The following is a 71620-nucleotide window of genomic DNA, read 5'->3' on the forward strand; positions in this document are numbered from 1 at the left end:
CAGTCATTGGCTGAGTTGTGACAGTTTCTCATTGGCTGGGCGGTGACTGGTATTGCATCAGCTGAGCTGTGACTCTTCCTCATTGGTTGAGCTAGTACCTGTGTCTCATAGGCAGGGCTGTTGCTGGGATGGAGGAAGAAGATCTTTCTTCTTCCCGCTAAGATAGTAAAGCAGTGTCTGAAGTAGTTTGGGTTTGCAAGATTCCTCTCTTCTTGTTGGATTCGCAATTGGTGTCAGATGATTGGGTATTAGAGCACCCTTCGCAGCCTCTGTACACCAACTTACTGAAATTTCTTTATATGAATTTCATTAAGTGCATGACAAGACCGCCTGTCATCTCCAGTGCAGCACAAGGCCTTCCCGACTTAAGTGACCAGTACAGAAGGCTGAGTGCTCCTAGACAGACAATTTCTCTTTTTAAAATTGTGTTATGTTAGTCACTGTTCAATACATCATTAGTTTTTGATGTAGTGTTCCAAGATTCGTTGTTCACATATAACAGCCACTCCTCCATGCATCCCATGCCCTCCTTAATACACACCACCAGACTCAAGCATCCCTCCATCCCTCTCCCCTCTAAAACCCTCAGTTTGTTCCTCAGAGTCCATGGTCTCTCATTATTAGTCTCCCCCTCCAATTTCCCCCAACTCCCTTCTCCTCTCCATCTCCCTATGTTCTCTGTGTTTTTCCTTATGCTCCACAAATAAGGGACTCTATATGATAATTGGCTCTCTCTGCTTGACTAATTTCACTCGGCATAATCCCTTCCAATCCCCTTTTAACCATGACCTTGAACCATTCAGCCATGAAGGACTGGCAAGTGCAATCATGGAAGGGCCAGTTGAAAAGATTCATGTACAAACATGAACCACACTCAGGACCCTCAGGATCCTCAGCTCCCCACCCCTGTCCCTGCACTACAGCTACCCTGGCCTGCAGCTTCTCTGCATGTGGCAGCCTGCACCCATTGGGGGCCTTTGCAGTGGATGTCCCCCTGCCTCAATCTCCCTTCCAGAGTCTTTTTTTAAAAAGATTTTATTCATTTATTTGACAGAGAGAGATCACAAGGAGGTAGAGCAGCAGACAAAGAGAGAGGGGAAGCAGGCTCCCTTCTGAGCAGAGAGCCCCATGTGGGCCTCCATCCCAGGACCTGGAGATCACGACCCGACCTGAAGCCAGAGGCCCAACCCACAGAGCCACCCAGGTGCCCCTCCCTTCCAAAGTATGTCATCCTTCCTCTCTCTCCTTAAATGTCACCTCCTCAGAGAGGCACTGTGTCGTCCCATCTAAAGTAAGACCCTCAGTTGTATATACCACATCTTCTTTATCCATTTGTCAAAAAAAGTCAGATAACATGATTTCCCTCATATGTTCAATTTAAGACACAAAACAAATGAACAAAGAAAAAAAGAGACAAACCAAGAGCAGACACTTAAGAATAGAGAACAATCTGGGGCGCCTGGGTGGCTCAGTTGGTTAAGTGGCTGCCTTCGGCTCAGGTCATGATCACAGGGTCCTGGGATTGAGCCCCGCATCGGGCTCTTTGCTCATCAGGGAGCTGGCTTCCTCCTCTTTCTCTGCCTGCCTCTCTTCCTATTTGTGGTCTCTGTCTGTTAAATAAATAAATAAAATCTTTAAAAAAAAAAAGAATAGAGAACAACCTGGTGGTTACCAAAGGAGAGAGGTAGGTGAAATAGGTGAAGGGGATTAAGAGTACACTTATCATGATGAGCAGTGAGTAGTGTATGGAATCGATGAATCACTATATGCATCTAGAACTAATTTATCACTATTCTAATTATATTAGAATTAAGGAAGTAAAAATATATTTTTGAAAGTCATTGAAAAGATATTGTAAACTTGAAATATATGTGTACCTTAACTCACAATATTATTTTCAGTTTGAATATTTTTGTACCCCAATAGAATTTACTATAATTTGACTTTCTGGGTTTCATGGTAGCAAACTCATCAATCATATTTTCAACTTATACTTCTTCGCAATGTCCTTTTTGATGAGCAAATTGCCATGTGTGCCAACCTCTCCTGCCAACTGATGATCTCTAATGATCTTTATTTAACTTCAGCTTACTGTAAATTCTTTTGCAGGATGCTGCTGTGATTGGTGTTTTGCAATAAAAATCGCAAGAAGGGGAGGTGAACCATGAGAGACTATTGACTCTGAAAAGCAATCTGAGGGGTTTGAAGTGGCGGGGGTGGTGGTGGGAGGTTCGGGGAACCAGGTGGTGGGTACTAGAGAGGGCATGGATTGCATGGAGCACTGGGTGTGGTGCAAAAATAATGAATACTGTTATGCTGAAAATAAATTAAAAATAAATAAATAAATTTTAAAAAATCGCAAGACTGGGATGCCTGGATGACTCAGTGCGCTAAGCCTCTGCCTTTGGCTCAGGTCATGATTTCAGGGTCCTAGGATCAAGGCCCACATCTGGCTCTCTGCTCAGCAGGGAGCCTGCTTCCCCTTCTCTCTCTGCCTGCCTCTCTCTGGCTTCACCTCCTCTCTGCTTGCCACTCTGCTTACTTGTGATCTCTCTCTCTGTGTCAAGTAAATAAAATCTTTAAAAAAATCGCTAGACTACTTCTACATTTTGACAAGAGTGGACAAAGGAAATTCATGAATCAGATTTCTAAGATCCAAACACAATTCTGATATGTTACAAAGTCCAGATACTGTCTCTGCGTTAAACTAATTGCTATTAATGAAATTTCTACAGAACTTACATTCTCATCACATTTATGAATCACAGCAGTCCCTTCTTTTTGTAAATCAGATGTAGGCATACAGAGTAATGTTTTTCTGTTAAAAATTCCAAGCCTTGAGGACCCTTCATTTAATTTGAAATATTTCCATTTGAATGTGAAATTAGTACATTTGTAACTCCCTAATTTCTATTTGATATGTACTCCCCCCTAAATTAAAAATTGAATCTATCATGTGGTGATTTGTGCATTTCTAAGTTCTATACTTATCTTCCCTTCACTGGGTACTCAAGAAATATATTCCCATTTTTGCTATGGCTACATAGGCATCAAACACACTTTCGAAGTTACTGTCTTTCATTCATGTAATCAAGAGAATAGACCTTTTTAAAAGCAAATGGCTTTATATACAGTCATGGTTTATGGTTGTAGAGCTTTATTAACTTTCTCAATTTTGCCTATAAAGTTATGTAAGAAATCATAGTCCATTTGACATTATGCTTTTGATTTGGTATAATGTCTTTATGTCATCTGATATCATACCTTTTAAAACTTTGTACAAGTCTCAGGGTGCCTGAGTGGCTCAGTTGGTTGAGTGTCCGACTCCTGGTTTTGGCTCAGGTTATGATCTCAGGGTCATGAGATGGAGCCCTGCATTGGGCTCTGGACTCAGTAGAGAGTCTGCTTCATATTTTCTCTCTCTCTCTGAGTCTCCCCATGTCCTTCTAGCATGCATGCCCTCTATATCTCAAATAAATAAATAAAAATTATGGATATTTTGTGGCAGTCCCTATTGTGTGTGCAATAGTATCTTGATTGCCTTTGGTCTGATGCCTTATCATGTCTCCATTTGTACTCAAATACACTTTATCTCACAGACAGAAAGAATATTACTCAGCCAGTTGTTTTCATAAAAATTTGAGCCATCAAGATACAAATTTGACACAATCATTTCTGTGGGCATAATGACCTCTATGCACACTTGTATGTACTGTCATACTTGGTCCCTTATCATGTCTCTGTCCTGTGCTTTTAATGCCACTGTCATCATCTTACAGTGTATGAAAATTTTTATCTCCTAGGCTGTGGTCAGTTTTTTTAAAAAAAGATTTTATTTATTTATTTGAGAGAGAGAGAGCACACATGCACAAGCAGGAGGAGCAACAGAGGGATAGGGAGAAGCAGACTCCCCTCCGAGCAGGAAATCTGCCTTTGGGGCTCCATCCCAGGAACTGGGAGTCATGACCTGAGCTGAAGGGAGATGCCCCAAAGACTGAGCCACTCAGGCATCCCAGCAATCAGTTTCTCTTCATTTCAACCAAGTCAATAAAACCATTTGCTGTTGTGAAATTATTCTTAGTGTGATCATACATAATAATCATAAATTTTGATTGGGATGAGTCAAATCTGGTGTACAATCAAGAGGCAAGAATACACATTTTGCTTCTTCTATTCTCAACAACATGCCACATTTAATATATTTTCCTAGAAGCTTGAAACATTTGTTTTTAATTTTATAAGAGAAAGAGGACACCGAAGTTTTTTTTTTTTAAATGAGCTAATTTAGCAGCTATATCAATAGTATAGAATAGATATGGTCTCAACGTTATAATGACTTATGAACTCAATTCAATTTTAAAATATGAAAGCGTTTGGACTTTCAGTCATCTCTGGGGATGTTTTAAGAGCTCAAATATTTTATGCAAAAACACATCAGCCACTAACGTCATTCCAAAATATTCAACTGCTTTGTTCTCTACTTCGATTGCTTTCTGCCCACCTTCCTGTATGAAACTATACCTTTACAAGTAAGGAGAGTTTTGCATGAGGACAATGTGGCCTGTGCTCATGACGCCTCTAAGATGACAGGACCCCAAGAGGGAGACCTAATGAAAGGCTCTGAGAGGTGAGAGGGGCCTGCAGCTCATGGCCATTGAGAAGTCAAGGAAGATACTCTGATGTGGCAGTAAACCGGGATGTGCCTATAATCCCAAAAGGAAGTGGAGGCCAGTGTCACCATAAGCCTTCCACAGTATGACTTGGCTTGGCCACAATCATGATGTCAGCTTTTTAAGCCCTGAAGCAGAGACCCCAGTCAAGATGATCCTGAATTCTGAGCTACAGATAATGAGAGAAGAAGGAAGAAATGGGTTTCACCCACCATATTTGGGAAAATTTGTGAAGCCATTGAATTTGGGTAATTTGTTACACAAAATTAAAAACCAGTACACTCTCTGAATCTGCACTCCTGTCCTCATGTGCATTTCATAGAACCAGTTGTGTAGAGAAGAAATTCAGGAGGCTTGGTTTACAGGTAGTTTTCATAATATGCAGGCACTTCCTATACTAGTTTTCCTTCCAAAACAAAAAAGAAAACAATATAAATTATTTACAGTCAGATGCATGATTTAAACCTCATTTAAGATGTACCCTATATGAGGAAATACTTCTGGGTTGGTGGAGGAAGAGCTTGTGAAAATCCACTCCAGCACACTAGCAATGAGAACACAGGCAAATTTTCCCTAATTTACTGGTTTCGAACTGTGCATAAATTAATCCAAACAAGGCAACAACTGAAAGTGCGTTCACTCCCAAAAGATGGGTCCATCCCAGTAGGCATGGTGAGCTTTCTGCTGTTATCAAAACCCCTCCTCAGCTCCAGGGTAGCCTTGAAACCAATGACCTCATGTCCATAGTAGCCCAGAACACCAACGGCCTGTCAGCCACTGGAAGGGACTAAACTGATTGGAGTTCGCCACAAATCTCCATTCCCAGACAATTGTCACTATTTGACATGCCTGGTGACTTCCTCAAAAGCACCATTCCTAGGACTCAACCACCGTTCTCACAGTTTGAGAGCTCTCTCTGTGCGCAGCCCTGTTCACAGTCTTAAGGTGCCAAGCAGGACCCCTGCAGGGAGTGTTGAATAATAGGGATGACAGTGCATAATCTTCTCTTGCTATCATTTTATGTGCAAGAAATACTTCCAATGATTCTCCCCAGAGATAGGGTGCAAAGCACATTTGTGTAGACAAAATTTTATGAAATGTATTTAATTTTTTCTCATAATTGTGAAGATTAAATCATCCTCCTCTCTTTCTGTTAAAACAGTGGGCCAGTTTTCCATTGATCCACACTTTTTTTTTTTTCTAAATGAAGTATTTTATTTTTATTTTATTTTTTTAATTTTTATTTTTTTAATTTATTTTTTATTTTCAGCATAACAGTATTCATTATTTTTGCACCACACCCAGTGCTCCATGCAATCCGTGCCCTCTGTAATACCCACCACCTGGTTCCCCAACCTCCCACCCCCCACCCCTTCAAAACCCTCAGATTGTTTTTCAGAGTCCATAGTCTCTCATGGTTCACCTCCCCTTCCAATTTCCCTCAACTCCCTTCTCCTCTCTAACTCCCCTTGTCCTCCATGCTATTTGTTATGCTCCACAAATAAGTGAAACCATATGATAATTGACTCTCTCTGCTTGACTTATTTCACTCAGCATCATCTCTTCCAGTCCGGTCCATGTTGCTACAAAAGTTGGGTAATTATCCTTTTGAAGGAGGCATAATATTCCATAGTGTATATGGACCACATCTTCCTTATCCATTGATCCACTCTTATCTTGAAACTCAACGGTGTGGCCTCCTATGTAAAAAAGAGTTGGGTTCCTAGAAACGCCTTTTCTTGTGGTCTGTGTGGCCGAGTTCTGCCTGTAGGGGGCGCCTGAGCCGGGGCCCGAAAGACTTGCTTCCTGGTTCTGGGCAGCGGGCACAGCTGGCCCCTGGGGGGCAACAGGCTTCTCCAGCACCTGGTTCCGCACCGCACACAGCTTCTCGGGGGGTCGGGCTGCTGCAGGGCAGTGTGGCCAACAGCCCGCCAAGTCGTGTAAACGCCCTTACACCTCCCCGGGGCCGTAAAAAGAAGTAGATCAGCCTTCTGGCCGGACAGCTGTGTGTGCGCACCGCTCCCAGATCCCCTAGGGGGCGGATGTCCAGAGGTTTCCCAGGGGGCACCTTTCTGTACAGTCCCACCTGAGAGGCACCACGACGTCCCTGCCATTCATGTCTCCAGGCGCCTGGAACGAGGTCAGGATTTTAACCCTGGGACAGTGGGTTCTGTCCCCTGGCGCTGTCCCTGGGCCCTGAAAGTGCCTCTCCCTTGGCTGTGGTGTCTTCCTGAGGGGGATCTACCTCAGCTCTGTGGAGAGACGTGGGTGGGTTCTGACCTCAGCACGAGGGGGCATTTTCCCGGGGTGCTCTGTCTCAGCCATGGTGGGCCTGGGCTTCCGTGGTGCTCTGCTGGTCCCTGGTGGGACTCGTAGTCCTGGGGAGACTTTCGTGGGGGCTCTGTCCCCTCCTATGGGGGTGCCGTTCCTCCGATGCTTTAAGGCGATGGGGAAGCTGTCCCCGGGGGGCTCCGTCTGAGCCGGGCGTGGCCGGGAGAGAACTTCACCTTGGGTGCTCGCTCCGCACTGGGGGTTTGGGCTCTTTCTTGGCGCTCCCGCTGCCGTCTGGGGAGCCCAGGCTCTTCCTCGGAAGGTCCATCTCTGCCCAGAAGCGGGCTTCTCCTTGAGTGCCCCCTCCCAGCCCTGGGTGGAGGGTTCCTTGGGCACTTGGTCCCCCTTACGGAGGTGGGCGGCTCTTCCTCGGCTGCCCTGTCTCAGCCGTTGCCGGGGTGGGGGGCATTCTGGGGGCTCTGCTCAGGGGGTGCACTCTCCCTCGTGTGGTCTGTCTCGCTCAGCCTTTGGGGTGAATTCTTACTCGGGGGCTCTCGGGCACTTTGGGTGGTTTGCTCTTGCTTGGGTGCTCTGTCTCCGCCGGGGGTGGGGTAGTTTCCCTGGGTTTCTGGATCTCAGCCTCGCAGGGGTTCTGTCTAACCTTCTATGGGTGACCGTGGTCATCAAAGTGGGAACCTGGGGCGGACAGTATATAAGAGTTGGCTGCTTTCCATACGCAGAAACACTTGCTATAGGGCGTCTTCAATCTCAGTGCCCTGGTGGGTGTGCAGGGGCCTCTCATTATCTCTTCTACATGTGCATTTTGTACTGGTTAATGTGCCTTACTGGCCATTTCTGTATGTCTTTTGAAGTGTCATTCCAGGACGTGCATCCACATCTTACTGAGATATCTGTAGTTTGTTTTTTTTTTTTTTAAATTTCTTTTCAGCTTAACACTATTCATTGTTTTTGCAGCACACCCAGTGCTCCATGCAATCGGTGCCCTCCCTAATACCCACCACCTGGTTCCCCCAACCTCCCACCCCGCCCCTTCAAACCCTTCAGGTTGTTTTTCAGAGACCATAGTCTCTCATGGTTCACCTCCCCTTCCAATTTCCCTCAACTCCCTTCTCCTCTCCATCTCCCCATGTCCTCCATGTTATTTGTTATGCTCCACAAATAAGTGAAACCATATGATAATTGACTCCCTCTGCTTGAATTATGAGATATCTGTAGTTTTAAAATTGATTTGCTGTTCAACATATGTTTATATTTATACATATACTTAAAAATATAATTTTCTGTGTCTTCTGCTGATCTGTTTTGTTTTGTCACTCTCTTTTGTGAGAGGGAGAGAGAAGGCATGCACACAAAAAGCAGGGAGTGACAGAGGGAGAGAGATTCATAAGCAGGTTGCCCACCCAGCACAGAGCCCAGGTTGGAGCCCAGGTTGGGGCTCAATCTCACCACCTTGAGATCATAACCTTATCCAAAGTCAAGTGTCAGATGCTTAACCAGCTGAGCCACACAGGTGCCCTAAGTCGTTGCCTTCTTAGTATATTTTTGATGCACCGAAATTCTCAGTTTAATTAAGTCTAATTAGTCAACCTATTCATCATGGTCAGTGATTTCATTCTTTTTAAAAGCTTTACCTTTTAAAACCATGAACGTAATATCCTACGTGTCCTTCTATCTCTCCTATTCATGGGAGATCAATGTTATATGGACAGGAAGGGGATCAGAGCAGAATTGCTGTTCTCCGCAGGGAGCAGGTGGACTTACTGAATGGACCACAAAGGCTTGAAGGCCCCAGTGTCAGCAATCTAGCACCCGCTAGATTTCCCGAGTTATGTCTAGACTCCCTGTCCTGTCGCACTGGTGTATCCGCCCACCCTTGCTCCAACCCCACAGCGTTGTCATGGCTCCTACGTCTGCTGTCTGGCCGTGTGCATCTTCCAACCTGGTGCTTTTGCCTAAATAGGGTCTCAGCTATTCTAGGCCCTTCGATATCCATATACTCTGTAGTATCAGCTCATGAGTTATCCCCAATATTAACAGGGAGATTTTAAAGTTTTAATAAAAAATTACTTACATTTAAGCATGATGCAATAATTATTCTGGGCAGAATTGGCAACAATGACTTAATAATGCGTCTTCCCATCCACACGGTATGTATGTATCCACACGGCCCATTTACTGAGGCCTTTGATTTCTGTCCATCAGGTATATGTTTCATGGGTAGTGCTTAGGCACACCTGTGGTTAGCTTTATTCTGTAGGTTTTGATTTTTAAAAAAAATTTTTTTATTTGTGAGTAATCTCTTCACCCCACATGGGGCTTGAACAGACAACCCCAAGATCAACCGTCCCACCATCCACTGACTGAGCCAACCAGGTGCCCCTAGATGTGCTTGACACTGTTCTAATGGTATTTTGAATATCTTTTTCTAATCGGATTGTTATTTCACAGAAATACACAGGTTTTTGATTCTTGCTCTTGCATCCAGTAACTTGGCTACTGTACACTTATTAATTCTCGGTATTTTACATCCTTTTGGATATTCTACATATAGAACATGTCCACTGTGAACAATGACAGCCTCAGTCCTTCTTCTCCAAAATGTATACTTATTATTGTTTACTGACAGTTTTCAGTTCCTCCAGTATGTTCTTGAAAACACAGCGGACACCATGTCTTATTTCAAACTCAAGAAGAAAGAGTTGGGCATGTCACCATTAAATACAGCTCTTGTGTGCATTTTGCAGGGGGTGGGGGAGAGGGGGAAGATAAGCTTTCTTAGGTTAAAGAAGTTGCCTTTCATCCAAAGTTGCTGAGGATTTTTACTGTGAATAAGTATCCAGCATCAACCCACTTATTACAATGGCGCTGTGCGTTTTGCCCGGTTTTTGCTGTTTATGTAGCACATTTCACGGATAAATTTTCCAGGGTGAAACCAGTCTTCCTTCCAGCAATAGACCCAACTACCCCATGACCTTTAGGGTTTGTTTGTTTGTTTGTTTGTCTTTTAATGTCCTCTTTAATTTTACTTGCTAACGAGTTGTTTAGGAGTTGTGGGTCTATATTCAGGAGAGCAATCTGGGTCTTTTGCTTTCCTTTTCTTCCAGTGTTTTTGGTAGATGTTAGCAGCACATTTATCTTGGCGTCACAAAATGAGTAGGGAACTCGCACCCTTTCTTCTCTTCTCCGAAAGCGTTTGCGTAAGACTGGTATTATATCCCCCCTGAATGTTTGAGGGACTCCCCAGGAAAGCCTTTAGAATGGAAAGGCTCCTCATTTGGTACTAAACGTTGGACCACATACAGGGGTGTTCAGTTTTTCCGTTTCCTCTTGGTGACTTTTGGAATGTTTCCTTGCTCTAGGACAGTGTCTATGTCATCTCAGTTCCCAAATTTACTATAAAGTCACTCTGGGTGTTCCCACTGTCTTTCACAGAGCTCCCTTCTGGATACAGCGCTCGGACTCCTGCTTGGTGGACAGTATTGTTATTCTGTGGCTAAGTTGTCCTTGGTAATCATTCCAAGGAGCCATCTTGGTCTGTTCAGGCTGCCATAGCACCATGGCAGTAACTGGGAAGGTGACTGGGACAGAAATGTGTAGTCCAGAGCTGGGGAGGCTGGGGCACCAGGACCAGGCTGCCGACACCAGGGAGATGTAGGGAGGTCCTTGGCCTAGTTCAGAGAGAGGCGCCGTCATTCCGCCCCGTGGGAGGGCTCGGGGTCTCTGCAGCCTCCTTTCTGAAGCACTAATCCAGCTCAGGAGTGGGCCACTGTCTGCACCTCAGCACCCGCCAAAGGACCCGGAATCCTCCTGATATCAGCTTCCCTGGGGGTTTGGATTTCAACACAGGCTGTTGGGGAGACACAAGTGTCAAAACACAGCATAGCTCTCACTATAGTCTTTTTGCCTCTTCCTCCAGGGACAGACCTCATTTATTTGTAGCAATGTTTCTTTTCTAACAGAATGTGAAGTTGTAAGCTCCCCCCCATTTCATGTGTCCCACAGAATCAGTCATGTGATGTTTTCTTAGACTTCAATAGTGAGTATTGATTTAGAAGTATGTTACAAACTTTTGGAGTACCTTTTGTTGTGTTGGCAAGAAGTACTTCTTTAATTTCATTTTGTTTAGGTATCATAGTCTACATGAAATTAAGGATTGGGATTTTGGTGTCACCATTGCCAATGTTTGCCTGCTTGAGAAGAAATTATATTCTTTTTTTAAAAAATTTATTTATTTTCAGAAAAACAGTATTCATTATTTTTTCACCACACCCAGTGCTCCATGCTATCCGTGCCCTCTATAATACCCACCACCTGGTACCCCAACCTCCCACACCCCCGCCACTTCAAACCCCTCAGATTGTTTTTCAGAGTCCATAGTCTCTCATGATTCACCTCCCCTTCCAATTTACCACAACTACCTTCTCCTCTCTACCACCCCTGGCCCTCCATGATATTTGATATGCTCCACAAATAAGTGAAACCATATGAAAATTGACTCTCTCTGCTTGACTTATTTCACTCAGCATAATCTCTTCCATTCCCGTCCATGTTGCTACAAAAGTTGGGTATTCGTCCTTTCTGATGGAGGCGTAATACTCCATAGTGTATATGGACCACATCTTCCTTATCCATTCGTCCGTTGAAGGGCATCTTGGTTCTTTCCGTAGTTTGGCGACCGTGGCCATTGCTGCTATAAACATTGGGGTACAGATGGCCCTTCTTTTCACGACATCTGTAACTTTGGGGTAAATAGCCAGGAGTGCAATGGCAGGGTCATAGGGAAGTTCTATTTTTAATTTCTTGAGGAATTTCCACATCTTCTCCAAAGAGGCTGCACCAACTTGCATTCCCATCAACAGTGTAAGAGGGTGCCCCTTTCTTCACATCCTCTCCAATACATGTTGTTTCCTGTTTTGTTCATTTTGGCCATTCTAACTGGTATAAGGTGATATCTCAATGTGGTTCTAATTTGAATCTCCCTGAGGGCTAATGATGATGAATATTTTTTCATGTGTCCGATAGCCATTTGTATGTCTTGATGGGAGAAGTGTCTGTTCATAGCTTCTGCCCATTTTTTGATATGTTTGCCTGTTTCATGTGTGTTGAGTTTGAGGTTTCATTATAGATCCTGGATATCAACCTTTTGTCTGTACTGTCATTTGCAAATATCTTCTCCCATCCGTGGGTTTCCTCTTTGTTTTGTGGACTGTTTCCTTTGCTGTGCAGAAGCTTTTGATTTCAATCAGATGGGATTCATCCCTGGGCTACAAGGATGGTTCAACATTCGCAAATCAATCAATGTGATACAGCAAATTAATATGAGAAGAGTGAAGAACCACATGGTCCTCTCAATTGATGCAGAAAAAGCATTTGACAAAATCTAGCATTCGTTCCTGATTAAAATGCTTCAAAGTATAGGGATAGAGGGAACATTCCTGAACCTCATCAAATCTATCTATGAAAGACCCACAGCAAATATCATCCTCAATGGGAAAAAGCTTGCAGCCTTCCCGTTGAGATCAGGAACAAGACTAGGATACCCACTCTCACCACTCTTGTTCAACATAGGATTAGAAGTCCTAGCAACGGCAATCAGACAACAAAGAGAAATAAAAGGTATCCAGATTGGTAATGAAGAAGTCAAACTCTCTCTCTTCACAGATGACATGATTCTTTATATGGAAAACCCAAAAGACTCCGCCCCCAAACTACTAGAACTCATACAGCAATTCAGCAACGTGGCACGATACAAAGTCAATGTGCAGAAATCAGTGGCTTTCTTATACCCTAACAAGGAAAATACAGAAAGGGAAATTAGAGAATCGATTCCATTTACTATAGCACCAAGAACCATAAGATACCTGGGAATAAACCTAACCAAAGAGGTAAAGGATCTGTACTCGAGGAACTACAGAACACTCATGAAGGAAATTGAAGAAGACACAAAAAGATGGAAGACCATTCCATGCTCTTGGATCAGAAGAATAAACATTGTTAAAATGTCTATAATGCCTAGAGCAATGTATACTTTTAATGCCATTCCAATCAAAATTCTACCGGTATTCCTCAAAGAGCTGGAGCAAATAATCCTAAAAAGTTGTATGGAATCAGAAGAGACCCCGAATCGCTAAGGAAATGTTGAAAAACAAAAATAAAGCTGGGGGCATCACGTTACCTGATTTCAAGCTTTATTACAAAGCTGTGATCACCAAGACAGCATGGTACTGGCATAAAAACAGACGCATAGACCAGTGGAAGAGAGTAGAGAGCCCAGATATGGGTCCTCAACTCTATGGTCAATTAATCTTTGACAAAACAGGAAAAAATATACAGTGGAAAAAAGATAGTCTCTTCAATAAATGGTGCTGGGAAAACTGGACAGCTATATGTAGAAGAATGAAACTCGACCATTCTCTTACACCGTACACAAAGATAAACTCAAAATGGATAAAAGACCTCAACGTGAGACAGGAATCCATCAGAATCCTAGAGGAGAACATAGGCAGTAATCTCTTCGATATCAGCCACGGCAACTTCTTTCAAGATATGTCTCCAAAGGCAAAGGAAACAAAAGCGAAAATAAACTTTGGGGACTTCATCAAAGAAATTATATTCTGATTAATGAATACAGGATCCTATGTGAGGCCATGGTCAACCCTATCAGGGGTGGTGTCTTTCAATCTAGGCATTTGCTGTCTGGGGCCTGAGCCGAGGAAATTGTCACATTCTGATTGATGCCCCCCCCCCGCCCCCCCCCCCCCGTAGAGCAAAATGATCGTTGGAGGCAGACATGTGCACAGAAGGATTCCATCACAGCAAACCTTAGGACTTCCTGTGGGAATGCGACAGAAGGATGTAACCTCATTCTTCTGCTACACAGGACTTGAGTAGCAGGTAGCTGAGGAGCCCTGGCTTCCACTTTGCAATCATGAGGAGGAGCCAGAACTCGGATGACGTGGCTTCAAAATGCAGAAGAGAAACCTGGGGAAGGGACCAGGCCCTTGGTCATATTATTGATACAGGATTCAGCTCATTTGATGGTAACCTCCACTTAGCTGTTGGCTTCTTGTATCATTTTAGCCAAAACAGGAGAGGTTTATGGCCCTGTGATTGAAAGCACCTTATGCAAAACAGTGTTCATGGTGGCAAGCAAAGGAGCAAAACACAAGACACATTTGGGAATGGAAGAAATTGTACCAGCTGGCAACAACCACTTTTCACATTCAGTATGCCCAAAGCCTGGCTTCTCCTCATAAAACGGCAATGTTCTTGTTAGATTTGGATCTCAGTGTGAAAAACGTCCCATTTGCCAATGCTCCCCCAGGGTGCACAGGCTCCACTTTTCACAATTCAGAGCCTGCAGAGCAGCTGTGAGAAGGAGAAGGGCTCATTCTGCCCTTCTGTAGATGGGTACCATGGAGGATGCCAGGAGGGAAGCCTGAGAAACTAAAGGAGGGGCGGCTCCTGGGCTGGACCGGACTCAGCTTTGAGGACGAGTCAGCTTCCTGTGCTGCTCAACCCTCACGTGCTCACATTAGTCCAGGCCCCGCCCATCAACATTTCTGGTTCCAGTGCAAAGAAAATGTTGCATGTAAAGGGAAATGCAATGAAACTTTTGTAGTTAAAATGTTACTGAGGAAGTTGGCAGGGGGCGATAGTTCTCAGAAAAAAATGGATTCACACCCAGCAAGGTCAGAAGACACAGACAGATAAAGAAGCACTGTGGGATGTGGGAAGTAGCCTCAAGCCGAACGCACTGCTTTTCCACTGGTGGCTCCTGCTTCGTGGTTCCTTGGGAATGTGGGGAACACAGCTGTTGGGGGCTCAGGCCACGGATTTCAGTGTCCCTCGGTCCTCCTTCTGACCCCTCTTAACGTGACCTGCCCCTCCCTCATCTCGTCGCTTTCGTGAGATGATCCTCTGCCGAGTAAAGGCATTTTGATGAAGGATGGTACTGCAGGCTGGGGGCTAGTGAGGCGGGAGAAGGCACCTGCGCCTGGCCAGCCACCCTTCATGGGAATCTTTGAGCTGGCTGATTGCTCCTGAGCCCCACACCTACCCTTCCTTACCTTGTATCCAGTTTTTGCCAGAATTCTGCCTTGGTTGGGGGAGTTTCTGAGAGCACGTGGCCTCCTGTTGACCCCAAGTTGGCCGCGGGCTATCGGAAGGCCCTCATCCCTTCCCCTGTCCTTGAACGTACGTTCCTCTCCGTCGTGGGAGCTGTCACACAGTTCCAGCTTCAGAGGGAGTGTTGTTGGGCCCATCTGGACAGTGCCTGGGATGAAGCCCACGCAGGCGACTATATAAACTTGAAGGGCCCTGCCTGGCAGTGCGCAGATCTCCTCGTGGGGCCGCCCAGGACCAGCCTGGTATGTATGTTCCTTGCTTCTTAGACCCGCCAGGACCCAGGAGGAGTGGCCTGCCTCCTTCGTGGTCTGTCCTTGTCTTCCCTGTCAGGGGCCAGTGGCTGATTTCGCCCAGATGCTCAGCAGCGAGCTCTCAGGGGCCAGAGGCCAGGTGAGCAGAGACATGGGTCTGGACCTTTCTACAGGGAGGCCACTCCTAGACAGCAGAGGAAGCAATCCAACTGTGGGTGTAGGCAGAGAGCCCCCAAAGGAGCCACGTGCGTGCTGAAGAAATGCCTGGCTGATGGCTCAGGACACATTGTGGAGGAGGGAAGGTGCAAGATTGTGAGAGCCGGTCTGGACGGGTGGAATGCTGGCATGGTTTCTCACGTTTTTCTTTAAACTCCAGTTAGGTAACACAGAGATGCTATTAGTGTCAGGTGTAGAACTGAGTGATTCCACACGTGTCTGTACAACAGCCGGTGCTCATCACACAAGGGCCCTCCCTCATCCCGGTCACACACATGTCCCCAAGCCCACCTCCCCTCCAGGACCCTGAGTTTGTTCTCTGCGCTTAGGAGTCTGTTTTCTGGTTTGCCCTTCTTTCCCTCGCCCCGTGGTCATCTGTTTGTTTCTTAAATTCTGCATGTGAGCAAACTCGTTTGCTGTTTGCCTTTCTCTCACGGACTTACTGTGCTTAGCATTCTGCTCTCTAGCTGCACCCACGTCGTTGTGCATGGCAAGATTTCATTGTTTTTGACAGCAGAGTAATATTCTGCTGTAGACGTACACCATGTCTTCTTTTTCCATTCATCAGTCAGTCACCAGTCTGGCTCTTCCCAGAGTTCAGCTGCTGTCGGCGATGCTCCTGTAAACATCGGGGTGCAGGTACCCCTTCAAATCAGTATTTTTGTTGTCTTTGGGTAAATACCTGGTACTGCAAATGTTGGGTCATCACATAGTTCTATGGATACGTCCTGAGAGACCTCCGTCCTCTTTCAGAGTGGTTGTTTTTTTGTCATTAATGGAACATGTTTCTTAATGCTCCTCAGGAAGTGATGAGTGATAAAGCAGAGGAGTCCGCTGTTGGGCCCAAAAGCCAAGTGAAACGTTCTGGAAAATCCATCACTCCGCCTCCATTTAAGAAAAGGCTGAGCATGCCGCTGCTGTCAGTGAGAGAGGAAGGAGAGGGATCATCCCAGCCTGGGGCCTCAGCCGTGTCCTCGGAAGATGGTGAGGATGCCCTGCCCGTCCTCCCCTCCTCTCCCTGACCTGGCCCAGGGCAGCCCCTCCTCTGGCTCCTCCATGCCTCGGGGTCAGTTCTGATCAAGGTCACTGGCTTTGGGTGAGGCTGCCATTAATTTCCCAGCCACACTGGACCAGGTGATCACTCTGTCCTTCATGGAGACATTCCTGGCTCCCCAGACTCTGCATTCTACAGATGTTCTTCTCCTTTCTGATCTCCTTTCTCTCCTCTTAACACTGTCGCAGTTCCTGAGTCCCACCGTTATACTGTCCCTCATTCCACACTGCCTCATCACTCAGCAAGGTGTTCCAGTGCTTCTGAGCTCGCGTCCTGCTTCCCCGCCTGAACGTGTGTAGCCCATTTGTTGCCGTGTACCCAGGGTGACCGTGTCCACCCAGAAATCAGATCATCACATGCATATCCTGAAACCCATCATTAATTCCCCAAGCGCTCGGAACAGAGTCTGAGCTCCTGACGCTGGTCTCCAGACCTTGCACCTCCTGACCCTGCCATCCTCTCCTTCCATCTCATGTCCTCTCTGTGTCTTCCTTGCTCTCTCTGCCTCTGACCTTTGTTCCATGGCCCAGGCTTGTCCCTTTATAGGGTTCATGCGCAGCCTTCATGGCAGTCAGACCGCCTCCTCTGCATGCGCACAAGCCAGCTCTGTCTCTTGCTCCTAGCTCTGCCCCGGGGTCACCTCTTCAGAGCACCCTGCCGGGCCAAGCATCATGGAGGCTTCCTTTCCCACTCTGGCTCACATCCCTGCTGACTTCTTCCTAACACAAAATCAAACCATGTTATTCCCTTTGCCCATTGTACATGTACTCTCTGATGTCCACAGTGGTTGTAACTTCTAAAAGGAAAGGGTTCTTCTTCTTGTTCACTGCTGATCCCCATTATTGTCTTGATGTTTGGCACAGAGGAGCATGAGTGAATGAAGTAGATATGTCAAACTTGGAGTAAAATAATTTGTGTTCTGAAACAAAAAAGCCAGATGATGAAGATCATTAACTGACTGAGATTTCTAGTTATTTAGTGCTAATATCAGCCATCGTGACATCAAGTGACACGTTCAGCTCTTCCCCTTGTAGAGTGCATCAAGGGAACATTGAATCCCGAGTCCCGGGGCTCTGTGAATGTTTGTTTATTAGTTATATTGTCCAATTCTTTTTCTGGGTGTATGTGTAGTGACAAGAATAGAAGAGTCTTCTTTGTTGTATTGTTTTTCCTGAGGTCAAATTTCATACCTGATACATCTATCTTGTACATTCTCCTGCTATGAAAAGAAATATTAGAGACTGTGAAGCACATGGATGTGCATATGGGGTTGTTGAAATGCACATCATTGCAGCTCCTCATTCAGTGAGGTTTTCAGATGCACCTGTCGTTCACAGAATGCAGGGGGAGGGGAGGGAAAGTGGTTGATCCCCACCTGATGGCTTCTGGTCAAAATCTGATCTCCAGAGCTTTTGAATATGGCAGGAGATAGTAGTTGACACAATTAGATTCTTTGTATTGTGATGTAGCCAGAGTCAACAAGGGTGGGCTGATTCACAGACCTGGTAGTGATGCACTGGTGGGAGGAATCATTCCCAGCTGTGTCTCTGCAGATGAGCCCAAGGTCACAGCAATGTCTGTGTTGGGAGATGTGCCAGATCAACTACCGATACCAGTGAAAATCAATATGGAAATAAAGGAGCGAATAAGGAACGAAATTCAACAGTTTGGAGGAAGTAAGTAAAATAAGAATTTCTGTCCATGAAACCACAGGAAATCATTCCCATTCTATGAATCAGAATAGATTCAACTGACATCTTGAGTTTCATCCTTTGCCAGAATTTGGTTTTCCCAGTTAGAATAGTTCCTCTTCGTTTTGACTGAAATGTCCCAGTAAACCTTTTTTTCTTGTTCTTTGGTATTTCTTAATTGGTTATTGTGTACTAGATTCCATTGCTGGGTATGCTCAGATGTCTGAAAGTAAGGATGGAACGCACAGGTACTCTGTAACATTTTAGCCCTAGAATGAGCTCTGAGTCTCCAAGATTGAGTTCTATCTCCTCTTTGTACTTTAGAAATACTGAATTTTTTTCCTAAATATCTTCAGAATATGAAAATATCCTCAAATTGCTTGAAGGAATGCAAGGATCTCCAGAAGTGCAGAAAAAATTTGTTGTATATGCCATGAAGGAAGCGGCAAGGTGAGTGTAGGAGGAACTGTCCAGTAATGTTTCACTGCAGGGACAGTGCACTGCTCAGTGAGGGGTGGAGTTGGGCCCTGCCTGACTTTTCTCAAACCCTGATCCTCACTCAGAGTTCGTGTTGCCTCCAGTTTTTAGATTGCTATTATATGAGTCTCACTCATTCTTCCAAGCTCAAGGAAACTTCTGGTCACACCTGAGTTTGAGGTGGGCCTTGACCTTGAACTGGCACTCTCTGTATTTACTGGATTGTCTCTTACCATGCATATGTGTTTTTGGTTCTCCTAGAAACTGAGATTCTCTTTGCATTTTCTATAGAGCGCCCTGCAACATCGGTTCTTTGAGTATCATTTGGTTAACAACTTGTCTCTTTATTTTCAGATATGAAAGACAAGACTTAATAAGTCAACTTGGGAATGCTCTAGATAAACTAGAATGTGACCAGTTTCTCAAGAAAGATATTGGTTCCCTAAACTTATAGTCCTGTTATCACAATTATCCATGAGAAAGCAGAACCAGTTGGCTGTCTTGGAATGTAACCAGATATTGTTGACTCCTCCTAGCAAGAGTTAGCTAAGAAATTGTCTTCTTGATGCTAAGAAAAAGCACTGCAACTTCCATGTTACAAGTTTCTGTTAGTAAATGTTGGGTTTTTGCCCTAAGCATTTTGTCTGAATGGCTAAACTGGTGTTTTTCTGTTTGTTTTCCACTGCGTTTGGGGATATTATTAAGTCATCAAGTAAATATTTTTCTTTTCATTGGCATGCTCTGGAACTCACTGGTAGTTATGACTGGGTACTGTCTAACTATTTCTTATTCCCTTTGTCTGGGACAACCTCTCAGCTGGTTCTGGTGCTTGTCTTGAGGGGATGACTCAAAACTTAATTCCTGGAGGGTCTGGACCAGTAGGTGTTCTGCCTGGATTGTATTGTTGAAATATCCCATTAACTAATCACAGATACCTGGGAGTACCAAGAAGAGCTCTAGACATTTCACACATACTCCTTATTAGGCCATCTGTATTGGCAATCCAGCTTCCTTTGATAGTCACGTTCCATGTCTCCACACCACAGAGGAATGCAACGTGGTTCTTTGGGAAGTCTCAATCTGCATTGCAGGGGAGTCAGTGAGGTTACATGTTGAAAACGATTCTCCACTCGCTGATCCTAACCTTGTGGGGAAGAGAAAGAAAATTTTGCTCCTAGATACATAAGCAGCAATAATGAGCAGAAGTCTTTATGCTGTTATCCTTTGCTTGCTGAAGACAAGAGTTGTGTCTGTTACGGGAACAGCTCCATCTGTCTGACCCTAAGATAGGGCATTCCACTTCCCAGGTTATATTGTCCCCATCGCACACAGCACTGCCACCATGGTCCAACCATAACTAAGGCTTCAGAAGATCATACCACAGTTCAGCTGAACCATCATTTCAGGATGATAGGAAACATAATAGCTGTGAGATGCATGAGCATGTTACCTGGGAAGCAAGTTCCATGTTTATAAGTGGAATTCCATGATGTTGGGAAGGAATTTTCTAAGTCCACACATGGTGTTCTATGACGTACCCTGGGTGAGAAAGAAAACCCCTACCCAGAATAAAGTTGTGTTCATGTACAAAGAGCTGCCCTCTCCCCAGTATTTTTGAAGCAGACCCAAATCCTCAATCTGCCACTGGTAGTTAGCTGACTGACCCCGTGGGGGTATGGTGCCATAGCAGGTGCTCGGTGTTGGTCTGTGCTGCTGGCAGATGGAGCAGTCATCAGTATCGGCAACACCATGAGTCTTGCTGAGTGGGAGTTCATGTTTATGTTCCATGCACAATCTTCATTCCTGCTTCCATGATCATGATGCACCATTACTGTGTGGAAGATGGAGGGGTGCACCTCGGGAGGTATGAGGGTGGTCCTCGGAGCTCAGAGTGGCCTCAGCTGAGAGACAGCAGGGAAATGGGGACCTCAGTGTTACAGCCTTAAGAAACTACACCTGCCAATAACCTGAAAGGGCTTGGAAGTTGTTTCTCTCCATGAGTCTCCAGTTAATGACCCAGCAGGGTCAACATTTTGACTTCAATTCCATGTGACCCAGTCACGAAGAGAACCTAATCAAGCCTGCCTGGACTTCTCAGCTATAGAACTCTTTGAGAATATATTTATCTAGTTCTAAGCTGTTAAATGTGTGCTGATTGATATGTAGGAATAGAGGTCTAAAATCGGTTGGGCCTGCATATTGGGAAGTAAGAACTGGAAATCACACATGATATTCCTTCTTTTCCAGTCAAGTGGTCACCGGAATGTATGTGAGGTCATATTAGAGAACTTTTTCTTGTTCTGGGCCCCACTCCAAGCTGGTAGGTTTTCAGGTCACTTGAAGATGCGTGCCACACTCCTGTGAGTTCTGTGTTACATTCAGCCCCTGAGGTAAGAAGTGGCTTATTGCCAGCCTTTCAAGCTGAAGCCAAACTCTGGTGGTATTTACTGATAGGGGAAAAACCATTTCCCCCCTCAGTAACATATGCCGGGTACCTTGGCAGATGTTTGATTGCTAAAACAACAAGAGCACATGTAAAACAAGCAGCTGTACTTGGAATATTCATGTGGTGAGGGTTATTATAATTGCCTTTCCTTCTCCAAGGTCTGTCTGTTTCTGGACCAGACATACAGGTAGGTTGCAAGGGATGTCCTAGAATCACGACCTGCCCCCTTTCAAATCTCAATGCTATATAATCAGTCCATTCCCTCCAAGGTGAAATGTTGCGTTTTCTTTTACTATCATCATAGGTAGGTAGTTCTCATGGCTACTACTTGGCCTTTCCGACCATAGCAGCCTCCATTTCACAGGTCAGAGAGCCAACATGGGAATTCTATCATCTTCTGACTCTTCTAACTATACACTCTGAATTAGAGGAAATTAATAACCAGACGGTGGATTCAGGGACCAATTGCTGAGATGGGCTTGAGGTAAAACCATATTGATTCAATGATTTCCATGAGCCATTTCTGTAACCCATGAAGTTTTAGTTCTCAAATATTAGTGTCAGTTCAGAGCCAGTATCAAATCTTCTCTTACAATTTGGATTACTAACTTTCTATCATGAGTTGTCACCCTATTAATTGGCCACAGGTCTGTTGGGGGAAGGTTGCAATAATGATTAACAGCATAAATATTTGGCAGTGTAGTATGGTCCTTCCTTGAGGGCAAGCCCACGTGACTGCTGACCAACAGAGAAGAGAAATGCCACCATGGACCTCTTCACAGATGTCTGGGCTCCCCTTAGAAAGCAATTTACCACAGACTTGGTGACAGCATCCTCCAGATCTCCCAAAGTGAGTGAACACCATCTTATACGATAACTTCACTCTGATGTTCCAATCTCCTTAAGCCTTTCACTTTCTTCCTTTGTAGTACACCAGGAAAGATCTTGCATTTCTTCTTAAGTCCTTTGGGACTTTCCCAGTAAACCAAGGGTGGAAGACTAAATGTTTTAGGGGTCCCCCAACAAATTCATGTTGAAATCCTCAAGCCCGATTCAATAGTATTAGAATGTGGGATCTTTGGGAAATGATGGGGTCAGTAGGGTGGAGCCCTCATAAATGGCATTAGTGCCCTTATGAAAGAGAACCTGGAGAGTTAGTTCCCTTGGCCCTTCCAACACGTGAGGACACAGCAAGAAGATGGCCATCTGTGACTAGGAAATGGGCCCTCTTCAGACATCAGATCTGCAGATGCTTTGATCTTAGACTTCCCAGACTCCAGATCCATGATAAATACATGTTTGTTTATTATGCCACCCAGTCTGGAGTCGTTTTCTTAGTGCAGCCTGAATACACCAAGACAGCACTGAAGCAAACAATGAGAGGCTTGCTTAACCCTGAAGCAAAAGCATTTCATCCAGAGTCTGGGCTCAATACACCTGCATCAGTAACTGTGGTCTGATTCAACTCTATTTTCCTTCTACCTCCACACCCCACTTCAAGGAACGATGCTCATGCAAATCCCCAGTATTTTGTGTATATGGATTTTAAAATGATGGAGATCTTTGCGTGACTTTTCTATCTCTGCAAGTGTCACATTTTGCTTTATAATACATGGCCTGTGGGAATATGAGACTTGTTAAGGGAATTGGAGGGAAAGTGAAGCAGTGGGTGTAGCTTCCGGGGCAGATCAGCAGGGCCCCGCAAGGGTGCTACCTCAGGCAGGACCATCACTGCTTCTTCAGGCTAAGGGGAAATAACCTCCTCAGACAGGAGGAAGATTTGCTTCTACTGGCAAATTATCTCACAGAATTTAGCCGTTCAAATTCCTCAGCTTCCTCAGAGTCGGCATCTGGGTCCCACTCCAGGTGTCAGGATCCCAGCCATTACTTATCAGTGCCCTAATCTGAAGGCCAGAGACCTTGGGAATATGAGCATTCACATTGTGTGGTAAGCCAGCCAGTCACAGGACTAGACTTTGGCTAGGGTTTGCCCACATCTTGACCCTGAAGTGACAAGAGATAACTGGAGCCAGTTCACTGAAGCTTTCTGATCCTTATGTGGACCTTGAAGTGGGACTTTCAGGACCTGTGCGTATTTCATCCCTTAGATCCCCAGTGGATTTAGAAGCAATCATTGATTTCAGTTATACCCCTTATTTGACAAGTGTGTTCACAGGTAGCTTCTAGTTGCTCACTTGTACCTTTGCCTTTTATAGGGACTTCGTTATAGGTACCCAAATGTGATAATTTGAGACACTTATTTGCTGCTTGCAATGGACTATCAATCCCCATTAAAAACTGGAATAAACGTCACTAAGGGCTTTATTTTTTCCTACATGTTCACAGCTAACACTTCTTTTGTTTTACTTGAGCTATTTAGATTTTAGTAACATTTAAAAATAGAAACAATTAGGATTTTTTAAAGGAAATCAAATAGTGGACACTGCAGGAGTATTATTATTATTTCATTTTCTCTCAGATCATAGCACTATAAGTATTGCATTTCAGCTCCCAAATGTTATCTTTTACAATCTGATTATCTACCTCTACCTCCACCTCTTTATAACAAGTCATTTCCTTTATTTTTTTTCCTCTCTGTTTTTGATGTGTTTTTTCTTCCAAATTTTTATTAAAATTCTTATTTTGCTAACCCATAGTGTAATAGTGGTTTCAGGAGTAGAATTTAGTGATTTATCACTTACATCTAACACCCAGTGCTCAACACAACAAGTGCCCTCCTTAATCCCCATCACCTATTTACCCTGTCCCCGACCCACTTCCCTCCATCAATTCTCAGTTTGTTCTCTATCGTTAAGAGTCTCCTATGGTTTGCCTCCCAACTCCTCTTTTTTTCCCTTGAATATATTTATCTGCTTTGTTTCCTAAATTGCACATGTAAGTGAAATCATACGGTATTTGTCTTTCTCTGACTGACATATTTCGCTTACACAATATGCTCTAGCTCTGTCCAAATTGTTGCAAATGAGAAGATGTTGTTCTTTTTCATGGCTGAGTAATATTCCATTATATATATGTGTGTGTGTGTGTGTGTGTGTGTGTGTACACACACATACAGAGAGAGAGAGAGAGAACTTCTTATATCCACTTATCAGTCAATGCACATTTGGATATTCTCCATAGTTTGGCTGTTGTTGATAATGCTACTATAAACATAAGGGTGCATTTACCCCTTAGAATATGTACTTTTCTAACCTTTGGGTAAATACCTAATAGTGCAATTTCTTAATTGTGGGATAGATATTTTTAACTTCTTGAGGAACCTCCATGCTGATTCCTGGAGACTGCTGGCTTTAAATCTAATCAGATTAAAGAAAGAATTCCAGAACCCAGAACAATTCCACAGAAGTCATCCTTATATTTGTTCTTTGTTCTCTAGAAACTCTGTCAGTATATTTATGTGTGTGTGTACATATATGTGTGTTTCATGGATTTGAAACTTCATAAGGAAGTGGTCTTATGCAAAGTTGTAACTCATTGAACAGTCTATAAGGTTGGTGTCTCCCTGTTGGACACCAGAGCAGCTCAGACATTCAGGAAGAAAAGATCACACTCAGGCCTAAACCCAAAGGTATGAGTTGGAACCCCCACAAAGATTTAACTGAAACTCATGTCTTGTCTTTTGCTTTCACCTTGAGAAAAAGGATAATCTGCAGAAACCTGAGCCTTTCACAATACAAAGCCCTTTCCTCTGATTCAGGTTACATGACTGACCTTCAGAGAGACCTTCCCTGACCACCAAATTCAAAGTACCATCTACTTGTGTTCCTTCTCTTCACCTGACTTCAACATTTTTCAATGCACTTACATCATGTTAGAGTCCCTCTGATTGTTTGGTGTTATCTCCCAACTGGAATGGAAGAACCACTAGAAGAGTGTCCAGTTCACTGTTCTTTCACACCTAGATAAGCAGCTTCCACTTAGATGGTTTAGAGCAAATACCGAATGAATTACTTTTGACCCTCACAACCAGTCTGGGAGGTTGATGCTGTCAGGGGCCTCGGTTTGTAGGAGGGGATGTGGAAACACAGAAAGGTTCGGCATATAACCCCAGGTGATGAGCAATATATGCTCATGGGTGGACCTGGAGCAGCCACGCAGAACCAGGGCTGCCTTGAAGCCAAGCTCTTCCCACTGCTCCAGGGCTGCCCCCAGACTTCACAGCCTCCAGCTACTCCTGACCCACAGTCTGCCATTGGTCCTTATTTGTCATCTGACCCTGGCTCTGGAACATTCTCTGCTCACTCTCCCTCCCTGACAGGAGCTCCCAGAAGAGGGGGGTCTTGCTTTCACCTGCCTCAAGCTCTCCCTTAGCTCTTCAGCCCTGAGGGCTTTCAGGAAGAGCTACCCTGTCAGACAGGGCTAAACTTCGGTCCCTCAGCAAATCCCTGGCCCACAGGGGAGTCTGCTGTCTGTATGCTCTCCAAATGAGATCACTAACCCCCAGTGAATGGCCCACGCTGTACTTTTCTCTGGCCCAGAGCCTGCAGCCTCTCTGAGGTATTGGGCCATGCTTGTCTCCTATAGGCAGCACCAAGCCTGAGCAGAACCTTTCCCAAGCACCTCAAACATGCCAGGGTAGACTTTGGTTTCTTACTATCCTCCTCACCACAGCCCCACAGCCACCTAATGAGGCAGAGGTCACAATTTCCACTTAACACCTGAAGACACTGACCCTGCAGAGAGCCTGTCCTTTCTCCAGGTCTAAGAGCTGGCTGGGAGCAGACGCCAGAGTGATTCCCAGTGTCCCTCAAGCCATAGCGTGTGCTCACGGTGCGTGTACAGCACCTTGCCCCTGCTTCACAAAAGGGAACATGGATTCCTTACTAAACTGAGATCTACAGACTAACGAGTGCCAGGACTTTGTTTCCCAAGTGAAGAAGTTGTGAACCTTAAAAATAAATCTGTTGGGCCACCGAGGTGGCTCAGTTGGTTAAGCATCTGACTTTGGTTTGGGTCATGATTTCAGGGCTCTTGGATCAAGCCCAGTTTGATCTATGCTCAATGGGGAGTCTGCAACTCCCTAGCCCTCTGATCCTGCCCCTGTTCATGCTCTCCCTTTCTCATATTAATTAATAAAATCTTAAAGCAAATAAAACTGTCAGTTATTGTGCCAACAAAATGCATTTATTTGGAGAAAACAGAGAATTGCAATCAAGAACAAACAAGTTGCGGCGCCAGGGTGGCACAGTGGGTTAAGGCCTCTGCTTTTAGCTCAGGTCATGATCCCAGGGTCCTGGGATCGAGCCCCACATTGGGCTCTCTGCTCAGCAGGGAGCCTACTCCCCCCCCCCCCTGCTTGCTTCTCTGCCTACTTGTGATCTCTCTCTGTCAAATAAATAAGTAAAATCTTTAAAAAAAAAAAAAAAGAACAAACAAGTTACAGCAAAACCATTGGCAAGTCTGGAGAACAAAGGAGAAGGCTCTTTTATCAGGGGAGAATGGACATTTGGAAGGCTGTTACAAAAGAAAAGTCCACTGCAGTAAACTGGGATTTGAATGTACAGCAGCTTCTCGTTGGCTGAGCTGTGAGTGTTCCACTTTGTCTGGGCTGTTGCTGGGGGAGGAGGAAAATCTTTCTTCCTCCTGCTGGGATAGTAAGGGAGCAGCTGAAGTAGAATGGACTTGCATGGTAAATTCCCCCTATGGGTGTACAATGGATAACCAGGGGTAGCGCCTCAGTGCTTCCCCTACTGGCCCCCCTTGAATCCAGTTTGGTGATCTTATGCTTTATAAGTCTTTTTTTTTTTTTTTTTTGGTACGTTTTTATAAGTTTCATAGAGTGCATGGCAAGACCCCCCTTTCATGTCCATGTACAGCAAGATTCCCTCCACGGTTCAAGACAAGCACGTAAGGCTACTAGAAAAAGTTGTCTATGCAGTCCGTAGTGGGCTGTATATACTTGCCTTTAAACCGTTTTAAACAGTTTAAGCTATTTCAAACAGCTTAGCCATTCAGCCAGGAAGGACTGACAAGTGCAATCACGCAAGGGGCGCTTGAAAAGGGCGGGTAATTGGGGGAGACCGGTGGGGGAGACGAAGCATGAGAGACTGTGGACTCTGAGAAACAAACTGAGGGTTTTGCAGGGGAGGAGCTGGGGGGTTGGGCGAGCCTGGTGGTGGGCATTAAGGAGTGCATGGATTGCATGGAGCGCTGGGTGTGGTGCATAAGCAATGAATCTTGGAACACTGAGGAAATAAAATAAAAATTTTTTTAAAAAAGAAAAAGAGCTGATAGGCTGCCGCAACATTAGAAGTAAGTCTTATATGTGAAGGAAAAAGGATCCCTTATGGGTCATAAGCGCTTATTCTGCGAGTAAATAATGTGTGTCTTTAGACTGATTTTCAATGCAAATCTTTTGAACAAACATCTGATGTTGGCCAAATAAATAAATAAATAAATAAAAAGAAAAGGAAAAAGAAAAGAGAAAGAGAAAGAAAAGAGCGGTGTAACTGTGCAGGCACCCTTGGGACCCCCAGCGCTTCCCCCATCCCTGCTCTGCAGCCACCCCAGCTTCCTACTTCCCTGCACTGGCAGCCCGAGCCCCAGCCCTTCCGGGGTCTTTGCAGCTGGGCTTCCTGCTGCCTCAGTTGTGCTCCCCAGGTCTTGTCGCCCTTCGCCTCTCTCCTCAAATGCCACTTCCTCACTGAGGTGCCTGTCACCCTATCTGAAGTGAGAGCCTCCGTCGTTCTCCTTCCGCCCCTTTTCCGTCCGCGCTACGACGACGTGCAGACAACGGGTCCGCTCCCTGGTGCCGCGTGGGTTCTGCGTGGAGCGCGACTGCGATCCCCTCGCCCGTGCTCCTGAGCCCTTTCTTCCTCATACGCAAACCCTGCCTTCGAGGGGCCACGGGAGGCCTTTCGCAAGATGTAGGCACCGCCTCTACGAGTTTCCTTCCAGAACAAAAAAAGGGAAACAGTGTAAATAGTTGACGGTCGGATACACTGGAGTGATACTTAGTATAAGACGCAGCCTATACGAGGAGGCATGTCTGGGTCGGTGGAGGCAGGGCCTGCGAGAGTCCACTCCCGCGTACAGGCAAGGAGAACTCGGGCCAATCCTGCCGAATCAACGGGCCGCAGAGCCGTGCAGCAGTCAATCCGAGCTCGGCAAGAACCGGAAGTGCGTTCGCTCCGGAAAGATGGCTCCGTCCCACTGGGGACGGTGGGCTTTGGGCCGTTGTGAGGAGCGCTATTCCTACTGCCCTGTCCTCAGCTCCGGGGTGGCCTTGAAACCAAGGACCTCACGTCCACAGTAGCTCGGAACACCAGCGACAGTCAGCCACTGGAGGGGACTAAACTGATGGGAGCTCCCCGCAAATCTCTGTTCCCACACAATTGTTACTATTTAATGTGCTTGGTGACTCCCTGAAAAGCACCGCTCCTGGGACTCGACCAACACAGAGCAGTCTAGAGCTCTCTCTGTGGGCACAGCCCTGTCGCCATCTTAAGGTGCCAGGCAGGAGCCCTGCAGGGAGTGTTGAATAGAAGGGATGACGGTGAGCAGTCTTGTCTTCCTTTCATTTTATGTGCAAGAAGTACTTGAAATGTTTCTCCTCCAAGAAAAACCTGCAAAGCAGAAGTGTGTAGACAAATTTTTACCAAATGCTCTTAAGTGTTCCTCAGGATTACGATGATGAAATAATCCCCCTCTGTTTCTGTTAAAACAATGGGCCACCTTTTTATTTGTGCACTCTCAGCTTTAAACACAACAAGCCTTTCACCTATTATGGGGAAAACATTCTGGTTCCGGGGCGCCTGGGTGGCTCAGTGGGTTAAGCCTCTGCCTTCGGCTCAAGTCATGACCCCAGGGTCCTGGGATCGAGCCCCGCATCGGGCTCTCTGCTCAGCGGGGGGCCTGCTTCCTCCTCTCTCTCTGCCTGCCTCTCTGCCTGCTTGTGATCTCTCTCTCTCTCTTTCTGTCAAATGAATAATGAATAAAATCTTAAAAAAAAAAATTCTGGTTCCTAGAAACGCCTTTTCTTGTGGTCTGTGTGGCCGAGTTCTGCCTGTAGGGGGCGCCTGAGCCGGGGCCCGAAAGACTTGCTTCCTGGTTCTGGGCAGCGGGCACAGCTGGCCCCTGGGGGGCAACAGGCTTCTCCAGCACCTGGTTCCGCACCGCACACAGCTTCTCGGGGGGTCGGGCTGCTGCAGGGCAGTGTGGCCAACAGCCCGCCAAGTCGTGTAAACGCCCTTACACCTCCCCGGGGCCGTAAAAAGAAGTAGATCAGCCTTCTGGCCGGACAGCTGTGTGTGCGCACCGCTCCCAGATCCCCTAGGGGGCGGATGTCCAGAGGTTTCCCAGGGGGCACCTTTCTGTACAGTCCCACCTGAGAGGCACCACGACGTCCCTGCCATTCTTGTCTCCAGGCGCCTGGAACGAGGTCAGGATTTTAACCCTGGGACAGTGGGTTCTGTCCCCTGGCGCTGTCCCTGGGCCCTGAAAGTGCCTCTCCCTTGGCTGTGGTGTCTTCCTGAGGGGGATCTACCTCAGCTCTGTGGAGAGACGTGGGTGGGTTCTGACCTCAGCACGGGGGAGGCATTTTCTGGGCAGCTTGTCTCAGCCATGGTGGAGAAGAGGCAGTCCTTGGTGGTGTCTTGAGTTCTGTGAGGGACTCTGCTTACGTAATTCTGTCAGCACTGGCGAGGGGACATGTCTTTGGGTGATCCCCTCAGTCCTACGTGAGGGACGGGGGAGTGGTTCCTGGCTCTCGGTTCAAGCTCTGTGAGGGGGATGTTTCCTGGGCTGCACCAGCTCAGCCCTCGGATTCCTGTCCCTGAGGGCTTCTACCTCAGCCTGCGAGACACTCGCCTTGGGGTGCAGCTCAGCCCGAGGGGGCATTTTCCCGGGGTGCTCTGTCTCAGCCATGGTGGGCCTGGGCTTCCGTGGTGCCCTGCTGGTCCCTGGTGGGACTCGTAGTCCTGGGGAGACTTTCGTGGGGGCTCTGTCCCCTCCTATGGGGGTGCCGTTCCTCCGATGGTTTGAGACGATGGGGAAGCTGTCCCCGGGGGGCTCCGTCTGAGCCGGGCGTGGCCGGGAGAGAACTTCACCTTGGGTGCTCGCTCCGCACTGGGGGTTTGGGCTCTTTCTTGGCGCTCCCGCTGCCGTCTGGGGAGCCCAGGCTCTTCCTCGGAAGGTCCATCTCTGCCCAGAAGCGGGCTTCTCCTTGAGTGCCCCCTCCCAGCCCTGGGTGGAGGGTTCCTTGGGCACTTGGTCCCCCTTACGGAGGTGGGCGGCTCTTCCTCGGCTGCCCTGTCTCAGCCGTTGCCGGGGTGGGGGGCATTCTGGGGGCTCTGCTCAGGGGGTGCACTCTCCCTCGTGTGGTCTGTCTCACTCAGCCTTTGGGGTGAATTCTTACTCGGGGGCTCTCGGGCACTTTGGGTGGTTTGCTCTTGCTTGGGTGCTCTGTCTCCGCCCGGGGTGGGGTAGTTTCCCTGGGTTTCTGGATCTCAGTCTCGCAGGGGTTCTGTCTAACCTTCTATGGGTGACCGTGGTCATCAAAGTGGGAATCTGGGGCGGACAACATATGAGAGTTGGTTGCCTTCTATACTCAGAAACACTTGCTACAGGGCATCTTTAATCTCAGTGCCCTGGTGGGTGTGCAGGGGCCTCTCATTATCTCTTCTACATGTGCATTTTGTACTGGTTAATGTGCCTTACTGGCCATTTCTGTATGTCTTTTGAAGAGTCATTCCAGGACGTGCATCCACATCTTACTGAGATATCTGTAGTTTTTTTTTATTATTATTATTATTTCTTTTCAGCTTAACACTATTCATTGTTTTTGCAGCACACCCAGTGCTCCATGCAATCGGTGCCCTCCCTAATACCCACCACCTGGTTCCCCCAACCTCCCACCCCGCCCCTTCAAAACCCTCAGGTTGTTTTTCAGAGACCATAGTCTCTCATGGTTCACCTCCCCTTCCAATTTCCCTCAACTCCCTTCTCCTCTCCATCTCCCCATGTCCTCCATGTTATTTGTTATGCTCCACAAATAAGTGAAACCATATGATAATTGACTCCCTCTGCTTGAATTATGAGATATCTGTAGTTTTAAAATTGATTTGCTGTTCAACATATGTTTATATTTATACATATACTTAAAAATATAATTTTCTGTGTCTTCTGCTGATCTGTTTTGTTTTGTCACTCTCTTTTTTGAGAGGGAGAGAGAAGGCATGCACACAAAAAGCAGGGAGTGACAGAGGGAGAGAGAGAATCATAAGCAGGTTGCCCACCCAGCACAGAGCCCAGGTTGGAGCCCAGGTTGGGGCTCAATCTCACCACCTTGAGATCATAACCTTATCCAAAGTCAAGTGTCAGATGCTTAACCAGCTGAGCCACACAGGTGCCCTAAGTCGTTGCCTTCTTAGTATATTTTTGATGCACCGAAATTCTCAGTTTAATTAAGTCTAATTAGTCAACCTATTCATCATGGTCAGTGATTTCATTCTTTTTAAAAGCTTTACCTTTTAAAACCATGAACGTAATATCCTACGTGTCCTTCTATCTCTCCTATTCATGGGAGATCAATGTTATATGGACAGGAAGGGGATCAGAGCAGAATTGCTGTTCTCCGCAGGGAGCAGGTGGACTTACTGAATGGACCACAAAGGCTTGAAGGCCCCAGTGTCAGCAATCTAGCACCCGCTAGATTTCCCGAGTTATGTCTAGACTCCCTGTCCTGTCGCACTGGTGTATCCGCCCACCCTTGCTCCAACCCCACAGCGTTGTCATGGCTCCTACGTCTGCTGTCTGGCCGTGTGCATCTTCCAACCTGGTGCTTTTGCCTAAATAGGGTCTCAGCTATTCTAGGCCCTTCGATATCCATATACTCTGTAGTATCAGCTCATGAGTTATCCCCAATATTAACAGGGAGATTTTAAAGTTTTAATAAAAAATTACTTACATTTAAGCATGATGCAATAATTATTCTGGGCAGAATTGGCAACAATGACTTAATAATGCGTCTTCCCATCCACACGGTATGTATGTATCCACACGGCCCATTTACTGAGGCCTTTGATTTCTGTCCATCAGGTTTATGTTTCATGGGTAGTGCTTAGGCACACCTGTGGTTAGCTTTATTCTATAGGTTTTGATTTTTAAAAAAATTTTTTTTATTTGTGAGTAATCTCTTCACCCAACATGGGGCTTGAACAGACAACCCCAAGATCAACCGTCCCACCATCCACTGACTGAGCCAACCAGGTGCCCCTAGATGTGCTTGACACTGTTCTAATGGTATTTTGAATATCTTTTTCTAATCGGATTGTTATTTCACAGAAATACACAGGTTTTTGATTCTTGCTCTTGCATCCAGTAACTTGGCTACTGTACACTTATTAATTCTCTGTATTTTACATCCTTTTGGATATTCTACATATAGAACATGTCCACTGTGAACAATGACAGCCTCAGTCCTTCTTCTCCAAAATGTATACTTATTATTGTTTACTGACAGTTTTCAGTTCCTCCAGTATGTTCTTGAAAACACAGCGGACACCATGTCTTATTTCAAACTCAAGAAGAAAGAGTTGGGCATGTCACCATTAAATACAGCTCTTGTGTGCATTTTGCAGGGGGTGGGGGAGAGGGGGAAGATAAGCTTTCTTAGGTTAAAGAAGTTGCCTTTCATCCAAAGTTGCTGAGGATTTTTACTGTGAATAAGTATCCAGCATCAACCCACTTATTACAATGGCGCTGTGCGTTTTGCCTGGTTTTTGCTGTTTATGTAGCACATTTCACGGATAAATTTTCCAGGGTGAAACCAGTCTTCCTTCCAGCAATAGACCCAACTACCCCATGACCTTTAGGGTTTGTTTGTTTGTTTGTTTGTCTTTTAATGTCCTCTTTAATTTTACTTGCTAACGAGTTGTTTAGGAGTTGTGGGTCTATATTCAGGAGAGCAATCTGGGTCTTTTGCTTTCCTTTTCTTCCAGGGTTTTTGGTAGATGTTAGCAACACATTTATCTTGGCGTCACAAAATGAGTAGGGAACTCGCACCCTTTCTTCTCTTCTCCGAAAGCGTTTGCGTAAGACTGGTATTATATCCCCCCTGAATGTTTGAGGGACTCCCCAGGAAAGCCTTTAGAATGGAAAGGCTCCTCATTTGGTACTAAACGTTGGACCACATACAGGGGTGTTCAGATTTTCCGTTTCTTCTTGGTGACTTTTGGAATGTTTCCTTGCTCTAGGACAGTGTCTATGTCGTCTCAGTTCCCAAATTTACTATAAAGTCACTCTGGGTGTTCCCGCTGTCTTTCACAGAGCTCCCTTCTGGATACAGGGCTCGGACTCCTGCTTGGTGGACAGTATTGTTATTCTGTGGCTAAGTTGTCCTTGGTAATCATGCCAAGGAGCCATCTTGGTCTGTTCAGGCTGCCATAGCACCATGGCAGTAACTGGGAAGGTGACTGGGACAGAAATGTGTAGTCCAGAGCTGGGGAGGCTGGGGCACCAGGACCAGGCTGCCGGCACCAGGGAGATGTAGGGATGTCCGTGGCCTAGTTCAGAGTCAGGCGCCCTCATTCTGCCCCGTGGGAGGGCTCGGGGTCTCTGCAGCCTCCTTTCTGAAGTACTAATCCAGCTCAGGAGTGGGCCACTGTCTGCACCTCAGCACCCGCCAAAGGACCCGGATGCCTCCTGATATCAGCTTCCCTGGGGGTTTGGATTTCAACACAGGCTGTTGGGGAGACACAAGTGTCAAAACACAGCATAGCTCTCACTATAGTCTTTTTGCCTCTTCCTCCAGGGACAGACCTCATTCATTTGCAGCAATGTTTCTTTTCTAACAGAATGTGAAGTTGTAAGCTCCCCCTCCCCATTTCACGTGTCCCACAGAATCAGTCATGTGATGTTTTCTTAGAGTTCAATAGTGAGTATTGATTTAGAAGTATGTTACAAACTTTTGGAGTACCTTTTGTTGTGTTGGCAAGAAGTACTTCTTTAATTTCATTTTGTTTAGATATCATAGTCTACGTGAAATTAAGGATTGGGGTTTTGGTGTCACCATTGCCAATGTTTGCCTGCATGAGAAGAAATTATATTCTTTTTTAAAAAAATTTATTTATTTTCAGAAAAACAGTATTCATTATTTTTTCACCACACCCAGTGCTCCGTGCAATCCGTGCCCTCTATAATACCCACCACCTGGTACCCCAACCTCCCACACCCCCGCCACTTCAAACCCCTCAGATTGTTTTTCAGAGTCCATAGTCTCTCATGATTCACCTCTCCTTCCAATTTACCCCAACTCCCTTCTCCCCTCTACCACCCCTTGCCCGCCATGATATTTGTTATGCTCCACAAATAAGTGAAACCATATGATAATTGACTCTCTCTGCTTGACTTATTTCACTCAGCATAATCTCTTCCATTCCCGTCCATGTTGCTACAAAAGTTGGGTATTCGTCCTTTCTGATGGAGGCGTAATACTCCATAGTGTATATGGACCACATCTTCCTTATCCATTCGTCCGTTGAAGGGCATCTTGGTTCTTTCCATAGTTTGGCGACCGTGGCCATTGCTGCTATAAACATTGGGGTACAGATGGCCCTTCTTTTCACGACATCTGTATCTTTGGGGTAAATACCCAGGAGTGCAATGGCAGGGTCATAGGGAAGTTCTATTTTTAATTTCTTGAGGAATCTCCACACTGTTCTCCAAAGAGGCTGCACCAACTTGCATTCCCATCAACAGTGTAAGAGGGTGCCCCTTTCTTCACATCCTCTCCAACACATGTTGTTTCCTGTTTTGTTCATTTTGGCCATTGTAACTGGTATAAGGTGATATCTCAATGTGGTTCTAATTTGAATCTCCCTGAGGGCTAATGATGATGAACATTTTTTCATGTGTCTGATAGCCATTTGTATGTCTTTTTTTTAAAAGATTTTATTTATTTACTTGACAGAGAGAGATCACAAGTAGACAGAGAGGCAGGCAGAGAGAGAGAGAGGGAAGCAGGCTCCCCGCTGAGCAGAGAGCCCGATGCGGGCCTCGATCCCAGGACCCTGAGATCATGACCTGAGCCGAAGGCAGCAGCTTAACCCACTGAGCCACCCAGGCACCCCGCCATTTGTATGTCTTGATGGGAGAAGTGTCTGTTCACAGCTTCTGCCCATTTTTTGATATGTTTGCCTGTTTCGTGTGTGTTGAGTTTGAGGAGTTCATTATAGATCCTGGATATCAACCTATTGTCTGTACTGTCATTTGCAAATATCTTCTCCCATTCCATGGGTTTCCTCTTTGTTTTGTTGACTGTTTCCTGTGCTGTGCAGAAGCTTTTGATTTCAATCAGGTGGGATTCATCCCTGGGCTACAAGGATGGTTCAACATTCGCAAATCAATCAATGTGATACAGCAAATTAATATGAGAAGAGTGAAGAACCACATGGTCCTTTCAATTGATGCAGAAAAAGCATTTGACAAAATCCAGCATCCGTTCCTGATTAAAACGCTTCAAAGTATAGGGATAGAGGGAACATTCCTGAACCTCATCAAATCTATCTATGAAAGACCCACAGCAAATATCATCCTCAATGGGAAAAAGCTTGCAGCCTTCCCGTTGAGATCAGGAACAAGACAAGGATACCCACTCTCACCACTCTTGTTCAACATAGGATTAGAAGTCCTAGCAACGGCAATCAGACAACAAAGAGAAATAAAAGGTATCCAGATTGGTAATGAAGAAGTCAAACTCTCTCTCTTCGCAGATGACATGATTCTTTATATGGAAAACCCAAAAGACTCCGCCCCCAAACTACTAGAACTCATACAGCAATTCAGCAACGTGGCAGGATACAAAGTCAATGTGCAGAAATCAGTGGCTTTCTTATACCCTAACAAGGAAAATACAGAAAGGGAAATTAGAGAATCGATTCCATTTACTATAGCACCAAGAACCATAAGATACCTGGGAATAAACCTAACCAAAGAGGTAAAGGATCTGTACTCGAGGAACTACAGAACACTCATGAAGGAAATTGAAGAAGACCCAAAAAGATGGAAGACCATTCCATGCTCTTGGATCAGAAGAATAAACATTGTTAAAATGTCTATAATGCCTAGAGCAATGTATACTTTTAATGCCGTTCCAATCAAAATTCCACCGGTATTCTTCAAAGAGCTGGAGCAAATAATCCTAAAAAGTTGTATGGAATCAGAAGAGACCCTGAATCGCTAAGGAAATGTTGAAAAACAAAAATAAAGCTGGGGGCATCACGTTACCTGATTTCAAGCTTTATTACAAAGCTGTGATCACCAAGACAGCATGGTACTGGCATAAAAACAGACGCATAGACCAGTGGAAGAGAGTAGAGAGCCCAGATATGGGTCCTCAACTCTATGGTCAATTAATCTTTGACAAAACAGGAAAAAATATACAGTGGAAAAAAGATAGTCTCTTCAATAAATGGTGCTGGGAAAACTGGACAGCTATATGTAGAAGAATGAAACTCGACCATTCTCTTACACCGTACACAAAGATAAACTCAAAATGGATAAAAGACCTCAACGTGAGACAGGAATCCATCAGAATCCTAGAGGAGAACATAGGCAGTAATCTCTTCGATATCAGCCACGGCAACTTCTTTCAAGATATGTCTCCAAAGGCAAAGGAAACAAAAGCGAAAATAAACTTTGGGGACTTCATCAAAGAAATTATATTCTGATTAATGAATACAGGATCCTATGTGAGGCCATGGTCAACCCTATCAGGGGTGGTGTCTTTCAATCTAGGCATTTGCTGTCTGGGGCCTGAGCCGAGGAAATTGTCACATTCTGATTGATGCCCCCCCTGCCCCACCCCCCCCCCCCCCGTAGAGCAAAATGATCGTTGGAGGCAGACATGTGCACAGAAGGATTCCATCACAGCAAACCTTAGGACTTCCTGTGGGAATGCGACAGAAGGATGTAACCTCATTCTTCTGCTACACAGGACTTGAGTAGCAGGTAGCTGAGGAGCCCTGGCTTCCACTTTGCAATCATGAGGAGGAGCCAGAACTCGGATGACGTGGCTTCAAAATGCAGAAGAGAAACCTGGGGAAGGGACCAGGCCCTTGGTCATATTATTGATACAGGATTCAGCTCATTTGATGGTAACCTCCACTTAGCTGTTGGCTTCTTGTATCATTTTAGCCAAAACAGGAGAGGTTTATGGCCCTGTGATTGAAAGCACCTTATGCAAAACAGTGTTCATGGTGGCAAGCAAAGGAGCAAAACACAAGACACATTTGGGAATGGAAGAAATTGTACCAGCTGGCAACAACCACTTTTCACATTCAGTATGCCCAAAGCCTGGCTTCTCCTCATAAAACGGCAATGTTCTTGTTAGATTTGGATCTCAGTGTGAAAAACGTCCCATTTGCCAATGCTCCCCCAGGGTGCACAGGCTCCACTTTTCACAATTCAGAGCCTGCAGAGCAGCTGTGAGAAGGAGAAGGGCTCATTCTGCCCTTCTGTAGATGGGTACCATGGAGGATGCCAGGAGGGAAGCCTGAGAAACTAAAGGAGGGGCGGCTCCTGGGCTGGACCGGACTCAGCTTTGAGGACGAATCAGCTTCCTGTGCTGCTCAATCCTCACGTGCTCACATTAGTCCAGGCCCCGCCCATCAACATTTCTGGTTCCAGTGCAAAGAAAATGTTGCATGTAAAGGGAAATGCAATGAAACTTTTGTAGTTAAAATGTTACTGAGGAAGTTGGCAGGGGGCGATAGTTCTCAGAAAAAATGGATTCACACCCAGCAAGGTCAGAAGACACAGACAGATAAAGAAGCACTGTGGGATGTGGGAAGTAGCCTCAAGCCGAACGCACTGCTTTTCCACTGGTGGCTCCTGCTTCGTGGTTCCTTGGGAATGTGGGGAACACAGCTGTTGGGGGCTCAGGCCACGGATTTCAGTGTCCCTCGGTCCTCCTTCTGACCCCTCTTAACGTGACCTGCCCCTCCCTCATCTCGTCGCTTTCGTGAGATGATCCTCTGCCGAGTAAAGGCATTTTGATGAAGGATGGTACTGCAGGCTGGGGGCTAGTGAGGCGGGAGAAGGCACCTGCGCCTGGCCAGCCACCCTTCATGGGAATCTTTGAGCTGGCTGATTGCTCCTGAGCCCCACACCTACCCTTCCTTACCTTGTATCCAGTTTTTGCCAGAATTCTGCCTTGGTTGGGGGAGTTTCTGAGAGCACGTGGCCTCCTGTTGACCCCAAGTTGGCCGCGGGCTATCGGAAGGCCCTCATCCCTTCCCCTGTCCTTGAACGTACGTTCCTCTCCGTCGTGGGAGCTGTCACACAGTTCCAGCTTCAGAGGGAGTGTTGTTGGGCCCATCTGGACAGTGCCTGGGATGAAGCCCACGCAGGCGACTATATAAACTTGAAGGGCCCTGCCTGGCAGTGCGCAGATCTCCTCGTGGGGCCGCCCAGGACCAGCCTGGTATGTATGTTCCTTGCTTCTTAGACCCGCCAGGACCCAGGAGGAGTGGCCTGCCTCCTTCGTGGTCTGTCCTTGTCTTCCCTGTCAGGGGCCAGTGGCTGATTTCGCCCAGATGCTCAGCAGCGAGCTCTCAGGGGCCAGAGGCCAGGTGAGCAGAGACATGGGTCTGGACCTTTCTACAGGGAGGCCACTCCTAGACAGCAGAGGAAGCAATCCAACTGTGCGTGTAGGCAGAGAGCCCCCAAAGGAGCCACGTGCGTGCTGAAGAAATGCCTGGCTGATGGCTCAGGACACATTGTGGAGGAGGGAAGGTGCAAGATTGTGAGAGCCGGTCTGGACGGGTGGAATGCTGGCATGGTTTCTCACGTTTTTCTTTAAACTCCAGTTAGGTAACACAGAGATGCTATTAGTGTCAGGTGTAGAACTGAGTGATTCCACACGTGTCTGTACAACAGCCGGTGCTCATCACACAAGGGCCCTCCCTCATCCCGGTCACACACATGTCCCCAAGCCCACCTCCCCTCCAGGACCCTGAGTTTGTTCTCTGCGCTTAGGAGTCTGTTTTCTGGTTTGCCCTTCTTTCCCTCGCCCCGTGGTCATCTGTTTGTTTCTTAAATTCTGCATGTGAGCAAACTCGTTTGCTGTTTGCCTTTCTCTCACAGACTTACTGTGCTTAGCATTCTGCTCTCTAGCTGCACCCACGTCGTTGTGCATGGCAAGATTTCATTGTTTTTGACAGCAGAGTAATATTCTGCTGTAGACGTACACCATGTCTTCTTTTTCCATTCATCAGTCAGTCACCAGTCTGGCTCTTCCCAGAGTTCAGCTGCTGTCGGCGATGCTGCTGTAAACATCGGGGTGCAGGTACCCCTTCAAATCAGTATTTTTGTTGTCTTTGGGTAAATACCTGGTACTGCAAATGTTGGGTCATCACATAGTTCTATGGATACGTCCTGAGAGACCTCCGTCCTCTTTCAGAGTGGTTGTTTTTTTGTCATTAATGGAACATGTTTCTTAATGCTCCTCAGGAAGTGATGAGTGATAAAGCAGAGGAGTCCGCTGTTGGGCCCAAAAGCCAAGTGAAACGTTCTGGAAAATCCATCACTCCGCCTCCATTTAAGAAAAGGCTGAGCATGCCGCTGCTGTCAGTGAGAGAGGAAGGAGAGGGATCATCCCAGCCTGGGGCCTCAGCCGTGTCCTCGGAAGATGGTGAGGATGCCCTGCCCGTCCTCCCCTCCTCTCCCTGACCTGGCCCAGGGCAGCCCCTCCTCTGGCTCCTCCATGCCTCGGGGTCAGTTCTGATCAAGGTCACTGGCTTTGGGTGAGGCTGCCATTAATTTCCCAGCCACACTGGACCAGGTGATCACTCTGTCCTTCATGGAGACATTCCTGGCTCCCCAGACTCTGCATTCTACAGATGTTCTTCTCCTTTCTGATCTCCTTTCTCTCCTCTTAACACTGTCGCAGTTCCTGAGTCCCACCGTTATACTGTCCCTCATTCCACACTGCCTCATCACTCAGCAAGGTGTTCCAGTGCTTCTGAGCTCGCGTCCTGCTTCCCCGCCTGAACGTGTGTAGCCCATTTGTTGCCGTGTACCCAGGGTGACCGTGTCCACCCAGAAATCAGATCATCACATGCATATCCTGAAACCCATCATTAATTCCCCAAGCGCTCGGAACAGAGTCTGAGCTCCTGATGCTGGTCTCCAGACCTTGCACCTCCTGACCCTGCCATCCTCTCCTGCCATCTCATGTCCTCTCCGTGTCATCCTTGCTCTCTTTGCGTCTGACCCTTATTCTGTGGCCCAGGCTTGTCCCCTTGCACAGGCAGTGCATGGCCTTCATGGCAGCCAGGCCGCCTCCGCTGTGTGTGCACGGGCCGGCTCTGTCTCCTGCTCCTGGCTCTGCCCAGGGCTCACCTCTTCAGACCGCCCTGCCCGACCACGCATCATGGAGGCCTCCTCTCCCACTCTGGCTCACATCCCTGCTGACTTCTTCCTAACACAAAATCAAACCATGTTATTCCTTGCCCATTGTACATGTACTCTCTGATGTCCACAGTGGTTGTAACTTCTAAAAGGAAAGGGTTCTTCTGTCTGGCTCACTGCTGATCCCCACTCCTGGCTTGATGCTTGGCACAGAGGAGCATGAGTGAATGAAGTAGATGTGTCAGACTTGGAGTAAAAAAAAAAAAAAAATTATCTCCTGAGACCAAAAAAAAAAAAAAAAAAAAAAGCCAGATGAGGAAGATCATTTACTGACTGGGATCTCTAGTGATTTAGTGCCAGTATCAGGCATCGTGACATCAAGTGACATCAAGTGACACGTTCAGCTCTTCTCCTTGTAGAGTGCATCAAGGGAACATTGAATCCTGAGTCCCAGGGAACATTGAATCAACATTGTTGATTAGTTGTATTGTCCAAGTCTGTTTCTGTGTGTATGCGTAGTGACAAGAATAGAAGAGGCTTCTCTGTTGTATTATTTTTCATGAGGTCAAATTTTCAGTACTGATACATCTAGCTGGTGTATTGTCCTGCTGCGAAAAGAAATATTAGAGACTGTGAAGCACATGGATGTGTGTATGGGGTTGCTGAAATGCCCATCATTGCAGCTCCTCATTCAGTGAGGTTTCCAGGGGCACCTGCCATTCACAGTATGCACGGGGCGGGGAGGGGAAGTGGTCGATCCCCACCTGATGGCTTCTGGTCAAAATCTGATCTCCAGAGCTTGTGAGCGTGGCAGGAGACGGTATTCCACACAATTGGATTCTTTGTGTCCTGACTTAGCCAGGGTCAACAAGGGGTGGGCCGATTCACAGACCTGGTAGTGATGCCCTGGTGGGAGGAATCTTTCCCAGCTGTCTCTCTGCAGATGAGCCCAAGGGCACAGCAACGTCTGTGTGGGAAGATGTGCCAGATCAACTGCCAATACCAGTGAAAATCAATATGGAAATAAAACTGCAATTGAAGAAGGAAATCCGATATTTTGAAGGAAGTAAGTCGAGTGACAATTTCTGTCCATGAAACCACAGGAAGTCTTTCCCATTCTCTGATCCAGACTAGATTCCACTGACCTCATCCTTTGCCAGAACTGGGTTTTCCCAATTAGAATGGTTCGTCTTTATTTTGACTGAAATGTCCCAGTAAACCTTTTTCTCTTGTTCTTTTGTATTTCTTAATTGGTTATTGTGTACTAGATTCCGTTGGTGGATATATTCGGATGTCTGAAAGTAAGGATGGAACGCACAGGTACTCTGTAACATTCTAGCCCTTGAATGATCACCGAGTCTCCAAGACTGAGTTCTGTCTCCTCTTTGTACTTTAGAAATACTGAAGGGTTTTTTTTTTTTCTCTAAATATCTTCAGAATATGAAAAAATCCTCAAATTGCTTGAGGGAGTGCAAGGACCTCCGGAAGTGCACAAAAAATTTGCTGTATATGCCATGAAGGAAGCGGCAAAGTGAGTGTAGGAGGACGTGTCCAGAATGTTTCACGGCGGGGCCAGTGGGCTGCTGGGTGAGGGGTGGGTTTGGGCCCTGCCTGACTTTTCTCAAACCCTGATCCTCACTCAGAGTCCATGTTGTCTCCACTTATTTTGATTGATATTATCTGAGTTTCACTCATTCTTGCAAGCTCAAGGAACCTTCTGTTCACACCCGAGTTTGAGGTGGGCCTTGACCTTGAACTGGCACTCTGTATTTACTGGATTGTTGTCCCATACCATGCAGATGTGTTTTCTGTTCTCCTGTAAACTGAGCTTCTCTCTGTATTTTGCACAGTGCGTCCTACAACATGGGTTGTTTGGGTATCATTCGGTTAACGGCTTGTCTCTTTATTTTCAGATTTAAAAGAGAAGGCTTAATAAGTCACCTTGAGAAGGTACTAGAGAAAATAGAACGCGACCAGTTTCTCAACAAAGGTGATAGCTCCCCAAGCTTTTAATCCCGTATGGCAATCATCAATGAGAAAGCAGAGCCAATTGGCTGTCCTGGAATGCGACCAGATATTGTTGATGGCTCCTAGCATGATGAGCTAAGAAATCGTCTTCTTGGGGCTAAGGAAAAGCGTTGCAACTTTCATGTTATAAGTTTCTGTTAGTAAAAGTTGGCCTTTTGCCCTAAGCGTTTTGTCTCAATGCATTGTTTGTTTGTTTGTTTTCCTTCTGTTTAGTCATGAGGGTACACTACATCCTAGGTTCTCTGCAGGTCACAAGTATGTATTTGGTATTTATTGTCATCTTCTATACCAGCCATTTCTTTTTCTTTCTTTCTTTTTTTCTTTTTTTTCAGAGAGGGAGGGCCATGAGGAACAGAAGGAGAGGAAAAATTATATATTTTAATATTCTTTAATTTTTAATTTTTTCAGTGTAACTCTATTCATTATTTTTGCACCACACCCAGTGCTCCATGCAATCCGTGCCCTTCCTCATACCCACCACCTGGATCCCCCAACCTCCCACCCCCGCCCCTTCAAAACCCTCTGATTTTTTTTCAGTGTCCATAGTCTCTCATGGTTCACCTCCTCTTCCACTTTCCCTCAACTCCCTTCTCCTCTCCATCTCCCCTTGTCATCCATGATATTTGTTATGCTCTACAAATAAGTGAAACCATATGTTAATTGACTTTCTCTGCTTGACGTATTTCGCTCAACATAATCTCTTCTAGTCCTGTCCATGTTCCTACAATAGTTGGAGGCATAGTACTCCATAGTGTATATGGACCACATCTTCCTCATCCATTCGTCCGTTGAAGGGCATCTTGGTTCTTTCCACAGTTTGGCGACCATGGCCATTGCTGCTATAAACATTGGGGTACAGATGGCCCTTCTTTTCACGACATCTGTATCTTTGGGGTAAATACCCAGGAGTGCAAGGGCAGGGTCATAGGGAAGCTGTAATTTTAATTTCTTGAGGAATCTCCACACCATTTTCCCAAGTGGCTGCACCAACTTGCATTCCCACCAACAGTATAAGAGGGTTCCCCATTCTCCACATCCCCTCCAACACATGTTGTTTCCTGTCTTGCTAATTTTGGCCATTGTAACTGGTGTAAGTTGGTATCTCAATGTGGTTTTAATTTGAATCTTCCTGATGGCTAGTGATGATGAACATTTTTTCATTTGTCTGATAGCTATTTGTATGTCTTCATTGGAGAAGTGTCTGTTCATATCTTCTGCCCATTTTTTGATATGCTTGTCTGTTATGTGTGTGTTGAGTTTGAGGAGTTCTTTATAGATCCGGGATATCAACCTTTGGTCTGTACTGTCGTTTGCAAATATCTTCTCCCATTCCATGGGTTGCCTCTTTGTTTTGTTGACTGTTTCCTTTGCTGTGCAGAAGCTTTTGATTTTGATGAAGTCACAAAAGTTCATCTTCGCTTTAGTTTTTTTTGCCTTTGGAGACATATCTTAAAAGAAGTTGCTGTGGCTGATATTGAAGCGTTTACTGCTTGTGTTCTCCTCTAGGATTCTGATGGATTCCTGTCTCACTTTGAGATCTTTTATCCATTTTGAGTTTATCTTTGTGTATGGTGTAAGGGAATGGTCAAGTTTCATTCTTCTACATAGAGCTGTCCAGTTTTCCCGGCACCATTTATTGAAGAGACTGTCTTTTCTCCACTGTATATTTTTTCCTGTTTTGTCGAAGATTATTTGCCCATAGAGTTGAGGGTCCATATATGGGCTCTCTACTCTGTTCCACTGGTCTATGTGTCTGTTTTTATGCCAGTACCATGCTGTCTTGGTGATCACAGCTTTGTAATAAAGCTTGAAATCAGGTAACATGATGCCGCCTGTTTAATTTTTGTTTTTCAACATTTCCTTAGCGATTCGGGGTCTCTTCTGATTCCATACAAATTTTTGGATTATTTGCTCCAGCTCTTTGAAAAATACCGGTGGAATTTTGATTGGAATGGCATTAAAAGTATATATTGCTCTAGGCAGTATAGACATTTTAACAATGTTTATTCTTCCGATCTAAGAGCATGGAATGGTCTTCCATCTTTTTGTGTCTTCTTCAATTTCTTTCATGAGTGTTCTGTAGTTCCCTGAGTACAGATCCTTTACGTCTTTGGTTAGGTTTATTCCCAGGTATCTTATGGTTCTTGGTGCTATAGTAAATGGAATCGATTCTCTAATTTCCCTTTCTGTATTTTCCTTGTTAGTGTATAAGAAAGCCACTGTTTTCTATACATTGACTTTGTATCCTGCCATGTTACTGAATTGCTGTATGAGTTCTAGTAGTTTGGGCGTGGGGTCTTTTGGGTTTTTCATGTAAAGAATTATGTCATCTGCGAAGAGAGAGAGTTTGACTTCTTCATTGCCAATTTGGGTACCTTTTACTTCTCTTTGTTGTCTGATTGCTGTTGCTAGGACTTCTAATACTATGTTGAACAAGAGTGATGAGAGTGGGCATCCTTGTCTTGTTCCTGATCTCAATGCGAAGGCTGCAAGTTTTTTCTCATTGAGGATGATATTTGCTGTGGGTCTTTCATAGATAGATTTTATGAAGTTCAGGAGTGTTCCCTCTATCCCTATACTTTGAAGCGTTTTAATCAGGAACGTATGCTCGATTTTGTCAAATGCTTTTTCTGCATCAATTGAGAGGACCATGTGGTTCTTCTCTCTTCTCTTATTTATTTGCTCTATCATATTGATTGATTTGCGAATGTTGAACCATCCTTGTAGCCCAGGGATGAATCTCACCTGGTCATGGTGGATAATCTTTTTAATGTGCTGTTGGATCCCGTTTGCTAGGATCTTGTTTAGAATCCTAGCATCCATATTCATCAGTGATATTGGTCTGAAATTCTCCTTTCTGGTAGGGTCTTTGCCTGGTTTGGGGATCACGTAATGCTGGCTTCATAGAAAGAGTCTGGAAGTTTTCCTTCTGCTTCAATTTTTTGAAACAGCTTCAGGAGAATAGGTGTGATTTCTTCTTTGACAGCTTCAGGAGAATAGGTTTATTTCTTCTTCTTTGACAGATTGCCCAGGGAATCCATCAGGTCCTGGGCTCTTGTTTTTTGGGAGGTTTTTGATCACTGCTTCAATCTCGTTACTAGATATCGGTCTGTTCAGGTTGTCAATTTCTTCCTGGTTCAATTTTGGGAGTTTAGAGTTTTCCCAGGAATGCATCCATTTCATCTAGGTTGCTTAGCTTATTGGCATATAACTGTTGATAATAACTTCTGATGATTGTTTCTACTTCCTTGGTGTCACTTTTATGCACCACACCCAGTGCTGCATGCAATATATGCCCTCCATAATATCCACGACCAGGCTCACCCAACCTCCCACCCCCCTCCCCTCACGTTGTGGCCTTTTATCCATTTTGAGTTTTTGTGTATGGTGTAAGAGAATGGTTGAATTTCATTCTTCTACATATAGCTGACCAGCTTTCCGAGCACCATTTATTTTCCCAGCACCAAGTTGTCCTTAAACGGATGAGTGGATAAAGAAGATATGGTCCATATATAGTATGGACTATTGTGCCTCCATCAGAAAGGATGAATACCCGACTTTTGTATCAACATGGACAGGACTGAAGAGATTATGCCGAGTGAAGTAAATCAAGCAGAGTCAATTATATGGTTTTGCTTATTTGTGGAGCATAAGGAATAACACAGAGGACATGGGGAAATGGAGAGGAGAAGGGAGTTGGGGAAATTGGAGGGGCAGATGAACCATGAGAGACTCTGGACTCTGAGAAAGAAACTGAGGGTTTTAGAGGGGAGGGGGGTGGGAGGTTGGGTGAGACTGGTGGTGGGTATTATGGAGGGCATGTATTGCATGGAGCACTGGGTGTGGTGCATAAACAATGAATTCTGGAACACTGAAAAGAAATTTTAAAAAAAGAAAAAAGAAAGAAAAATAAATATCTTAGAAAGAAATCATTATAGTTCATCACTTGGCAAAATTTGTCTCAGGTGGCAATTCTCTCATCAAAAATGAGACGTGTGACTCAGTTGGATGAGCTACCGACTCTTGATTTCTTGATCTTTATCTTGGGGTTGTGAGTTCAATCCCCACGTTAGGCTCTGCACTGGGTGTGGATCCTACTTTAAAAAATGAGATGGACAAAGTATATGTTGAAAATACTATGAAAATCAGAACATAAAATTGGAATCAATTCTGTTTAGGGTACGAAAAATATTTAAATTGAAAATGATAATGTGAATTTAGGTACACCTAATTTTCAACTTTTCCAATGTATTTTCAACAACTTTGATGTTGTGGGATAAAATAATTATGATAAAATTTCATAAAACATGTACATAGGGGCACATACCTTCTCTGAGCCTCAGGCTGTGATATGACCGGCTCACGGGGGTTTCGGGCTCTCCACTTCCAGACACCCGGACTCCTCCATGGAAATAGGCAAATGTAAGCTCTGAAAGCAGAGATTGCCCTGACCATTCTCAGCTGGCATCTTATTGTCCAGAACAGTGTCAAAGGGCCATCTCTCAATGGAAAGAAGTCTGAGAAGGGGCGTATTTATTGAAGGACAGACACCCACAACAGGGTGAAGGATGGCCACCCATGACAAAGTCAGGGTTCCGTCAGTGAGGAGGAGAGGGAAGTGTGCATGCGTGGACAGGTGGCTGTCCCTCCCCATGCAGAACCCACGCAGAACCAGGGAGTGAACCCGTTATCTGCATGTTGTCATAGCACTGACAGAAAAAGGGCGGAGGGGGGAACTACGGAGACTTTTACTTTAGATGGGGTGACACAGCACCTCAATGAGGAGGTGCCATTTAGGGCGAGAGGGGAAAGGTGACAGGATGTGGGAAGGGGAGTTGAAGCAGTGGGAAGTCCAGCTGCAAAGGCTCCCGAATGGGCATGGGCTGCCCCGTGCAGGGAAACAGGAGGCCTGGATGGCGGCAGCACGGGGATGGGGGGAGCACTGGGGTCCTGAGTATGCTTGGACACAAGCATGGCTCTTTTCAACTGCCCCTTCTGTGATTGCACTTGTCAGTCTGTCGTAGCTGAATGGTTCATGGGTATGTTTTTTGGGCTCTACCCACAGTTTTCTCCCTGCCCATCCTAGAGGCGGGCCTGACCAGGGCAGAGGCCCATGATCCCTTCCAGTTTCTCCAGCATCTGCTGCATGGGGTGGGTCTTGCAGCCTAACCTACTCCCAGCAGTCCCTAAAGACTCTTTTTCTGGAAATGGTCCAGGTCTATGTCACTGCCCTCCTGATTCAGTTTCCCTGCCCAGCACTCAGGGCCCTATGAAACATGGAGTCTACGAAACCTTGCGTGTATTTTTCCATAAAAGACCCAAACCTGCTTTTTATATGTCATATTCTCTTCCCTCTTTTTTGGAAGGGACTGGCCCAGGGTCACCAACTGTATTGGACTCCCCCAGCAAGTCCACTTTTGGGGCCCTTAGCGATCTACTTAGGAAACTGTGTGGCCATTGCTGACACCCCAAGGGTCCACAGGCTAGCAACCTCAGTCGTGTTAGATGGCAGGTCACTGGGTCCTGGGCACACTTATCCATCCTAAGTCCTTCCCAGTCCTGCTAACATCTCTTGTCGCTAAGATAGTTCTGATGTGATCAGCACCTTGGTGGGCATGGCTCCAGGTAGGATACATTTTCTTGATCTTCTCATTTTAGAGAGAACAGAGCCATGATGGGGGGCTAAGTTTCCCAAAGCCCCATGACCCTCCCGGGGCTCTGAAGTTCCACAGACATGTTGCAAGAGGAGCATCCTGGAAGCAGCTTTCTGTCTGGTTTGCATGTGACACATGGCCTAGTGCACGGACAGCACCTAAGAAACATTTGCCCAAATGAATGCGGATAGAAGGAATAAAAGAACACAGTGATGCTTCTGCCTTTCTGGTCATTTTTCACTTTAAACTCAGGCATGCAAGGGCCCTGTGGGAGCAGTTCCAGGTTACTGTGTTTCCCAGAAAACCAAGGCAGCAAACAACTCACTGGAGACTGGGGAGTGAGAGCTTGGTGATTGGCAGCAATAACCCTCTCTTTCCAGCAGCTGCAGGTATTAACAAGATTTGGCAGTAACTCTTATTCTGCACAAAGCATGAGAGAATGATTTCATAGATGTTCCTGCTTCTGACAGTTCACAAGATGGAGTAAAGCTTATCTGGTCTGGGCCAAGAAAAGGCACTTCAGACTTCCATATCATACCTGTCTCATGTCCAGCAAATGCGGGCTGCCTGGTCCCCTGGGAACCAAAGAATGGTTCTCCACATTCCAAAGACCAGGATTCCTCCTGTGCACCAAGGTCTCCTCTCAGCCCATGCTAGGGAGGTTGAGCTGGGTTCCTTTTTGGGCATAGATATGCCAAAAAGTCTCCATCAGCTCTTCTCCAACTTCAGAGTGCATCAGAATTATTAGAGGGTGAGGGGGCTACATTGTTGAAACACAGTTCGGGTCACACTAGTCTATAAAACCTTGCCAGTCAAAACATAGTCCTCATATGAGCAGTATCAAAATCACCCGGGAACCTTCCAGGGATGCATATTCTCAGGCCCTGCGCCCAGACTGCCAGAATATAATCTCCGTGGGTGTGACCATAAAATCTGTACTCCCTGCCCCCAAAAGCCCTCCAGGTGATTCTGGCATACACGGGTTTCTGAGAAGCCCAGTTTTAAACCTTCACTGCACACTAGCATTTCCTGGGGAGCAGTCTAATTTCTGGGGGTGAGGTTCAGCCCTGTCATTGTTTTTTAAGTCGTGGTAAAAAATAGGTAACATAAAACGAACCATTTCAACTATTTCTAACATACCACTCAGTGGTGCTAAGTTTGCACCTTTCAATTGTGCAACCCACAGTTGTGCAAACTTTCTTCAAAGCTTTTCCATCTTGTAAAACTGAAACTCTATATCCATTAAACAATTTCCCTTGGTATATACAAAAGACCATCGAGCATATGAGAAGATGTTCAACATCACTAATAATTAGGTAAATGCAAATTAAAACCATACTGAGATACAGCATCCTTCTAAAGAATGAATGGGTCAACCAGGAAATTAAAGAAGAATTGAAAAAAAATCATGGAAACAAATGATAATGAAAATACAACGCTTTAAAATCTATGGGACACAACAAAGGCAGTCCTGAGAGGAAAATATATAGCGGTACAAGCCTTTCTCAAGAAACAAGAAAGGTCTCAGGTACACAATCTAACCCTACACCTAAAGGAGCTGGAGAAAGAACAAGAAAGAAACCCTAAGCCCAGCAGAAGAGAAATCATAAAGATCAGAGCAGAAATCAATGAAATAGAAACCAAAAAAACAATAGGACAAATCAACGAAACTAGGAGCTGGTTCTTTGAAAGAATTAGTAAAATTGATAAACCCCTGGCCCGACTTATCAAAAAGAAAAGAGAAAGGACCCAAATAAATAAAATCATGAATGAAAGAGGAGAGATCACAACTAACACCAAAAAAATACAAACTATTATAAGAACATACTATGAGCAACTCTACGCCAACAAATTTGAAAATCTGGAAGAAATGGATACATTCCTAGAAACATATAAACTACCACAACTGAACCAGGAAGAAATAGAAAGCCTGAACAGACCCATAACCAGTAAGGAGATTGAGACAGTCATTAAAAATCTCCAAACAAACAAAAGCCCAGGGCCAGATGGCTTCCCAGGGGAATTCTACCAAACATTTAAAGAAGAACTAATTCCTATTCATCTGAAACTGTTCCAAAAAATAGAAATGGAAGGAAAACTTCCAAACTCATTTTATGAGGCCAACATCACCTTGATCCCAAAACCAGACAAGGATCCCATCAAAAAAGAGAGCTATAGACCAATATCCTTGATGAACACAGATGCGAAAATTCTCACCAAAATGCTAGCCAATAGGATTCAACATTACATTAAAAGGATTATTCACCACGACCAAGTGGGATTTATTCTAGGGCTGCAAGGTTGGTTCAACATCCGCAAATCAGTCAATGTGATACAACACATCAATAAAAGAAAGAACAAGAACCATATGATACTCTCAATAGATGCTGAAAAAGCATTTGACAAAGTACAGCATCCCTTCATGATCAAAACTCTTCAAAGTGTAGGGATAGAGGGCACATACCTCAATATCATCAAAGCCATCTATGAAAAACCCACCACAAATATCATTCTCAATGGAGAAAAACTGAAAGCTTTTCCACTAAGGTCAGGAACACGGCAGGGATGTCCATTATCACCACTGCTATTCAACATAGTACTAGAAGTCCTAGCCTCAGCAATCAGATAACAAAAGGAAATTAAAGGCATCCAAATCGGCAAAGAAGAAGTCAAATTATCACTCTTCACAGATGATACGATACTATATGTGTAAAACCCAAAAGACTCCACTCCAAAACTTCTAGAATTTGTACAGGAATTCAGTAAAGTGTCAGGATATAAAATCAATGCACAGAAATCAGTTGCATTTCTCTACACCAACAACAAGACAGAAGAAAGAGAAATTAAGGAGTCAATCCCATTTACAATCGTGCCCCAAACCATAAGATACCTAGGAATAAACCTAACCAAAGAGGCACAGAATCTATACTCAGAAAACTATAAAGTACTCATGAAAGAAATTGAGGAAGACACAAAGAAATGGAAAAATGTTCCATGCTCCTGGATTGGAAGAATAAATATTGTGAAAATGTCTATGCTACCTAAAGCAATCTACATATTTAATGCAATTCCTATCAAAATACCATCCTTTTTTTTTCAAAGAAATGGAACAAATAATTCTAAAATTTATATGGAACCAGAAAAGACCTCAAATAACCAAAGGGATATTTTTTTTAAAAGATTTTATTTCTTTTTTTGACAGAGAGAGATCACAAGCAGACAGAGAGGCAGGCAGAGAGAGAGGAAGGGAAGCAGGCCCCCTGCTGAGCAGAGAGACTGATGCGGGACTCGATCCCAGGACCCTGAGATTATGACCTGAGCTGAAGGTAGTGGCTTAACCCACTGAGCCACCCAGGTGCCCAAACCAAAGGGATATTGAAAAAGAAAGTCAAAGTTGGTGGCATCACAATTCCGGACTGCAAGCTCAATTACAAAGCTGTCATCATCAAGACAGCATGGTACTGGCACAAAAACAGACACATAGATCAATGGAAGAGAATAAAGAGCCCAGAAATAGACCCTCAACTCTATGGTCAACTAATCTTCGACAAAGCAGGAAAGAATATCCAGTGGAAAAAAAACAGCCTCTTCAATCAATGGTGTTGGGAAAATTGGACAGCCACATGCAGAAAAATGAAATTGGACCATTTCCTTACACCACACACAAAAAATAGACTCAAAATGGATGAAGGACCTCAATGTGAGAAAGGAATCCATCAAAATCCTTGAGGAGAACACAGGCAGCAAACTCTTCGACCTCAGCCGCAGCAACATCTTCCTAGGAACATCGCCAAAGGCAAAGGAAGCAAGGGCAAAAATGAACTATTGGGATTTCATCAAGATCAAAAGCTTTTGCACAGCAAAGGAAACAGTTAACAAAATCAAAAGACAACTGACAGAATGGGAGAAGATATTTGCAAATGACATATCAGATAAAGGGCTAGTGTCCAAAATCTATAAAGAACTTAGCAAACTCAACACCCAAAGAACAAATAATCCAATCAAGAAATGGGCAGAGGACATGAACAGACATTTCTGCAAAGAAGACATCCAGATGGCCAACAGACACATGAAAAAGTGCTCCATATCACTCGGCATCAGGGAAATACAAATCAAAACCACAATGAGATATCACCTCACACCAGTCAGAATGGCTAAAATCAACAAGTCAGGAAATGACAGATGCTGGCGAGGATGCGGAGAAAGGGGAACCCTCCTCCACTGTTGGTGGGAATGCAAGCTGGTGCAGCCACTCTGGAAAACAGCATGGAGGTTCCTCAAAATGTTGAAAATAGAACTGCCCTATGACCCAGCAATTGCACTATTGGGTATTTACCCTAAAGATACAAACGTAGTGATGCGAAGGGGCACGTGCACCCGAATGTTTATAGCAGCAATGTCCACAATAGCCAAACTATGGAAAGAACCTAGATGTCCATCCACAGATGAATGGATCAAGAAGATGTGGTATATATACACAATGGAATACTATGCAGCCATCAAAAGAAATGAAATCTTGCCATTTGCGACAACATGGATGGAACTAGAGCGTATCATGCTTAGCAAAATCAGTCAAGCGGAGAAAGACAACTATCATATGATCTCCCTGATATGAGGAAGTGGTGATGCAACATGGGGGCCTAAGTGGGTAGGAGAAGAATCAATGAAACAAGATGGGATTGGGAGGGAGACAAACCATAAGTGACTCTTAATCTCACAAAACAAACTGAGGGTTGCTGGGAGGAGGGGGGTTGGGAGAAGGGGGGGTCGTGGACATGGGGTGTGTGCTTTGGTGAGTGCTGTGGGGTGTGTGGACCTGGCGATTCATGGACCTGTACCCCTGGGGATAAAAATATAAGTTTATAAAAAATAAAAAATTTTAAAAAAACCATACTGAGATATTACCTCACACCCGTTAGGATGGCTACCATAAAAAAAAAAAAAAAAAAAAAAAAGAGGAGTGCCTGGATGGGAGTCAGTTAAGTATCTAACTCTTGGTTTCAGCTCAGGTCATGATCTCAGGGTTGTGAGATCAAGCCCTACATCAGGCTCCACGCTGAGTGCTGAGTTAGGTTGAGATTTTGTCTCCCTCTCCCTGTGCCCCTTGTGCTCATGTTCTCTCTGTGTCTCTAAAATAGATAAATAAATATTTAAACAAAAACAAAACAAAAAGAACAAGTATTGTTGAGGAAGTGGAGAAATTAGAACACTTATGAAATTAGAACACTTAGAAATTAGAACAATAATGCACACTTGTGCATTATTGGTGTGAAATAGCATGGTGCAGCTGCTATGGGAAACGGTATCTTGATTCCTCAAAAAATTCCAAAAATAAAACTGCCAGATGATCCAGAATCCTGCTTCTGGGCAGACATCTAAAAGAATTGAAATCAGGATTTCAAAGAGATATTTGTACACCCATGCTAATAGCATTATTCAAAATAGCCAAAAGATAGAAGACACTCAATTGTCCATCGATAGATGAACTGGGAAAAAAAAATGCAGTATAAGCATACAAAGGCATATTATTCAGCCTTAGGAAAAGAAGAAACTTTGACATGTGCTACAACTCTACAAATTACTAGAGTAGTCAAATTTATAAAAACAGAAAGCAGAAATGTGGTTGCCAGGGGCTGGGTTAAGTGTATGTTTAAAGGGGCTCAAACTACAGGCTTGTGCAGCCCACTTCTGACTTCACAATAGACATTGGTAGAAGGAAACAAACATACTGTCTGCTTTGCATTTCCTTGGGAAACGCTTTTCATAATCTGGGTCACAAGCATGCAGAACATATGGAACTGTCTCAGATGGAAAGACCAGTGTCTACATAATTTTATATTCCATAACATCTGGCTCACAAACTCCTTAATTCTGATTCAGAGATTAAACATTGCATCAATTACATAAACATTTGTGCAATATGGCTTGAAGCAGAACATCAGGTATAAACAGGAACCTGCTTCACATCTCTGGGCAAAGCTGTGTGGGGGTCTTTTTGACCTTTGGAGAAGATCTGTTTTTCATGTAAAAGCTCTTTTTGGCATGGAGACAGAGTGGCGAGATTACCACTTACTGAGAGGGCCACCTTGATTGTGCTCTCCCCTTCCTTGGCCTGAATTTTGTCACAACAGAGGGGCTGAATAATATCTCCTCCACGGACATTAAGAAGGAGTAGAAGAGGTTGCACATTCCGAGTGTGTTCAGGGCCTGGACTCAGTGGCACCCAGAAATTTGTGGGTTCATGTTGAGGGTGATGAGAAGTGATCACTGGGCTCCTTAATGCTGTGTGACCACTACATGGAGACGGACTCTGGGGAACCTAAAGCACAGGAGAGACACTCTCAATGTGCAGAGAGTTAGCCATAAGCTGGCATGCTCTTGGCGGGGAGGAAACACCATCCCTAAGGGGATGTGGGCTTTAGCTTTCAGCAGACCTTCTCCCTTCACCCACTCCATGTTGCAGAAATTGTCTGCCTAGGAGCACTCAGCCTTCTGTGCTGACCTCTTGAATCAGGGAGGCCTCCTGCTGTACTTGCAGATGAAAGGGGGTCTTGCCGTGCCCTTCTTCCCTTGGAAAGGCCAAGTCCTCAAACTTTTCAGTGTTTAGATATCAACTTAATAAGGAACCCAGGTTCCCTTTTTTGAAGCATAGGTGTGGTACTGCACCATTTTCAAGATCATTGGAAATAGAATGATGGACAGCTAGTACAATGTAATAATTGATAATGGATATATATTTGGTCATTCCAGTGACTAAAATATATTTCTCAGATATAGTTGGTCCTCATCCACAGTTCCTAAGAACACTTCAGAGCCATAAGAAGAAATGCGTCTTATTAATGAAGGTGACTTTTGGACTCTACCCAAGGCAGAGGCTGATTGCCAGGAGGACTAACCACACAATTAGAGGGTTGAAACTTATGACTGTTTTGCTGAATTGTGTGAGCTGCTCTAACAAATAAACCAAACCTAAGTGTCGGGAGCCAGTACAGGAGGCCTACTATAAGAGCTGTAAGGGACTGAATATGATTGGCTGTTCATTTAGGTCCACTCACGCGGGAGGTGCATGAGCACTGCGGTGACTGGCTAGGCGGGCTAAGCTGCCGGTGTATATATGCTTGAATGTACTTGTAGAGGGGCGGGCCCGCCGGGAGCCAGGCCGGGCCTCGGCCCGCCAGCCACAGCCCGGACCATGGCAGCGGTGGTGGCGGGCGCCGAGGGGCGGCGCGCGGCCCTGGAGGCAGCGGCGCCCGAGCGGGGCGGCGGGAGCTGCGTGCTGTGCTGCGCCAGAGGGGGAAGAAGATAAAAAGAAGCCATTAAAGAAGTTTGCCTCCAGGCATGTCTCGGTGTCGTTCTTGCAGGCCGAGAGCGACAAGTGGTGCCGAAACCCGGGAACTCGTGCAGAAGAGACACGCGGAGTTAGGCAACAATCAGGTAAAGAGTGCACCTATTTCTGTCTAGTGACAGGGAAAGTTCCTCAAGTCGAGGACGAGCGTAGAAAGCTTTCCTGGATGGGAAACGAGATGGCTGCAAAGTTCCTAGGATAAGGACGAGAGTAAAGCTTTCCAGTATGGGAAACGAGATGGCCACATATAAAATGCTGGGGCCGCTTTCTGATATCCTTAAAGCAATTGGTACTCCTTTAAAAAATAAAACAGCTCGTTTGTTTTTGAGAGAAGTGGGACAAACGGCTCCCTGGTTTTTGGAAAGGAGCAGAGGAGGGAAATCGCCCAAAAGCCAGAAGGTGAGCAAGATGCAAAAGGAGCTTGCAAAAAACGAGGAAAAGCTAAAGAAGGCTATGGCGCAGCTCAAAATGCAGGGGGAAGTTATGGCGCAGCTGAAATTAAAAGTGAAAGAAGGAGCTATGGTGCAGTTACAAACAAAGACGGAAGTGGTAGATAACTTAGATCTTATGCCCACGCGCTCAGCCCCAACAGCGCCACCTTACGAGGGGTCTCCTCCGTATAAACCTTGCTGCACCAAGGCCTGCTATTGTGCGAGCTGCACCACACGAGTGGCTGCCATAGCCTCTCAGGAGTTTGGGTGGGAACAGGATTCTCATTCAGTCCTAAAATCCCCACTTACTCTAACTCCACCTTTTTTGGCTATAATTATACCTACCAAGACCCGGCGCAAGGCGCATCAGCTCACCTTCTAGGCTGCTCTGCAACGCTGCACAGGCATGTACAGGCTTGGAAAGCCTTCACTTTATTAATGGGTCTACATGGCGTAACTGTACGTACAACTATCACATAGGCTCTCGATTTGAAACAAATGTTACTTGCAATTGCACCTCAGCTAAGCACATAAGTTACTCACCAACGCCCGTCTGTGTTAGAGCTCCCTTTCTCTTCATAGTTTTTAATGCTTCTACTATTAACAAGTCATCTAGTCTCTCTTGTGAGTCCCAGAATTGTCTGCTATCAGAATGTTGGAACGCCACGGTGGGAGACTCGGCAGTAATAGCCAAGATACCGACGTATATCCCGATGCCAGTACAGGTGAACCCCGACAACCTGCCGGTGCTGCTTCGACATAAACGAGACTTTGGAATAACAGCAGCCATTACTGCAGCTATCGCAGCATCCGCCGCCGCTGCTACTGCTGCTGCAGTGGCGTTGACAATGTCAGTACAGACAGCAGCTGCGCTCAACAACATCACAGGAATGGTCGCTGAAGCATTGGCTACGCAAGAACAAATTAACGGACATTTGCACTCTGGGATCCTTATTGTAAATCAAAGAGTTAATCTAGTACAGGAACAAATAGATGTCTTAGAATCTATAATCTCAACAGGATGTATACATAATATGGCGGGACTTTGTGTTACTCCCGTAGCTTACAATAACTTGTCAGTAGCGGCCAATCTGTCTCGACAATTGGGAAGAATGCTTAATGGTACCTGGAACCGCCAATTTCAAAATTTAACTAGGCAATTACGAGCTCAAATTATATCCATATATTCTACCAAAGTAACTATTGCACCTGTTAGTGAGTGGAATAAAAATGTTACAGCAATCTGTTTTGTTCCTCAAACAGTGGGCCGGACTTGGTGCCATGGCTGTTCTCTTAATCACAGCTAACATACTAATGTTACATTGGGTGTGTGGCCATGTCCGTCGCAATCAACGACAATAACACCTCATGGTTCAAGCCATGATGGCTCTTGAGGCTGGTACCTCCCCCCAGATATGGCTAAGTATGCTAGATCGGTAGTCAAAGACGGGTAAGACTGATCCCACACCATAGCAACCTAAGACAGGGGCTCTTCCACCAGGGAGAGTACCCGATGACGGGTAAGCATGTGTGCTGAGGATTGGCAACCTAAGACAGGCACGATCTCAGCCATTATAAATAAATAAAAAAGGGGGAGATGTCGGGAGCCAGTACAGGAGGCCTACTATAAGAGCTGTAAGGGACTGAATATGATTGGCTGTTCATTTAGGTCCACTCACGCGGGAGGTGCATGAGCACTGCGGTGACTGGCTAGGCGGGCTAAGCTGCCGGTGTATTTATGCTTGAATGTACTTGTAGAGGGGCGGGCTCGCCCCGCCAGCCACAGCCCGGACCATGGCAGCGGCGGTGGCGGGCGCCGAGGGGCGGCGCGTGGCCCTGGAGGCGGCGGCGCCCGAGCAGGGTGGCAGGAGCTGCGTGCTGTGCTGCGCCAGAGGGGGAAGAAGATAAAAAGAAGCCATTAAAGAAGTTTGCCTCCACGCATGTCTCCGTGTCATTCTTGCAGGCCGAGAGCGACACCTAAGGAGGTCATTGGAATCTCCAATCCATAGCCAGTCAGAAGCATAGATAACAGCCTGGAGCTTGCAACTCATGTCTGAACTGGGGGTTGGAGCAGTCTTGGAGGACAGAACCCTTAACTTGTGGAATCTGATTCTAGCTCTGGGTGGATTGTGTCAGCGTTGAGTTGAATTCTCAGATCCCCTGCTGGTGTATGAGAATGACTTGGTGCTGGGAGGAGAGGATCCCTCCCGAATGTTCAATTGCAGTACAGGAAATCAAAAAGGCCTAGGGTCAACCCTGACTTCAGCTTCCAACCAGCTATCTGACCTGGACAAAGGACATGCTCTCTGGGGGCTCAGTTTCTTCAGGTGTTAACTGGGCGTTGTGGCTGTTGCCGCATAACGTGGCTATGGGGTTGAGGTGAGAAGGATGGTAAGAAGCCAAAGCCAACCCTGGCGCATCTGAAATGCTTGGCAACATATTCCCCGCAGTAGCACTGCTTATAGGAAACACTCATGATCCACTACTCAGGAGAAGCTATAAGCTCTGGGGCACCAAGAACTTCAAGATGGGTCATTCACTGACTGTCAGCAATCTAGTGACAGCGAAACTGCCAAGGGTTCAGGCTGGATTGCTCCTCTCCCTCAGTCATCAGGCAAACATGGGGGTCCTGCACAGTGTGGGGAAATGGAACCTGACTGGTAAGGACACAGGGCTGCCATGACGCAAGACCCAGAGGAGGACTGTCTACGATGTTTGGGTTTTTCTCAGCACTGTCATGTTGGTGACTGAAGTCAAAGGAATATTGTAACAACTCAGTTCAGGCAGGACACCTAATGGTCAGGTACATTACTAAGTAAGTGGTGAATCATTGTGCCCTCAGGCCAAGCCATGTGACCAGCTGAGGGGCTGTCTCAGGTAAAACAAATAAGAAATGGAGAGTGTATGGGGTGCTGGCTGGATCAGTCAGTGGAGCACAGGACTCTTGATCTCAGGGTTATGAGATCCAGCCCCACACTAGGGGTACACATTACTTAAATAAAATTAAAAAAAAAAACCAGGGTAACCAGGTGGTTCAGTCAGTTAAGCAACTGACTCTTGATTTAGGCTCAGGTCATTATCTTAGGTTTGTGAGATCAAGCTCTACCTTAGGATGTGTGTTACATGTGGAACCTGCTTAAAAATATAATTTTTCCTCTCCTTCTGTTCCTCATGGCCCTCCCTCTCTGAAAAAAAAGAAAAAAAGAAATGGCTGGTATAGAAGATGACAATAAATACCAAATACATACTTGTGACCTGCAGAGAACCTAGGATGTAGTGTACCCTCATGACTAAACAGAAGGAAAACAAACAAACAAACAATGCATTGAGACAAAACGCTTAGGGCAAAAGGCCAACTTTTACTAACAGAAACTTATAACATGAAAGTTGCAACGCTTTTCCTTAGCCCCAAGAAGACGATTTCTTAGCTCATCATGCTAGGAGCCATCAACAATATCTGGTCGCATTCCAGGACAGCCAATTGGCTCTGCTTTCTCATTGATGATTGCCATACGGGATTAAAAGCTTGGGGAGCTATCACCTTTGTTGAGAAACTGGTCGCGTTCTATTTTCTCTAGTACCTTCTCAAGGTGACTTATTAAGCCTTCTCTTTTAAATCTGAAAATAAAGAGACAAGCCGTTAACCGAATGATACCCAAACAACCCATGTTGTAGGACGCACTGTGCAAAATACAGAGAGAAGCTCAGTTTACAGGAGAACAGAAAACACATCTGCATGGTATGGGACAACAATCCAGTAAATACAGAGTGCCAGTTCAAGGTCAAGGCCCACCTCAAACTCGGGTGTGAACAGAAGGTTCCTTGAGCTTGCAAGAATGAGTGAAACTCAGATAATATCAATCAAAATAAGTGGAGACAACATGGACTCTGAGTGAGGATCAGGGTTTGAGAAAAGTCAGGCAGGGCCCAAACCCACCCCTCACCCAGCAGCCCACTGGCCCCGCCGTGAAACATTCTGGACACGTCCTCCTACACTCACTTTGCCGCTTCCTTCATGGCATATACAGCAAATTTTTTGTGCACTTCCGGAGGTCCTTGCACTCCCTCAAGCAATTTGAGGATTTTTTCATATTCTGAAGATATTTAGAGAAAAAAAAAAAAACCCTTCAGTATTTCTAAAGTACAAAGAGGAGACAGAACTCAGTCTTGGAGACTCGGTGATCATTCAAGGGCTAGAATGTTACAGAGTACCTGTGCGTTCCATCCTTACTTTCAGACATCCGAATATATCCACCAACGGAATCTAGTACACAATAACCAATTAAGAAATACAAAAGAACAAGAGAAAAAGGTTTACTGGGACATTTCAGTCAAAATAAAGACGAACCATTCTAATTGGGAAAACCCAGTTCTGGCAAAGGATGAGGTCAGTGGAATCTAGTCTGGATCAGAGAATGGGAAAGACTTCCTGTGGTTTCATGGACAGAAATTGTCACTCGACTTACTTCCTTCAAAATATCGGATTTCCTTCTTCAATTGCAGTTTTATTTCCATATTGATTTTCACTGGTATTGGCAGTTGATCTGGCACATCTTCCCACACAGACGTTGCTGTGCCCTTGGGCTCATCTGCAGAGAGACAGCTGGGAAAGATTCCTCCCACCAGGGCATCACTACCAGGTCTGTGAATCGGCCCACCCCTTGTTGACCCTGGCTAAGTCAGGACACAAAGAATCCAATTGTGTGGAATACCGTCTCCTGCCACGCTCACAAGCTCTGGAGATCAGATTTTGACCAGAAGCCATCAGGTGGGGATCGACCACTTCCCCTCCCCGCCCCGTGCATACTGTGAATGGCAGGTGCCCCTGGAAACCTCACTGAATGAGGAGCTGCAATGATGGGCATTTCAGCAACCCCATACACACATCCATGTGCTTCACAGTCTCTAATATTTCTTTTCGCAGCAGGACAATACACCAGCTAGATGTATCAGTACTGAAAATTTGACCTCATGAAAAATAATACAACAGAGAAGCCTCTTCTATTCTTGTCACTACGCATACACACAGAAACAGACTTGGACAATACAACTAATCAACAATGTTGATTCAATGTTCCCTGGGACTCAGGATTCAATGTTCCCTTGATGCACTCTACAAGGAGAAGAGCTGAACGTGTCACTTGATGTCACTTGATGTCACGATGCCTGATACTGGCACTAAATCACTAGAGATCCCAGTCAGTAAATGATCTTCCTCATCTGGCTTTTTTTTTTTTTTTTTTTTTTGGTCTCAGGAGATAATTTTTTTTTTTTTTTTACTCCAAGTCTGACACATCTACTTCATTCACTCATGCTCCTCTGTGCCAAGCATCAAGCCAGGAGTGGGGATCAGCAGTGAGCCAGACAGAAGAACCCTTTCCTTTTAGAAGTTACAACCACTGTGGACATCAGAGAGTACATGTACAATGGGCAAGGAATAACATGGTTTGATTTTGTGTTAGGAAGAAGTCAGCAGGGATGTGAGCCAGAGTGGGAGAGGAGGCCTCCATGATGCGTGGTCGGGCAGGGCGGTCTGAAGAGGTGAGCCCTGGGCAGAGCCAGGAGCAGGAGACAGAGCCGGCCCGTGCACACACAGCGGAGGCGGCCTGGCTGCCATGAAGGCCATGCACTGCCTGTGCAAGGGGACAAGCCTGGGCCACAGAATAAGGGTCAGACGCAAAGAGAGCAAGGATGACACGGAGAGGACATGAGATGGCAGGAGAGGATGGCAGGGTCAGGAGGTGCAAGGTCTGGAGACCAGCATCAGGAGCTCAGACTCTGTTCCGAGCGCTTGGGGAATTAATGATGGGTTTCAGGATATGCATGTGATGATCTGATTTCTGGGTGGACACGGTCACCCTGGGTACACGGCAACAAATGGGCTACACACGTTCAGGCGGGGAAGCAGGACGCGAGCTCAGAAGCACTGGAACACCTTGCTGAGTGATGAGGCAGTGTGGAATGAGGGACAGTATAACGGTGGGACTCAGGAACTGCGACAGTGTTAAGAGGAGAGAAAGGAGATCAGAAAGGAGAAGAACATCTGTAGAATGCAGAGTCTGGGGAGCCAGGAATGTCTCCATGAAGGACAGAGTGATCACCTGGTCCAGTGTGGCTGGGAAATTAATGGCAGCCTCACCCAAAGCCAGTGACCTTGATCAGAACTGACCCCGAGGCATGGAGGAGCCAGAGGAGGGGCTGCCCTGGGCCAGGTCAGGGAGAGGAGGGGAGGACGGGCAGGGCATCCTCACCATCTTCCGAGGACACGGCTGAGGCCCCAGGCTGGGATGATCCCTCTCCTTCCTCTCTCACTGACAGCAGCGGCATGCTCAGCCTTTTCTTAAATGGAGGCGGAGTGATGGATTTTCCAGAACGTTTCACTTGGCTTTTGGGCCCAACAGCGGACTCCTCTGCTTTATCACTCATCACTTCCTGAGGAGCATTAAGAAACATGTTCCATTAATGACAAAAAAACAACCACTCTGAAAGAGGACGGAGGTCTCTCAGGACGTATCCATAGAACTATGTGATGACCCAACATTTGCAGTACCAGGTATTTACCCAAAGACAACAAAAATACTGATTTGAAGGGGTACCTGCACCCCGATGTTTACAGCAGCATCGCCGACAGCAGCTGAACTCTGGGAAGAGCCAGACTGGTGACTGACTGATGAATGGAAAAAGAAGACATGGTGTACGTCTACAGCAGAATATTACTCTGCTGTCAAAAACAATGAAATCTTGCCATGCACAACGACGTGGGTGCAGCTAGAGAGCAGAATGCTAAGCACAGTAAGTCTGTGAGAGAAAGGCAAACAGCAAACGAGTTTGCTCACATGCAGAATTTAAGAAACAAACAGATGACCACGGGGCGAGGGAAAGAAGGGCAAACCAGAAAACAGACTCCTAAGCGCAGAGAACAAACTCAGGGTCCTGGAGGGGAGGTGGGCTTGGGGACATGTGTGTGACCGGGATGAGGGAGGGCCCTTGTGTGATGAGCACCGGCTGTTGTACAGACACGTGTGGAATCACTCAGTTCTACACCTGACACTAATAGCATCTCTGTGTTACCTAACTGGAGTTTAAAGAAAAACGTGAGAAACCATGCCAGCATTCCACCCGTCCAGACCGGCTCTCACAATCTTGCACCTTCCCTCCTCCACAATGTGTCCTGAGCCATCAGCCAGGCATTTCTTCAGCACGCACGTGGCTCCTTTGGGGGCTCTCTGCCTACACGCACAGTTGGATTGCTTCCTCTGCTGTCTAGGAGTGGCCTCCCTGTAGAAAGGTCCAGACCCATGTCTCTGCTCACCTGGCCTCTGGCCCCTGAGAGCTCGCTGCTGAGCATCTGGGCGAAATCAGCCACTGGCCCCTGACAGGGAAGACAAGGACAGACCACGAAGGAGGCAGGCCACTCCTCCTGGGTCCTGGCGGGTCTAAGAAGCAAGGAACATACATACCAGGCTGGTCCTGGGCGGCCCCACGAGGAGATCTGCGCACTGCCAGGCAGGGCCCTTCAAGTTTATATAGTCGCCTGCGTGGGCTTCATCCCAGGCACTGTCCAGATGGGCCCAACAACACTCCCTCTGAAGCTGGAACTGTGTGACAGCTCCCACGACGGAGAGGAACGTACGTTCAAGGACAGGGGAAGGGATGAGGGCCTTCCGATAGCCCGCGGCCAACTTGGGGTCAACAGGAGGCCACGTGCTCTCAGAAACTCCCCCAACCAAGGCAGAATTCTGGCAAAAACTGGATACAAGGTAAGGAAGGGTAGGTGTGGGGCTCAGGAGCAATCAGCCAGCTCAAAGATTCCCATGAAGGGTGGCTGGCCAGGCGCAGGTGCCTTCTCCCGCCTCACTAGCCCCCAGCCTGCAGTACCATCCTTCATCAAAATGCCTTTACTCGGCAGAGGATCATCTCACGAAAGCGACGAGATGAGGGAGGGGCAGGTCACGTTAAGAGGGGTCAGAAGGAGGACCGAGGGACACTGAAATCCGTGGCCTGAGCCCCCAACAGCTGTGTTCCCCACATTCCCAAGGAACCACGAAGCAGGAGCCACCAGTGGAAAAGCAGTGCGTTCGGCTTGAGGCTACTTCCCACATCCCACAGTGCTTCTTTATCTGTCTGTGTCTTCTGACCTTGCTGGGTGTGAATCCATTTTTTCTGAGAACTATCGCCCCCTGCCAACTTCCTCAGTAACATTTTAACTACAAAAGTTTCATTGCATTTCCCTTTACATGCAACATTTTCTTTGCACTGGAACCAGAAATGTTGATGGGCGGGGCCTGGACTAATGTGAGCACGTGAGGATTGAGCAGCACAGGAAGCTGATTCGTCCTCAAAGCTGAGTCCGGTCCAGCCCAGGAGCCGCCCCTCCTTTAGTTTCTCAGGCTTCCCTCCTGGCATCCTCCATGGTACCCATCTACAGAAGGGCAGAATGAGCCCTTCTCCTTCTCACAGCTGCTCTGCAGGCTCTGAATTGTGAAAAGTGGAGCCTGTGCACCCTGGGGGAGCATTGGCAAATGGGACGTTTTTCACACTGAGATCCAAATCTAACAAGAACATTGCCGTTTTATGAGGAGAAGCCAGGCTTTGGGCATACTGAATGTGAAAAGTGGTTGTTGCCAGCTGGTACAATTTCTTCCATTCCCAAATGTGTCTTGTGTTTTGCTCCTTTGCTTGCCACCATGAACACTGTTTTGCATAAGGTGCTTTCAATCACAGGGCCATAAACCTCTCCTGTTTTGGCTAAAATGATACAAGAAGCCAACAGCTAAGTGGAGGTTACCATCAAATGAGCTGAATCCTGTATCAATAATATGACCAAGGGCCTGGTCCCTTCCCCAGGTTTCTCTTCTGCATTTTGAAGCCACGTCATCCGAGTTCTGGCTCCTCCTCATGATTGCAAAGTGGAAGCCAGGGCTCCTCAGCTACCTGCTACTCAAGTCCTGTGTAGCAGAAGAATGAGGTTACATCCTTCTGTCGCATTCCCACAGGAAGTCCTAAGGTTTGCTGTGATGGAATCCTTCTGTGCACATGTCTGCCTCCAACGATCATTTTGCTCTACGGGGGGGGGGGGGGTGGGGCAGGGGGGGCATCAATCAGAATGTGACAATTTCCTCGGCTCAGGCCCCAGACAGCAAATGCCTAGATTGAAAGACACCACCCCTGATAGGGTTGACCATGGCCTCACATAGGATCCTGTATTCATTAATCAGAATATAATTTCTTTGATGAAGTCCCCAAAGTTTATTTTCGCTTTTGTTTCCTTTGCCTTTGGAGACATATCTTGAAAGAAGTTGCCGTGGCTGATATCGAAGAGATTACTGCCTATGTTCTCCTCTAGGATTCTGATGGATTCCTGTCTCACGTTGAGGTCTTTTATCCATTTTGAGTTTATCTTTGTGTACGGTGTAAGAGAATGGTCGAGTTTCATTCTTCTACATATAGCTGTCCAGTTTTCCCAGCACCATTTATTGAAGAGACTATCTTTTTTCCACTGTATATTTTTTCCTGTTTTGTCAAAGATTAATTGACCATAGAGTTGAGGACCCATATCTGGGCTCTCTACTCTGTTCCACTGGTCTATGCGTCTGTTTTTATGCCAGTACCATGCTGTCTTGGTGATCACAGCTTTGTAATAAAGCTTGAAATCAGGTAACGTGATGCCCCCAGCTTTATTTTTGTTTTTCAACATTTCCTTAGCGATTCAGGGTCTCTTCTGATTCCATACAACTTTTTAGGATTATTTGCTCCAGCTCTTTGAAGAATACCGGTGGAATTTTGATTGGAACGGCATTAAAAGTATACATTGCTCTAGGCATTATAGACATTTTAACAATGTTTATTCTTCTGATCCAAGAGCATGGAATGGTCTTCCATCTTTTTGGGTCTTCTTCAATTTCCTTCATGAGTGTTCTGTAGTTCCTCGAGTACAGATCCTTTACCTCTTTGGTTAGGTTTATTCCCAGGTATCTTATGGTTCTTGGTGCTATAGTAAATGGAATCGATTCTCTAATTTCCCTTTCTGTATTTTCCTTGTTAGGGTATAAGAAAGCCACTGATTTCTGCACATTGACTTTGTATCCTGCCACGTTGCTGAATTGCTGTATGAGTTCTAGTAGTTTGGGGGCGGAGTCTTTTGGGTTTTCCATATAAAGAATCATGTCATCTGCGAAGAGAGAGAGTTTGACTTCTTCATTACCAATCTGGATACCTTTTATTTCTCTTTGTTGTCTGATTGCCGTTGCTAGGACTTCTAATCCTATGTTGAACAAGAGTGGTGAGAGTGGGTATCCTTGTCTTGTTCCTGATCTCAACGGGAAGGCTGCAAGCTTTTTCCCATTGAGGATGATATTTGCTGTGGGTCTTTCATAGATAGATTTGATGAGGTTCAGGAATGTTCCCTCTATCCCTATACTTTGAAGCGTTTTAATCAGGAACGGATGCTGGATTTTGTCAAATGCTTTTTCTGCATCAATTGAAAGGACCATGTGGTTCTTCACTCTTCTCATATTAATTTGCTGTATCACATTGATTGATTTGCGAATGTTGAACCATCCTTGTAGCCCAGGGATGAATCCCACCTGATTGAAATCAAAAGCTTCTGCACAGCACAGGAAACAGTCAACAAAACAAAGAGGAAACCCATGGAATGGGAGAAGATATTTGCAAATGACAGTACAGACAATAGGTTGATATCCAGGATCTATAATGAACTCCTCAAACTCAACACACACGAAACAGGCAAACATATCAAAAAATGGGCAGAAGCTGTGAACAGACACTTCTCCCATCAAGACATACAAATGGCGGGGTGCCTGGGTGGCTCAGTGGGTTAAGCTGCTGCCTTCGGCTCAGGTCATGATCTCAGGGTCCTGGGATCGAGGCCCGCATCGGGCTCTCTGCTCAGCGGGGAGCCTGCTTCCCTCTCTCTCTCTCTGCCTGCCTCTCTGTCTACTTGTGATCTCTCTCTGTCAAGTAAATAAATAAAATCTTTTAAAAAAAAGACATACAAATGGCTATCAGACACATGAAAAAATGTTCATCATCATTAGCCCTCAGGGAGATTCAAATTAGAACCACATTGAGATATCACCTTATACCAGTTACAATGGCCAAAATGAACAAAACAGGAAACAACATGTGTTGGAGAGGATGTGAAGAAAGGGGCACCCTCTTACACTGTTGATGGGAATGCAAGTTGGTGCAGCCTCTTTGGAGAACAGTGTGGAGATTCCTCAAGAAATTAAAAATAGAACTTCCCTATGACCCTGCCATTGCACTCCTGGGTATTTACCCCAAAGATACAGATGTCGTGAAAAGAAGGGCCATCTGTACCCCAATGTTTATAGCAGCAATGGCCACGGTCGCCAAACTATGGAAAGAACCAAGATGCCCTTCAACGGACGAATGGATAAGGAAGATGTGGTCCATATACACTATGGAGTATTACGCCTCCATCAGAAAGGACGAATACCCAACTTTTGTAGCAACATGGACGGGAATGGAAGAGATTATGCTGAGTGAAATAAGTCAAGCAGAGAGAGTCAATTATCATATGGTTTCACTTATTTGTGGAGCATAACAAATATCATGGCGGGCAAGGGGTGGTAGAGGGGAGAAGGGAGTTGGGGTAAATTGGAAGGAGAGGTGAATCATGAGAGACTATGGACTCTGAAAAACAATCTGAGGGGTTTGAAGTGGCGGGGGTGTGGGAGGTTGGGGTACCAGGTGGTGGGTATTATAGAGGGCACGGATTGCACGGAGCACTGGGTGTGGTGAAAAAATAATGAATACTGTTTTTCTGAAAATAAATAAATTTTTTTAAAAAAGAATATAATTTCTTCTCATGCAGGCAAACATTGGCAATGGTGACACCAAAACCCCAATCCTTAATTTCACGTAGACTATGATATCTAAACAAAATGAAATTAAAGAAGTACTTCTTGCCAACACAACAAAAGGTACTCCAAAAGTTTGTAACATACTTCTAAATCAATACTCACTATTGAACTCTAAGAAAACATCACATGACTGATTCTGTGGGACACGTGAAATGGGGAGGGGGAGCTTACAACTTCACATTCTGTTAGAAAAGAAACATTGCTGCAAATGAATGAGGTCTGTCCCTGGAGGAAGAGGCAAAAAGACTATAGTGAGAGCTATGCTGTGTTTTGACACTTGTGTCTCCCCAACAGCCTGTGTTGAAATCCAAACCCCCAGGGAAGCTGATATCAGGAGGCATCCGGGTCCTTTGGCGGGTGCTGAGGTGCAGACAGTGGCCCACTCCTGAGCTGGATTAGTACTTCAGAAAGGAGGCTGCAGAGACCCCGAGCCCTCCCACGGGGCAGAATGAGGGCGCCTGACTCTGAACTAGGCCACGGACATCCCTACATCTCCCTGGTGCCGGCAGCCTGGTCCTGGTGCCCCAGCCTCCCCAGCTCTGGACTACACATTTCTGTCCCAGTCACCTTCCCAGTTACTGCCATGGTGCTATGGCAGCCTGAACAGACCAAGATGGCTCCTTGGCATGATTACCAAGGACAACTTAGCCACAGAATAACAATACTGTCCACCAAGCAGGAGTCCGAGCCCTGTATCCAGAAGGGAGCTCTGTGAAAGACAGCGGGAACACCCAGAGTGACTTTATAGTAAATTTGGGAACTGAGACGACATAGACACTGTCCTAGAGCAAGGAAACATTCCAAAAGTCACCAAGAAGAAACGGAAAATCTGAACACCCCTGTATGTGGTCCAACGTTTAGTACCAAATGAGGAGCCTTTCCATTCTAAAGGCTTTCCTGGGGAGTCCCTCAAACATTCAGGGGGGATATAATACCAGTCTTACGCAAACGCTTTCGGAGAAGAGAAGAAAGGGTGCGAGTTCCCTACTCATTTTGTGACGCCAAGATAAATGTGTTGCTAACATCTACCAAAAACCCTGGAAGAAAAGGAAAGCAAAAGACCCAGATTGCTCTCCTGAATATAGACCCACAACTCCTAAACAACTCGTTAGCAAGTAAAATTAAAGAGGACATTAAAAGACAAACAAACAAACAAACAAACCCTAAAGGTCATGGGGTAGTTGGGTCTATTGCTGGAAGGAAGACTGGTTTCACCCTGGAAAATTTATCCGTGAAATGTGCTACATAAACAGCAAAAACCAGGCAAAACGCACAGCGCCATTGTAATAAGTGGGTTGATGCTGGATACTTATTCACAGTAAAAATCCTCAGCAACTTTGGATGAAAGGCAACTTCTTTAACCTAAGAAAGCTTATCTTCCCCCTCTCCCCCACCCCCTGCAAAATGCACACAAGAGCTGTATTTAATGGTGACATGCCCAACTCTTTCTTCTTGAGTTTGAAATAAGACATGGTGTCCGCTGTGTTTTCAAGAACATACTGGAGGAACTGAAAACTGTCAGTAAACAATAATAAGTATACATTTTGGAGAAGAAGGACTGAGGCTGTCATTGTTCACAGTGGACATGTTCTATATGTAGAATATCCAAAAGGATGTAAAATACAGAGAATTAATAAGTGTACAGTAGCCAAGTTACTGGATGCAAGAGCAAGAATCAAAAACCTGTGTATTTCTGTGAAATAACAATCCGATTAGAAAAAGATATTCAAAATACCATTAGAACAGTGTCAAGCACATCTAGGGGCACCTGGTTGGCTCAGTCAGTGGATGGTGGGACGGTTGATCTTGGGGTTGTCTGTTCAAGCCCCATGTTGGGTGAAGAGATTACTCACAAATAAAAAAAATTTTTTTAAAAATCAAAACCTATAGAATAAAGCTAACCACAGGTGTGCCTAAGCACTACCCATGAAACATAAACCTGATGGACAGAAATCAAAGGCCTCAGTAAATGGGCCGTGTGGATACATACATACCGTGTGGATGGGAAGACGCATTATTAAGTCATTGTTGCCAATTCTGCCCAGAATAATTATTGCATCATGCTTAAATGTAAGTAATTTTTTATTAAAACTTTAAAATCTCCCTGTTAATATTGGGGATAACTCATGAGCTGATACTACAGAGTATATGGATATCGAAGGGCCTAGAATAGCTGAGACCCTATTTAGGCAAAAGCACCAGGTTGGAAGATGCACACGGCCAGACAGCAGACGTAGGAGCCATGACAACGCTGTGGGGTTGGAGCAAGGGTGGGCGGATACACCAGTGCGACAGGACAGGGAGTCTAGACATAACTCGGGAAATCTAGCGGGTGCTAGATTGCTGACACTGGGGCCTTCAAGCCTTTGTGGTCCATTCAGTAAGTCCACCTGCTCCCTGCGGAGAACAGCAATTCTGCTCTGATCCCCTTCCTGTCCATATAACATTGATCTCCCATGAATAGGAGAGATAGAAGGACACGTAGGATATTACGTTCATGGTTTTAAAAGGTAAAGCTTTTAAAAAGAATGAAATCACTGACCATGATGAATAGGTTGACTAATTAGACTTAATTAAACTGAGAATTTCGGTGCATCAAAAATATACTAAGAAGGCAACGACTTAGGGCACCTGTGTGGCTCAGCTGGTTAAGCATCTGACACTTGACTTTGGATAAGGTTATGATCTCAAGGTGGTGAGATTGAGCCCCAACCTGGGCTCCAACCTGGGCTCTGTGCTGGGTGGGCAACCTGCTTATGATTCTCTCTCTCCCTCTGTCACTCCCTGCTTTTTGTGTGCATGCCTTCTCTCTCCCTCTCAAAAAAGAGAGTGACAAAACAAAACAGATCAGCAGAAGACACAGAAAATTATATTTTTAAGTATATGTATAAATATAAACATATGTTGAACAGCAAATCAATTTTAAAACTACAGATATCTCATAATTCAAGCAGAGGGAGTCAATTATCATATGGTTTCACTTATTTGTGGAGCATAACAAATAACATGGAGGACATGGGGAGATGGAGAGGAGAAGGGAGTTGAGGGAAATTGGAAGGGGAGGTGAACCATGAGAGACTATGGTCTCTGAAAAACAACCTGAGGGTTTTGAAGGGGCGGGGTGGGAGGTTGGGGGAACCAGGTGGTGGGTATTAGGGAGGGCACCGATTGCATGGAGCACTGGGTGTGCTGCAAAAACAATGAATAGTGTTAAGCTGAAAAGAAATAATAATAATAATAAAAAAAAACTACAGATATCTCAGTAAGATGTGGATGCACGTCCTGGAATGACTCTTCAAAAGACATACAGAAATGGCCAGTAAGGCACATTAACCAGTACAAAATGCACATGTAGAAGAGATAATGAGAGGCCCCTGCACACCCACCAGGGCACTGAGATTAAAGATGCCCTGTAGCAAGTGTTTCTGAGTATAGAAGGCAACCAACTCTCATATGTTGTCCGCCCCAGATTCCCACTTTGATGACCACGGTCACCCATAGAAGGTTAGACAGAACCCCTGCGAGACTGAGATCCAGAAACCCAGGGAAACTACCCCACCCCGGGCGGAGACAGAGCACCCAAGCAAGAGCAAACCACCCAAAGTGCCCGAGAGCCCCCGAGTAAGAATTCACCCCAAAGGCTGAGTGAGACAGACCACAC

General features: G+C 45.6%; 2 protein-coding genes across 4 annotated transcripts in view; one reads left to right on the forward strand and one right to left on the reverse strand.

Moving 5' to 3' along the window:
• The first annotated feature begins 29493 nt into the window (after window positions 1-29493).
• Window positions 29494-42775, forward strand: LOC309855707 (cancer/testis antigen family 45 member A10-like). 2 transcript variants are annotated; one of them, XM_082716256.1, is made up of 5 exons: window positions 29494-29625; window positions 39696-39876; window positions 41539-41661; window positions 42033-42126; window positions 42509-42775. In XM_082716256.1, the coding sequence occupies exons 2-5, from the start codon at window positions 39702-39704 to the stop codon at window positions 42606-42608; spliced, it is 492 nt and encodes a 163-aa protein (XP_082572382.1). In that variant the 5' UTR covers window positions 29494-29625; window positions 39696-39701; the 3' UTR covers window positions 42609-42775. The 2 variants fall into 2 exon arrangements, with proteins under 2 accessions (XP_082572382.1, XP_082572381.1); XM_082716255.1 differs by lacking the exon at window positions 29494-29625 and adding an exon at window positions 38685-38815.
• Window positions 42776-59404: 16629 nt separating this feature from the next.
• The window catches only part of LOC309855517 (cancer/testis antigen family 45 member A10-like), a 13283-nt gene continuing 1067 nt past the window's right edge, over window positions 59405-71620 (reverse strand). The window contains exons 1-5 of one of the 2 annotated variants that reach the window (XM_082715875.1): window positions 63366-63496; window positions 62305-62485; window positions 60520-60642; window positions 60054-60147; window positions 59405-59671 (exon numbers count right to left, since the gene is read on the reverse strand). In XM_082715875.1, coding sequence (XP_082572001.1) covers window positions 59572-59671; window positions 60054-60147; window positions 60520-60642; window positions 62305-62485; window positions 63366-63401 — 534 coding nt within the window. In that variant the 5' untranslated portion in view covers window positions 63402-63496 and the 3' untranslated portion in view covers window positions 59405-59571. Of the gene's footprint in view, window positions 59672-60053; window positions 60148-60519; window positions 60643-62304; window positions 62486-63365; window positions 63497-71620 lie in introns of those variants that run through there. The other variant, XM_082715876.1, reaches the window with a different exon arrangement.

Source organism: Mustela nivalis (genome assembly GCF_964662115.1).
Source record: "Mustela nivalis genome assembly, chromosome: X".
NCBI classification, from domain to species: domain Eukaryota; kingdom Metazoa; phylum Chordata; class Mammalia; order Carnivora; family Mustelidae; genus Mustela; species Mustela nivalis.

What these genes read in the sequence shown, in the direction of transcription:
- LOC309855707 (XM_082716255.1), top strand. Translation starts at nt 38,780, where the DNA reads ATGCTCAGCAGCGAGCTCTCAGGGGCCAGAGGCCAG. An exon ending in TCTCAGGGGCCAGAGGCCAG is followed by an intron (nt 38,816 to 39,695) that starts GTGAGCAGAGAC and finishes AATGCTCCTCAG; the next exon opens with GAAGTGATGAGTGATAAAGC. An exon ending in AGCCGTGTCCTCGGAAGATG is followed by an intron (nt 39,877 to 41,538) that starts GTGAGGATGCCC and finishes GTCTCTCTGCAG; the next exon opens with ATGAGCCCAAGGGCACAGCA.